A 71,567-nucleotide genomic window follows, 5' to 3' on the forward strand; every position below is an offset into this window, starting at 1 on the left:
CAGAAAATTACAGCAAATATTAAAGAGTGAAACTAGAGGAAATATGGCCAGAGACAAAGAAGAGCGGGCCCCCTGCCCCCAACACAAACCTTGAAAAGTGGCTGCTGCCAATTAACCAGTGAGGCAGCTCCCACTGTTACCGCGTCCAGGTTGGGAAGATGTCCTAAGTTCTGCTTCTGTAACTCCAGACATAACCCTGCCCTATAGTCTTCCCCTGGTATCTCTTTTATAAACATGCCGGACCCACCGGCCATGGGAAGTGCGATCCTAAGTCACGTAGGCTGCAATCTGAACCCACCAGTGCTGTAACAGCTAAGGTCTGACGCTGATGAACCTAGAAATAGTGTAAGAAACTCGGGACTGTTGCTCAGTTCTCAGGAAGAGATTCCAGCTGAGCCCGCTGGTGTGCATAAACTGCCAGGATCCTCCACTGTCTCTGGTGCCTGTTTGAACAAAGGGAGTTTTCCAACCCCAGGTTTCTGTAATAAAACCTTAGAGATTGAAGAAATGAAATAGACCCACAGAAATAAAGTTAGATTTCCAAGATATCTTTGAGTAATTTAAAAAGTTGCAGATATAGTATTTTTTTTAAAGATTTATTTATTTATTTTAAAGCCAGAAAGAGAGAATGAGAGTGTGTCTTCCATTTGCTGACGGTCACAATGGCTGGAGCTGTGCCGATCTGAAGCCAGGAGCCAGGAGCTTCTTCCAGGTCTCCCACACAGGTGCAGGGGCCCAAGGACTTGGGCCATCCTCCACTGCTTTCCCAGGCCACAGCAGAGAGCTGGATCTCAAACTGGTACCCAAATGGGATGCTGGCACTGCAGGTGGTGGCTTTACCTGCTATGCCACAGCGCTGGCCCCAACATAGCACTTAAAAACACACAAAACACTGTTTCTCTGTGGACACATACAGCTATGTAAATACACAGAAATAACACTGCTGGAAAACAAGAGTCCGGTTACTTGGAGGAGAGGCAGCCAGCACCAGAACTGGCCAGGGCACAGGGCTGGTTAGCAGACCCCAGCCTTACCTATCACGTTCCTGTCTGTTACAAGAATGTTGTTGGCACGAATTGTTCAGCTAAGCAAAAATTATTTTTAATCCATCAATATAAAAAGCCCTTGGAAATATGTACAAAAACCTCTCTTCCTTTTGAAGAGAAAGGATTCAATTAGTTCTTTTTGGTTCATTGTAAGTTTGTACAGGCACTTTCGTTGTATGCTATTTCTTAATATGCCTGAAATGGGATTAACTCCATTTAATCTAGATTATGCCAAAAGCTACCAAACAGAGTACGATGGAAAACTCTCTAGCGTTTGCCAATATCCACTATGATGTTAGAGATAAAGGGAGACATTTGAGATACGGTTTTTCCCCCCTTTTATTTCCTTTGGAACATAACAAAATTAGTCCTGAGGCCCCTGGAATCTGCCTGAATTTTCACCGGAATCTCAGCTGTTCAGTAGGGATTTTAGGTTAGGATTCATTCTCTCAGGCAAAGAATAAAGAAACCACATTTGCAGCCTGAAAAACTGGCACCAAGACATTTCCTTTCTTTTTTCTTTTTAAAGACTTATTTATTTATTTGAAGGTCAGAGATGGAGAGACAGAGAGATCTTCCATCCATTGGTTTACTCCCTGGTGGCCACAACCGCTGGGCTGGGTCAAGCCAGGAGCCGGAGCTTCCTCCGATCTCCCACGCGGTGCAGGGGCCCAAACACCTGGGCCACTCCCACTGCTTTTCCCAGGCGCACTACAAGGGAGCTGGCTCCAGAGTGGAGCAGCCGGACTCGAACCTGCACCCATACGGGATGCCCGCACCACAGGCGGCAGCTTCACCGTCTATGCCACAACACGGACCCCACGTCATTTATTTCTCAGCACTCGCCGATTTAACGGTGATTAGGGGGTTCCTGGCGTCTGCCGCCACTGGCGCTGAGCGGCCCTAACCCGTCTTCGTTCCAAAGCCTGATAAAAGACATTACAGGAGAACGACAGGCCAGTAATCTCCCGCGAACTTAAACGCAAAATTCTAAACGAAGTCGAATCCGGGAATATAAAAACAGGACGATCCATCACAAGGAAGCTAACCGAGAGCGACAGGAAGCAGAAAAGCGGTGGACCGGGGCCGGGGCCGGGGCCGGAGGGATTCGGCTGTGTTCGCTCTCTGGAGTCCGGCGACAGCTCCCAGGTGTACCGAGCCGTTCACTGGCGTGTGGGCAGCTTGAGGTAGACCGACTGCACCTCAATAGAGGTACTGCTTAAAAAGCTGCCCGTGCCGTCCCGTCGTGGGGAGTGTGGAGCGCTCAGAGGCTCCCCCACTTCTGGCTGTCGTACCCGCAGGACCTCCGAGGTGGAAACTAAGGAACGCGGGCGCGGTGGCCCGACGTCCAGGGGAGGATGCCACTTGCTTGCCAGGGTCGACAAGGGCGCCAGAGACGAGAAGGAGCCGCGCAGGGACGGAGGAGGGCGCGGGACCCCGGGGAGCGGACGCGGGGCCGGGCCACCGCGACAGACTCGAGGCGCCCGGGGCCGCGCTCCTCGCGGGAGAAATGCGCTCTGCGGCCCGGGGCGGAGGAGCCAGGCGGCGCCAGGGACGCGGAGGGCGGAGACCGAGGAGGGCGGGACCGCGCGGCGCCTGCTCCCCGCCCGCCCGCGCCCGGGCCGTCCTCGTCACGGCGCCGAGGGGCAGCCATGCCCGGCCGCCTGCTGCGGGGCCTGTGGCAGCGATGGCGCCGTTACAAGTACCGCTTCGTTCCTTGGATCGCGCTGAACCTAAGCCACAACCCGAGGTGAGCGGGCGGGACGAACCACGCCGCCAGGGCCTCTGGGCAGGAGGCGGGTGGAGCCTGAAGCAGCAAGAGCCAGCGGCGACCGAAGGGCCGGCCGAGGGGGGCGGGGCCGAGGAGGGCGGAGCCAGAGGCGGGCGGGGCCAGAGGCGGGCGGGTCTGAGGCCAGCAGAGCCCGAGGAGGGCGGAGCCCGAGGCGGGCGGGTCTGAGGCCGGCGGAGCCCGAGGCGGGCGGGTCTGAGGCCGGCGGAGCCAGAAGACGCGCGGAGGCTCGAAGGGGGCGGAGCCTGAGGCGGGCGGGGTTAGATGTGGGCGGGGCTGAGGCCGGTGAACCCCGAGGCGGGCGGGGCGCCCGTAGCGGGCGCTGGCCCGGGGTGGGCGTGGCCTGTGACTGCTCCCCTGTGTCCGCGCTGCGAGGCCTGCGAGGCCGGCTTCTCCCTTTGCGGTCTGTACTGGCTGGGGCCCCTGTATGCGCGCCAAAAGTAGAGACGTTTAGAAAGAAGACTCTGCGTGAGAGTGCGTGGCCTTTCCCCGCGGAGCCACAGTCAGGAGGTTGAATTTCCTCAGAAAAGCCAGACCAGGTTTATTTTCACGGCCCTGTGGGCATCATCATTGTGCTGACAGTCCGTGCGGAGCTAACGCGTGAACCCGAGCAGCGTGCGAACTGCGGGCGTGGGGTCAGGACCCGGGCGACTGGGTGGGCGTGGGGCCTCGGTCTCTGCCGGCGGAGCTCCCCGAAGTCTCTAGCTTGCTGCCCAGAGTGGGGGGCCGGGAGGTGCGCCCGCTCTGTCCGCAGAATTACGGGGAGTGCAGCAGGAACCCCGGTTAGGGAAGCCAGCGAGGCAGCCCCTGGAGGGAACGTGACTGCGGGCGGCGCTGGAGCGGAAGCTGGCCCAGGCCTGTGGAAGACGCCGCGGGTGGACCAGGTCCAGGCGCCCAGCCGCGTGGGCCTGGCAGCGCCGGGCCGCAGTGCGCGGGGCCTAGACACAGGCTCCTGCTGCGGGTATTGTCGGCGCTGCTTAGCTGAGGCGACCCTGACAGTTCCTTCCTGGACCTCCTCGTCCCGTGCCCTTCGGACACACGCCTGGTTCCATCAGCCGGTACCCCGGGCCGCGTCGGGGCAGCCCGGCCTTCATCGTTCAAGGGTGGTCAACAGAAACTTTTCCCGTTTCCAGGACCCTTCGATATGTTCCAGAGGAATCCAAAGACAAAGTTCTCTCAGATGAAGATGTCCTAGGAACGTTACTGCAACTTTTCCAGGCTCTGTTCTTAAATGATTTCAGTAAACAGTCAGATATCTTGGCCGTGCTGCCCGAACCTGTTAAATCAAAATACCAAGACCTGTGGGCGGTTCAGCACCAAAGGGAAACACTGCTGGGGAGCAGTCGGCCGCAGCAGAACACCTTTAAACCGGAAGAAGTTCTTTATAAGACGCTGGGTTTCTGTGTGGTCCGAGCACCTAGCTCAGTGATTTCTGCTGGAAAAGGTGTCTTCGTTGCCAAAGGATTGGTACCCAAAGGCGCGGTTGTATCTATGTATCCTGGTAATAGCACAATTAGTTCTTGGCTTAGAATTTCTATATATTGATACATCCAACAAAATACTTAGCCCTGTGATCTTTGGAGTAGGGTCTGAATTGCAAACTTGTGTTCCCGTAACTTTTTAAAAGTCTGATCTGGAAATTAACTTTATAAATGATGCCACGTGTCAGGCCATGCCCTAGAGTGTTGGCTGACTGGGGCCAGTGTCCGGGCACTGAAGGCTACGCTGCCGTTTGTGATGCCGGCATCCCGTATCAGGGCACGGTGTGCATCCTGGCTGCTCTGCTTCCGGTCCAGCTCGTGCTACTGTTGCTGAGAAGGCAACCAAAGATGGCCCAAGTAGTTGGGCCCATGCCACTCATGTGGGAGACAAATGGAATTCTGGGCTCCTGGCTTTGGCCTGGACCAGCCCTGGCCATTGTGGCCGCTGGGGGAGTAAACTAACAGATGGAAGATGTCTATTCTCTCTCTCTTCCTTTCAAATAATAAACATTCAATGCATTTTTATTTTAAGGAAATTTTTAAGTCAGTGTTTCCACTTGGAACACAGTATGGCCCACTTTGACAGATTACTTAGAAAACAATAAGAGAACAGCTCAATTTGGCTTATTTGATAACTAAAGAAAAAATGGTATGGGAGCTAGTGTTTAGCTTAGTAGTGAAGGTATAGGCTGAGATACCCACGTCCCACACCCAGGAGTACTGGGTTCAAGTGCTGACTCCTTCCTGATTCCAGCTTCCTGCTAACATGCACACTGGCTGGCAAGAGGAAGGCTCAAGTGCTTGGGTTCCTAGCACCCACGTGGGAGACCAGGATAGAGCACTGAGTTCAGGCACCCAGCTCTAGCCTGGGGTGTGTGGGAAGTGAACCGGTGATGGCACCCTCTCTCTCTCCCTGAGCCCCCTGCAACCCCCGGCCTATTTCTGTCCCTCTGTTTCTCAAATACATAAAAAAATTCTAAATGTCATGGATTAAAATCCAAAAGGTAGACACTTAAGTCCGTAAATCGCCGAGTAAAGACTTTCTTGCCATTTCTGTCCTTGGGCAGTACAGCAGCTTTACAGAAGTTCACCAACTGGGATGCTGAACAGACTATGTTGGTAAACTGCCTTTATTTTACATGGTATAGTGGAAAGGGTGTGGGTGTTTGAGTCAGGCTGACCTGTATCTTTAAAATGCATTCTGTTATTTTCTGCTTTTGTGTCCCTAAGCAAAGGCATATAGGAGGCATCCTGGTACATATTAATTTTTTCCTTTCTTCCTTTGTCAGTGAAAGGAAAAACAAAGGGGTCTAAATTGCAGAGTCATCTGCAAGGGTAGTTCAAAAAGTACATGGAAAAATGAAAGGGTATGACTTTGATATGGAAAATTTTTTGTGTACAAAAGTTTTCTTCAAGGGCCGGCGCTATGGCACAGTGGGTTAAGCCGCCACCTACAGCACCAGCATCCCACATGAGCACCGGTTGGAGTCCCAGCTGCTCCACTTCCAATCCAGCTCCCTGGTAATGTGTCTGGGAAGGTAGCAGATGATGGCCCAAGTACTTGGGCCCCTGCCACCCACCTGGGAGACCCGGATGGAGCCCCAGGTTGCTGGCTTCAGCATATCCCGGCCCTGAGTGTTGCAGCCATTTGGGAATACACCAGCAAATGGCAGATCTCTTGCTCTAGTTCTTCCAAATAACAAATAATTTTTAAAAAGTGTTCTTAGTATGTAGAAAAGGTGTATTATCCATGAATTGAAATGTGTCATGCACCAAAATAAACTCATAATTTTAGTTCCATTTTCTATGAATTTTTTGTTTTTTAAAATTTATTTATTTGAAAGGCAGAGTTACAGAGAAAGCAGGAGAGACAGACCGACCTTCCATCCTCTGGTTTACTCCCCAAATGGCCAGGCTGAAGCCAGGAGCTTCTTATACGTGCATGCAGGGGCCCAAATAATTGGGCCATGTGCTGCTGCTTTCCCAGGCACATTAGCAGGGGGCTGAATGGAAGTGGAGCAGCTAGGACTCGAACCAGTGCCCATATGGGATGCTGGCACTGTAGGCCGTGGCTCATGGCTTAACCAGCTGTGCCACAGGTGCCGACCCACCAAGAACTCTTTGAAGTACCCTTACAGTCTCATGTCTACATTATTTAAAAAATATATTTCTTAAAAATCTCTTTACTAGATGTCAATCCATTCATCTTTTTAAATGTCTACATATTTTAAAAAATATGAGTGTATGACTTTGTAAAACTGAGTCTAAACTGTGATATCATCGTTACCCAACAGTCAGATTTTATTCTGCTTTGTGAACAAGTTGGTTCTGTACACGGCTTGCTGTTCAGCACTTACTTTTTAAAGGGAAAGTAACCAAAGAGAATGTAATACTTTAGATTGGAGGTGAAGTGTTAGAAAAATATGGATGAATTCATACAGATTCTTCCATTTTATGTTTATGTACCACAGAAAGCTCATTATGATGCTTAGGAGTCTTGCATGCTGGCATAATATGTCTTTGTCTGATTGTATAATAGGCACAGTGTATCAGAAGCATGAACCAATCTTTTTCCAGTCCATTGGAAATCCATTTATCTTTAGATGCCTTGATGGAGTACTCATTGATGGAAATGACAAAGGAATATCAAAAGTCGTATACAGGTGAGTGGTACCCATGTTAAGATTTATTTATAGGGGACAGAACCACACACTGGATTCTGACCAGCAGCATGTGTACCTTAAATAAAAATCGGCTTCGTTAACTGCCATGTAGCAACTTAGTCGTCCTACTGATTAAACAAAAAAATAAAAATAAAAAGCTGTTCAGGGGAATTGTTTAGTTCTAGAGTTAACTTTGTATGTGTGAACTGCATTTGGAGAAACAGAAGAACAGTCCCTAAGCTAATGCTTTCCTCTCCTGCAGATCTTGCAGTGGCAGGGATCGCCTTGGCCCTTTAAAAATGAGTGACAGTACATGGCTGACAGCAGAGACTGACAATCCACTGGCTGTGGGGCAGTATGTCAATAACTGTTCGAATGGTAAGTCGGCACGGTGAGACTGGAATAAAATCTAGCGTGGTTACTTCTCCCCTGCCACATGACTGAGTGCCAGACACATCAGTGTAACACCTCCGCTGCTCAAAAATGCTTAAGCAACGGTAACTTTCTGAGGGAAGACACCACAGAGAATTTGGGCAAATATTCATATACGTTATTTGGATTCTTTATGATCTTTGTTCCAGTTTTGTAATAAATAGGTAACTGATAACAACTGCCCTTTCAATTAGTATTTTAGCATTTTTGTACTTAACTTAGAGATTATTTTGTCACTGCCCTCAATATAGCCTTATAATTTTAAAATCCATGAATAATTTTTTCAAAGTACACATTTTCCATGATCTTTTAATACTCCTCATACGCATAAATTTCAAAACTTTTTGTACCAAAATAAACTTGTCTTTAAAACAATTTTAATGAATTTCTTTTTCATTCTATTTGAAAGGTAGAGAGAGAGAGAGAGAGAGAGAGAGAATCCTCCATCTACTGGTTCACTCCCCACATGCCTGTAATAGCCAGGGCAGGGACAGGCAAAGCCAAGAACCTGGAACTCCATCTGGATTTCCCACATGGGTGGCAGGGGCCAGAGTCCTTGAGCCATCCGTCGTCTGCTGCCTGCCAGGGTGCTCATCAGCAGGAGGCTGGAGTGGAAGCAGAGTGGCCAAAGCTCGAATCAGGCACTCCTAGTTGGGAAATGTGCCACCTGCGGGCCCCCAAACTTACTATTGTTTAAAATGTTTTATTGAAATACAGTATACATAGCAAGAAATACACATACGTGTGTAGCTAAATGAATTTTTGGTCCTCTGAGCACACATATAACCAACATCCAAATTAGGAACAACACATTCTAGTACTCTAAGAGTCTCCCTATTCCCTGACTCTCCATTTTTCTTTTTTTTTAAACATGGGAAAGAAGAATATATTGTCATTTACATGGTATGATTCAGTGATAAACTTCTTTTAATTCTATTCCCCACAACCGTCTTGAAGTGCTCTTACCTTAATCACTAGACTGGAATCCCCCTCTCTGTTGCTAAGTTTGTGAATTACCATCTTGGAACTTGATGTTCTCATACAGTTAATCACTGGACTACATTACACAGTCTGGTGTTAGGCAGCCGTGAACTCAAAGCCTGGTTCTTGGGGCCTGTATTGTGGCAGAGTAGGTGAAGCTGCTGCCTACAGCACCAGTGTGGTTCTAGTCCTGGCTGCTCCACTTCCAATCCAGCTCCCTGCTAATGCACCTGCGAAGGCAGTGGAAGGATGGCTCAGGTGCTTGGGCCCCTGCAACTACATGGGAGACCCGGAGGAAGCTCCTGGCTCCAGTCTGGCCCAGCCCTGGTCATTGCAGCCATTTTGGTAGTGAACTAGCAGGTGAATGATCTCTCTGTCTCTCCCTCTCTGTAACTCTGCATTTCAAATAAATATATCTTAAAATAAAAACAGCCTGATTCTTATTTAACCATTAACCTTTCTGAACCTGTTTTTTGATATCTAAAAAGCAAACACACAGTGAAGCATATATATATTTATGAATATAATACAAATCTACATTATAAATATTTTAAAAGTTGTTATTATTTACCATAATATATAAATATATAAAAATCAGTACCTGGGACATAAGTGCTATTTTGATTATGTTCTAATAATTTAGAAAACCATACATCGAGTGTCCTAACAATACCATTTTCCATGACCTGGAATCGCGGCTCTTTTCTAAAGATTGTGTGCTTGTTCCTAGAGAGAGCAGCGAATGTCTGTTATCAGGAGTTTGATGTGCCCGCTGTGTTCCCTGTAGAACTGAAGCAGTACCTTCCAAACACTGCCTACAGCTACGACAGACACAGGTTAGGCTTCTAAAAGTAATTTCCCATCTTCTTTCTTAGGTTGTACTTTCAAAATAGATATTTTCTTTAAATAAGCTGTATAGAATCGGGGCAAAACTTTTTTAGTACAAAATTATAAGTAACTTGATTTTCTATCTTCATCACCCCTTAATGTGTTAATTATCATTCTGCTTATCACTGTGTAAAATACATTACAAATTTTGACTTTATAGTTTTCAAGTAATTTGTTTGCCCTACCTGTAAAATCCTCAATTTTTTGCCTTTGTCATGTTTAATATAATGTTCTGTACCTCACAAGAGAGCACTCAATTGAAGAAAAAGGGTCAAATTACACCATAATTTCTTTTGCTCATTTCACTATTAGGTTCTGAAACCTAATCATAAAAAAGGGCTTTAACCAGAAGACACATATTTTTAATGTAACATTCATTTTCAGATTCATTAATGGAAAGTTTACTGAGAATATGCAAGTCAGTTTTTAAATTTTTAAAAAATGATCTGTTTACTTCCATGAAAGGCAGACTTAGAGAATTTTCCATCCGCTGGTTTTCTCTCCAAATGGCTACAATGGCCAGGGTTGGGCCAGGCTGAAGCCAAGAGCCAGGAGCTTCCTCCAGGTCTCCCACATGGGTACAGGGGCACAAGCTCTTGGACCACCTTCTGCTGCTTTCCCAGGCACATTAGCAGGGAGCTGGATCCCAAGTGGGAACAGCCAGGACTCGAACTGGTGCCCTTCTGGGATGCCAGCACTGCAGATGGCAGCTTAACCTGCTGCACCATCGCACCACCTAACTTTGTAAACAATTCTGGAGAGCTGAGTTCCTTAACAATGCTGTAGGAAGATAGCAATGTAAGATTTCACTGAGCTGCTGGCAAATTTTATTTTACATGGGAAATATTAAATTATATTGAGATGAATGCTATTTAAAATTTGGACTATTCACCATTCTTACACTTAAATTTTCTGTCTGCATATATGTTAATAGGCTATATATTCTGGGACATGATATACGCTTCACAATGTCTTATTGTGTCCAGAAAAAGAATTTTTAAAATTTCACTTAGCCTTAGGCAGTGTTCCCATCTTTCAGAACACAAGACAAAGTAATCAAACAAAGTGAAACTGTGATCCTATTTGAGAATCCTTTTTGTGATGCCCGTTCTGGGGGCCTACACCTAGAAGCCACATTTTCAGAAGAGGTAATCAGTGGTGTAAGACACTAAGCTGTGGTCCTTTTTAACTGACAGAGAACAGACATACTGTAGAGTACCTGCCTTGGGGATAAGAATTATTCCCTTATGGAAGGTGAACACATAAACTAAAGTGGAATGAATCTGTGTAGACAGAATTACCCCCTGTGAAGTCCACAGTGTTAGAGGTATGAGCCTGTGGCTGGTAATGTCTACAGTACTTACACTGCCTGTATATTTGTTTTTGTTTTCAGCCTCCTTCGCTGTGTTGTTCTCATTGCACTCAGGGACATCAAGCAAGGAGAAGAGCTTTTTTCAAACTATTACACAATTGTCAGCTAACTGTCAATTAGACATTAGATTTTCTATCCAGTTATTAATTCTTACTGCTTTTTGCTGATCACTTCTCCAAATTCCACCTTTAGAACAAATACCTTGAGACTTAATTGGAACAATTTTTTATGTCTTGGTTATGTTCTGATTTCATGATAAAAGCTATTGGCTTCACTGCAATTTCAAATCTGTAATACAATTAGCTTTCACTGGCTTTCACCTAAATATGCAATAGCTTATTAAAACCTACTACTTGAATCTATAATTTCATTTTGTGTATCTTTGTGGTGGTTTATAAAACTGTAGCCACACAACAGCAATTCTTGTCTTACTGTGGATTTATACAAACTTCTGAAAAAACTTTTATTTTACAGAATAAAGTCAACAGGTATTGTTGTGTTGCCCTGAGAACATTGTGTGTGTATATTAAAGACTGTTCTATGTGGGTGAGAAGAAAATGTGAGGTCATTATACTGTTTACTCTTTGAACACTTTGACATAAACCCCAAATGATTAAAACAAACAAAAAAAGAGCACCAAAGAGATTACCATGAGATTGGAGGTCAAAGACAGCAGTGGTGGCAACACCCATCCTGCACCTCTCAGCTTTCCCGTGAAGAGCCTCCATGCTAGCCTCCTAGCCCCCTGGAGGAGCGAGCCCACACCCTGGTCGTTCCTTCTCTCTGGACTCTGCCCGCCAGCAGAACGTGTCCTGCGCTGTTCTCCACCGTGAAGCCTGTAGACAGCCCAGCCAGGGACAGAATGACTCTGGCCAGGTTCCCTGGAGTTTTATTAGCAGTTGATCTCCATCAACCTGACCCCTGCTCTAACTCTCAATTCCTAACTTGGATGAGGAAGAGGGTGCTGTTTGTGGGGCCCCTTAAATCTTCATGGAACCTGTATAACCAGATTCTGACCACCGTCACTGCTATGTCACGAGCTGGGCTCATCTGAGGATTGCAATTTCAAGACTTCTGATCGCCTTGCCTTTTCACTCTCACCCCCACCCTGCCCCCGCCAGAATGTATCACTAAGAGCCGTTCTTTCTGAAAGCGGGACCTTGACAAACTCTTGCTCAAAACCCTTCTGGAATCCCAGAGTGCGTGTCCCAGTCCTTCACCCATCTGGCTTGGCCTCACTGCTGTCCATCTACTCCTTGAACCCGCCTGGGGCTCGGATTCTCTCCTCCTGCCAGGACCCCTCACCCCCTTTTCTGTCCTCAGGTGGGAGCTCTACTGAAATTTACAGTCCCCACCACGCTGATACGTGGGGCCATTTTTCCTCTAAGCACTTACCACCACGAATGCATGATAAAAAAGCCCACTGGTGATGAGAATCACAGCCGAAATGACTTTCAGTGGCTTACTCTGCGTCCCAGGGCTTTTCCTCCCTCCCCTAGAGCCCACCAACCTCAGCAGCTCCCAGAGCACTTACCTGTGTTCGTGGCTGCACTCACAATCTCTGCGCCTGTCCCTTGAAGGCATTCCTGAGCACACGGCCACCAAAGCCCTACAGTCGTGCCCTCCAGTGTCTGAGAAGGAAGGAATGCCGCTCTAGACAAGTCATCAAAGTGGAGAAGTCAGGTTTTTGCTTTCGTTTTAGCCCTTTCTTGGCCTTCACAAACTCTGGATCTGATCACCGCTTAATAGGAATGGGACAAGAAAAACTCTGGTCATAGCAAACAAAATACGGGGTCAAACTTGGGAAATGCGTCTTAGACAAGATCTTCAGTTTGGAAAGATGAAGGCTTAGCCAAGACAGGACTAGAGCCAACGAAACTACAAATAGCATAAAAGAAGCCTTGTGGACCCTAAATGTGAGAGTCTGCAGTGTGTAATCAAACTTCAGGTGTCATGTTATAAGACACAACAGCCTAGACCTGTATTTGAAACACAACAGTCAATAAATGTTTCCTGAATTAAACTAACAGCACAATCCTTGCTTTGGGATGGCTAGAAATTTACATTGAAAGCTATTATACAGGATTTGAAGAAAACTTCACCTACCAACTTTATTATCTGCCTATCAAATATCTTCCTAACTATCTAAAAGCAACTTAATGGTGGCACAATATCAACCTATTTTGTATAGCTTAACATTCGTTAACTAAAAAAAATCTACTTTTGGCAAATATTCACACAAACCAAGAAAAAAAAAGATTTCCAGATTTTTATTTCTGGAACTGTACACCAGGTATTAAAGTACAACAAATACAAAATAATGCTCAAAAAAATCAGTGTTTATGTACAAATATTAAAATCAACGCAACAATAGCAACTTCCTCTTGAACATCTGATACTAAAACTTGTTCTGATTGTCACTAATTTATCATTCTCACAGGGTACTTAGCTCAAACTGGGACAACTGGAATCACTGGTCATCTAAGAGGAATATTAATAGCTACCATATGTAACAATAAAACTAATAGCTTCCTCCTTTCAGTGAAAAAATTAGGAACTTTTTAAAAAACATAGTAATGTCAATATTTTTATAAATTATTTCAGTTTCCATTTGTAGACAATGTGCTTTGAAACTCGGGGAAAACAATCTCCTTGGTGGTCAGGTTTATTTGTTAGTTTACATTCAAAGTTGGAATATTTACTAGAGACTTTGGTTAAATTAAATAGTGTCACTATGCTCTATTAGATCTGACGTTCTCAAATATTTATGACCCTCAATTTTAAAAATTAAAAGGAAACGATTGCACAATTCTTTGACCTAATTGTACAGACTTTAGTATTTTTTAAACAGTATCCTACATCCTTCAAGTAAATTCAGCAGTTGACGATGACAAGAGGAAAACTAAACATTTAAAAAGCTAGCATGAAAAAGATGAAGTACGACTAGCAAAAAGTAAAGTATTGCTATAATCACAGCACCAGTTACACTTCTAAATGAATCCACTGTCCTCTTGAATTCCCTGTACATAAAGATGTATCAGCCAACACTGCAAATGCTCATCATGAATTTTTGGTTTGTTCATACAAAAATAATGTGGCAAAGGAAAAAAAAAAGAATTTATCACAGTTTGTTATAAGAATTGTGCTTAACACTTGATAATAAAGGCATTATTGTTTCATCATATGATTGCAAATCAGATATTCCATGCTTTCAAACGCAATTCTTTTAATAAACAGTAACAAATTCTGTTAAGATGTTTCAACAGAGGAAAAAAAAACAGTAAATCCAGCTTTTAAAAGAAAATTCAATAAATAGCTATTTTACATGGATAAAGTCATAGTGGTACAATTGATGAATGCCACATCAAGCATGCACAAAATGGTATTATACATGGCAGAAGTAGTCAGAAAATATTGAATTAGATCTAAAAAGATAGGAAGAATTTACAGATATATACAAAAATCTTGCAAATTATTGCCTCATTTTAACAAGGAATTAAAAGTAAACATTACCAGCTAGTTAGCACTCTCTAAGAGGCTAAAATCAGGTTGGTATTTAAAAATCTATTAAACTAGCTGGAATTTATTTTTCTCTCATACCATTTTCTAGATTTTGGTCAAAAATCTTTATTTAAATAACTAAAGTGTCCATTCAACTTGCTGATAATCAAAACTTTAGATAAGAAACACTGTTTCCATCTTGTATCAAGATCCCAGCAATGCATAGATAAACTGAATATATTACTGCATCAGCTAATGAGAATGGGCATGTTCATTTAAGTGCAACTGGTATTAGCATTCAGTCATCTTTGTGTAAATTATTTATACAGACCAGCCACAGTAAACCCAGAGTGAAAACCAACGTTATAACAATGGAAGATTATGGCCAGTATCTTACTAAATTATAGAAAGTGTACTGATTTTTAACAAAAGAAATAAGGTTCAAAGTTTAGCATAACACAGCAATAAGAAGCTGACAACTTGGATAAAAATATTGGAAAGCGACACAGAGCCCAGGCTACCCATTATTTACTGTGTGCATACAGGAATGCTATTTTTTTAGATGTATAAATTAGATACTGATTTTAAGTTATTAATTTAACTACTTTTGTCCACTGTGCTAAACTAAATTTATAGTAAATGTGCTACTGCGTAAACACTTCAAAGCAATCTTCATTAAAATGCTGCAAAGGAAAAATAAGAATACATATCATCCAAAACTCAGGATGTCATTGCAGTTCACAGTTTGTATAATAAATACCCTCCCTTTCAATCACTACTAAGATCACTACAGCCTATCTAATCAGCACAACCTGGAAGCAACTTAGAGTTACAAATATTAGCAATGCAGCCGAACACTTAAAGTTTTTTGCAAAGCAACACAACTAGTAAGAATCAAAACTTCTAATTAAGACGGTGCAAAAAGAAAACTGCTTTAACTGTACTAGAAAAGCAAAGCTTATTACATCCTAATACTGTATTACACATTGTTTGATTCACCTTATAACTTAAAGATGCCCATTCATAGAGCAAAATGGCCAAGGTTTACGACAATGGCTTCTCATTCACAATGTTTGGATAAAAATAAAACTGAGTATGAGATGCAACTGAACGTCTATCACTTTTTGAAACTTAAAGTGGTAACGTACCATTCTGTTTCACATAGGAACTCACATTTTTCTTGCCAACTCTTTAAGCTAAACAAAATAGCTTCAATATACTTCAAGGTTCGACTGCATTGTGTGTAAAATCTCGAAGTCCCTCTCAACATAAACACTTGGAACTGCAGTGCTACAAACAACTTAAGAGGTGTCCTCAAATGTAAACCATCGAGTGGCAACGTCCTAGGCCTCGTAGACTGTGCCTCTGCAAGTCAACTGCCCAGGACAAACTAAATCATCAACGTCTGGCGTGACAGTGAAGTTTACGATCTTGATCATGGTGGACAGAACCCCACATGCATACCACATCTTCAAATGCCAAATTTGTAGCCAATAAATGAAGTTACACAGAAATATCCTGGCAGGAAAATGACCAATTCTGTGCACGGTAGCCCTGGTCTAGAATTTTGAAACAGGATCCAAGCAAGCGTCTTCATAATCTGCACGTAGTTCTTCGTGCTGGCTTCCATAAAGATGGACTTGCTGTTTTGTAAACTGAAGTGCTCTAGTTGAATAACATGAGAGAATTTCCATTTTAAAAAAATCCTTGTATGTTTGTGCAGTTTAAAGAAACCTACCCCTGCTTTTATTAATTAAGAAAATAAAACCAAAAAAATGCTACATTGAGCAGGGATTGGGATTGGTACCTGTAAACATTGTTATTCCACTGCATCCATTACGGCAAAAGGAATTTACACAAAAAGAAGCCACACCATTCAGTTCAGAACATCTGTGCTGGTTTTGAGCTGGTGGCCTCTGTCTACAGGTGTTAAAACTGGGAGTGAGGGCAGTGGGGAACAGAAAAGAATAGAAAAAGGAGGGCGTGGGGAAGAGGTATCGGGGCATGAGGAAGAGAGAAGCAGAGCTTAAAGCTGCACCACAGAGTTCAATCCTAGTTCCCAACTCTGCTGATCATAGTTCATCTCCACATTTATGGATCGAAAAATGAAAATACTCTTGATAAATCAAGATATAGTTCTATACATACTGACATCACTGATGTCATAGTGAAAAAGGTTCAAACTTCCAGTGAAAGACTATGCAAACCTGATAGCTCCCCTCAAGTTTACTGGTCCTGCACCCCCACTGTTTCGGGGCTCCCCGCTCGTGTCACTCCGAGTGAAGGGCAGCGTGCTGATGCAGAGCATGGGCACTGATGAAACCATTGGTCTCATTGGCAGACAGACTGCCGAAGTCAGCCACAGAGACAGCCATTTTGGCACTGGTGATGTGGTGTGTGTGATTTTCAAAGTCCACACCCAGATTATTTACAGAAACCTCATTCATGAAGGATTCAGGGACAGCAATGCCCATTTTCAATCTCTTTGCTGGTCTTTCTGACTCTTCACTGCACATGTTCATGGGGTTTAGTTCTGAGTGATAAAATCCAGTCTCAAATAAATTAAAACAATCACTTTCCCCATTGCTGGGCAGGGTGAGTAACTCTTCTGTTACAACAGGCACATGATTGACTTGTCCACGGGGTGTGTTGCCCAGTGGAGGAAAGCTATCATCCAAGCAATTCACTTCCGTGGGGTTGCAGACGGTCGCTACACTGTTGGTCAAAGCTGTAAAGAAATGGGAAATGGTTTCAGTAAGTGGTCCTTTGACACGAAGCGAAGAGGACACAATTTCCCAGCATGTCAACTAAAGCACACCCAGGGAGTGCCATTCTACCTGTCAAGTCACTGGCAGTGAAGGAGTTGAGAATGCTCAGCTGTTGATCAGGAATCGGCTCAGGCCGGTTAGAAGTTAAGGCTGGAGAAGTCCCCGTCCCACCCAGAGCTTCTGTTTCATCTACCAAACGATCCATATAGTCTCTGAAAAACAAGTCACAATGATTCTCTCCCTGCACATCACAGGTGAAAAAAAAAGTCACAGCAGTCAAGCCCTGGGGACTTACGTAACTCCAGGGTGATGGTTATACCGCTTCTTCCCAAACCTTGTCTGTTGAGCAAAGTAATCATAGCGTTCAGATTTCTTCCACATGTAGTAGAATGCGACACATTCCGCAACAGTTCTAGTTCTCACCTAATGAAAAAGATGGAGTTTTAAAAATAAGCCACAAACATAACTCATTTCTTAGCAACTCCTCCCCCACCAGCACTGAAACGTCTTCAGTCTCATTTTCCTCGTCCCAGTTATGGAATTCTGAACATGAGGCCACTTTCAAAAGCCCAACGTGGTGGTGTTTTGACCAGATGTACTAGTTTATAGAACAAATGTGCATTCACAAGTTTCCTTACACCTGTACTGAGGAATCTTAACACTGGCCTCTTTTCCTTTTCTTCACTGAACTCTCACTATGATTCCGACTACAGCAGAGGTTCTAACCTTAGATTAGCAAACCCTCAAGGGAACTATGAATGAGTTTCACTGGGATCTATTAATTCCCAAAATTATATGCAGATGCACTTTTGTGGGGAGAAAGAATGCAGCCTCATTAGATTATCAAAGGGTTCCATTATCCAAAAGATATATGAACCCTTAGGAAAGGAATCAGTGATTTATAGTATCTGGAATCGAAGATGATTTGCTAACTAACGTGAGGTCTTTGCCTCTACAACATATGTTTGACTCGCAGTTCCAAAAACTTTCAGTAATAACTACAATAATACAATTTGAGCCTCACCAACATGGCTCCATACTCAAATGAGGGCTCTTCTAGCTACTACAGCCATAAGTACAACTTTGCATACACAGACAACATTCGTAACCCTTAACCCCATAAACACTTCCCTCCTCCTTTAATCAGTACTCAGTAAAAAAGTTTCAGCATCTCTGAATGAGTTGCCGTGTAAGATCACTAATGTAAGTACAAGCATTTTAAACCAAGTTGCAGTGTAAGATCAGTAATACAGATACAAGCTTTTTAAACCAAGAAATACAGTATACCTTTCAATAAACATCATTAACTATAAGTCTTCGCAGAGAATGCAGGCTTCTCGGAGCTACAGACCTTTTCTGTCTTATTCACTGAGGTGTATCTCTAGTGCCTAAAATCGCTGGTAAGTGGAAGGACATAATCGTTTACGGAATTAATGGATGGAGGAAATTTCATAAGTCAATGCAAAATCGATGGCTTTCTTTTGCCCTAAAAGGACAACTCAGTCTTCTTTAAAAATGTTTACTCACTATATTACACATTCTATCTTTGGGAAAACATCAGGTTTTCATACATATAAACAGCATGAAATTTTCAACATCATACTAGAAAGTCTAGCTACTGCAGTTTTAAAGAAAAAGAAAACATACACAGTTTGCAAAGGAAGAAATAAAACTGTCTCTGTTCACAAATAACATAATTGTCTATGAAGAAGACCCCAAAGAATCAACAAAAAGTCTTCTGGAACTAATAAACAATTACAACAAGGTTTACACAATACAAGGCTGATAAAAAAAAATCCATTGCTTTCTTACGTATTAGTAATGAACAACTGAAATTTGAACTTAAAATCACCACTGCACTCACATTAGCATCCCCCAAAACTAATTATTTCTGTATAAATCTAACAAAATACATGCATGGTCTAGCTGAGGAAAACTAATTCTGGCTAAAGAAATCAGAGAAGACTTAAACACACAAGAGAGACAGTCTATGGGGCCAGGAAGATTCACTATTGTTAAGACGTTAGTTCTTCCCAACTTGATCTACAGATTCGCTGCAATTCCATTTAAAAACTCCAGCAAATTATTTTGTGCTTACCAACTAATTTTATGTTTAAAGGGAAAAGACCCCAAATACACTGAAGCAAAAAGGATGAAGTCACAGGACCAACACCACCCAGCTTCAAATCTTCCAGTACAGCTACAGTAATCAAGACAATGTGGTATTGGGGTAAAAAAAAGACAAACAGATTACTAGAATAGGAAACAAAGACTATAAATATATCCACACAGCTCCAGTCACCTGATCTCTGAGCAAGGGGCAAAGACAATTCAATCAAGGCAAGATAATCTTTTCCACAATGGTGCTGAAACAACTGGATATCCAAATTAAAAAAATAATATATCCAGTTTCAAAAAATTAACAGACCTGAATATTAAGTACAAAACTAAAGCTCCCAGAAGGAAAAAAATCTAAGTCACTGTTAAGTTTGACAATGACTTTTTAGATATATCACTAAAAGCATGAAGAATGGAACACATATACCTGATAAGGGACTAGAATCGAATACAAAGAACTCCTGGATTTTACTATGAAACTTAAAAACAACACTACTAGTCAAACAATACCCTATACCTTGTGCGGTTGTGTGAGTGCAGCCTGTTGAAATCCTTGCTTAACATATACTAAGTTGATCTTCTATATATGAAGGTAATTGAAAATGAAACTCGATGAAGGGCGGGATGGGAGAGGGAGTGGGAGAGGGGAGAGCCGCGGGAGGGAGGGAGGTTTGGGGTGGGGGGAGCCACAACAATATAAAAGTTGCACTTTGTAAATTCACATTTATTAAATTAAAAAAAAACTCCTCGAATTCAACAATAAGAAAACAGTGAATTCAAAAATGGGAAAAATATCCAAATAGGTTAAAAATACACAGAAATGGAAATAAGCATTTAGAAAAGGTGCTCTACGTCACAAGTCAGTAGGGAATTTGGAAATTAAAATAAGATATCACCAAAAACCTGTTAGAACAGCAAAAATTCAAAACACTGACAACAACAAATGCTGGCAGAGAAGTGAACGACAAAATTTTAATTCACTGCTGGTGGGAATGCAGCATGATACACCCACTGGAGCAGTTTCTTACAAAATTAAACACACTTAACCATGCTATTAAGCAATCTGACTCTTTGGAATTTAACCAAAAACTAGAAAACATACACCTACATAAAAATGTGCTCCCGAGGGGCTAGCACTGTGACTTAGGGGGTTAAAGCTGTTGTCCGCAGTGCAGGCATTCCATATGGGCGCCAGCTCCAGTCCTGGTTGCTCCACTTCTGATCCGGCTCCTTGCTAATGACCTGGGTGGGCAGTGGAGGATGGCCAAAGTGCTTAGGCCCCTGCACCCATGTATGAGACCCAGAAGAAGCTCCTGGCTCCTGGCTCCAGCTGGCCCAGCCCTGGCTGTTGCAGCCACTTGGAGAATGAACCAGCAAATGGAAGCTCTCTCTCTGTCTCTCTTTCCCTCTCTCTGTGACTCTACCTTTCAAATAAATAAATCTTCAAAAACAAAACAAAACAAAACAAAACCCTGCACCTGAGTGTTTATACAGTAACTGCCAGCTTTTGGAAGCAACCAATATATCTTCCAATAGATGAATGAATAAACTGGTATATCCATATAATCAGCTAATACTATTCAGAGATATAAAAATGAGTTATCAAGCCACAAAAAGACATAGTGGAGGGGCTGGCACTGTGGTGCAGTAGGCTAATCCTCCATCTGCAGTGCCGGCGTCCCATATAGGCACTAGTTTGAGTACGGGCTGTTCCTTTTCCAATCCAGCTCTCCGCTATGACCTGGGAAAGCAGTGGGAGATGGCTCAAATGCTTGGGCCCCTGCACCCACGTGCGAGACCCAGATAAAGTTCCTGGCTCCTGGCTTTGGATCAGCGCAGACCCAGCCGTTGCGGCTGCTCCACTTCTGATCCAGCTCCCAGCTCACGGCCTGGGAAAGCAGTGGAAGATGGCCCAGATCCTTGGGCCCCTGCCATGCGCATGGGAGACCTGGGTGGAGTTCTAGGCTCCTGGCTCCTGCCTGGTCCAGTACTGGCCATTGTAGCATCTGGGGAGTGAACCAATAGACAGAATATCTCCTTCTGTCTCTCCCTCTCTGTTACTCTTTCAAATAAACAAATCTCAGCAAAGCTGAGCACCAGTGCACAGAGTCCCCATATACACACTGCTGCTCTGCAATCACAGCTTCCCTCGGCATCGACATCCAGCACCAGGATGGCGCATCTGTCCACCTGGAAACCCACTGACAGCACTGCCACGCAAAGTCCACCGTTTACATTACGGCTCATGTGAGGTACATTCTTTGGGTTTTGACAGATGTGTAATGATATGTATTTACCATTACAGGATGACACAGGGTAGTTAGTTTCACTGCACTTAAAATCTTCTGTGCTCTGTCAATTCATCCTTCTTCCTTCTCAACCCCTGGCAGCAATGATCATTTTAAAGTCTCTGTAGATTTGCCTTCCAGATCGTCACACTGTTGGATTTATATGGGACTTGGCTGATTGCACTCTTTCACTTAGTAACAGCCTGGAAGATCTCTTTTTGTGCTGAGTAACAGTCCATTGGCTGGACATGTCAGTTTATCCATTCACCTCAAATACAGATTGGTCAAGCTTTGGCAATCATTTGGGTAAACAATAAGAAACAATGTTGCTAAATCATATGCTTAGAGTGTGTTTAGGCTTTTTTTTTTTTTTTTAGAGTCATATATTTGAAAGGCAAAGTTAGAGAGAGAGAGAGAGAGAGAGAGAGAGAGAGAAAGATATCCTCCACCTGCTGGTTCACTACCCAAATGGCTGTGACGCCCAGAGCTGAGCCAGTCTGAAGCCAGGAGCTTCCTCTGGGTCTCCCATGTGGGTGCAGCGGCCCTGCTTTCCCAGGCACATTTTTCTTGCAGCAATTATAGATCTCACAGCTGCAGGAAAACATTTTCGAGGCCACAACTGTCTGAATAGCTTGGAAAGACAGGAGAATCAAGAAAAATGCAGGGGCTGGTATAGCAGGCAAAGCCGCCACCTGTGACACTGGCATCCCATATGGACACCGAGTTTGAGTCCTGGCTGCTCCACTTCTGATCTAGCTCCCTGCTAATGACCTGAGAAAGCAGCAGAGGAAAGCTCCTGGCGCCAAGCTTTGGCCTGGTCCAGTCCTGGCCGCTGCGGCCATTTGGGGAGTGAACGAGCTGGGAGAAGATCAGTCTTTCTCTTCCTCTCTCTCTGTTTTGTCCTCTTGCTCTGTAACTCTGCCTTTCAAAGAAATAAATTAAGAAAAAAATGTAGAAGTGTATGACTTCCTGAAAAATACAGTAAACACAATTTCCGTGGATAACTATGTCAAATGATACATGAGTATACTATCAGCCATCCCTCGAGCAGGCTGTGTGGCATTTGTGAACAATTCCAGTCGTGTTTAGAGTGATATTAGGAAGGCTAATGGTTGAAGAACATTAACAAGGTTTTGCTTTTTTTCCTACTCAAATCAATTATAAATTAGTTGCTTATATTCATGGTAACTAGTAGGCAATTCTCTGTCTTAATCTGTCTGATTTACCTTGTTCTTCTGTATAAGATGAAAATCTTTTCCAAAAAGCATGAGTGCATGTTCAAAGCTTCGGCATTCTTCCTCCGTCCATGCAGTCATTCCTTCTAAAAAACATTTAAAACAACATTTACTGGCATCAAAACTCTTACATGAACCACTGATTTTGAGTATGTTGTCCTTTTTATAAAACACAAAACACACTGCGTGCACACACACATATACATTCTGTATATGGGAAATTTCAGTGTGCTGAAGTATCCATATTATAAATTTATCAAAAAATCTAGAATACAAAAATATAAACGTTTTTCTTCTGTATTTAGGAATAAGAATTTAGCATTTCCCCCACAAATCTTGCCTGTGTTCTTAACAATGAGTACACACTACTTCTAGCTGGGGGAGGGCTGTTTTATTTATGGGAAAAAATGCCTTATTTTGATCTTACCTCAAATCCATAAGTTCTTTAATTAGAGATCATAAGTAAAATATAATCAATGCACATTTATTTGAAGTTAAAAACACATCTGGGAACATAAAAGAGACAGTCCATGCTCTCAAAATACTAAACCCCATTAAACTTCCCAGATGTTAATGTTGAGGAATTCAAAATTTGCTTGGGGCAGTGACCTGGAAGGTCTTCCGAGAGTAACAGCATAGACTTAAGAATCAATTTATTATTCCCCTTTATCTCTAAAGAATCTCACTCCATGATACTGGGATCCAGGTTCCCAAAGCCATTTAGAGTAGTCTGCTGGGGTCTGGTGCTGTGGCACAGTGGGTTAAGCCTCCTCCTGCAGGGCATCCCACATGGGCGCCCAGCTGCTCCACTTCCAATCCAGCTGCCTGCTAATAGGTCTGGGAAATAGCAGAAGATGGCCCAAGTGCTTGGGCCCCTGCACCCAGAAGAAGCTCCTGGCTTCTAGCTTTGGCCTGGCCCAGCTCTGGCTATTATGGCCATTTGGGGAGTGAATCAGCAGATGAAAACCTCTTTCTCTCTCTCTCCTTCTTTCTCTCTGTTAACTCTGCCTTTCAAATAAATAAGTAAATCTTTTTTTAAAATTTAAAATAAAGGTATGAATAGGTTCAACTAAAGAAGTTAGTTTTTTTAGTTTTGAGAGCTTGAAACAATTTTTCAAAGAATCAGTTTCTATAAGGGAAAACATCTCAATAGACTATTTCAGCCTGTAACTTTAAATGTACTATTTATAGTTTTATATTTTTCTAAACCATTTATGTATTACTATTATTTTCACTCTGTAGTGTTAATAAAAACAAAACAAAAATGACAAAAACATTGAAATAAGTTAATCATTTTCCAGGTATAGATAAAACAAAATCTAAGCATTGTAAAAATGTTATTATATAGGCCGGCGCCGTGGCTCAATAGGCTAATCCTCCACCTTGCGGCGCCGGCACACCGGGTTCTAGTCCCGGTCGGGGCGCCGGATTCTGTCCCGGTTGCCCCTCTTCCAGGCCAGCTCTCTGCTATGGCCAGGGAGTGCAGTGGAGGATGGCCCAGGTGCTTGGGCCCTGCACCCCATGGGAGACCAGGAAAAGCACCTGGATCCTGGCTCCTGCCATCGGATCAGCGCGGTGCGCCGGCTGCAGCGGCGGCCATTGGAGGGTGAACCAACGGCAAAGGAAGACCTTTCTCTCTCTGTCTCTCTCTCTCACTGTCCACTCTGCCTATCAAAAATAAAAAAAAAAAAATAAAAAAAAAAAATGTTATTATATGATTACTAAAAATATATCACTTGCAATAAATTTAATGGAATATACTATACATATTTCTTTTTTTACTCTTTAATCTCCTTTTCATTTCCTGTCTGGTTGAAAAAAAAGAAAAAGAAAAAATAACTTTTTTTCCAATGAAGTCATAAAATCATTCTTTTTTTTTTTTTTCTTTTGACAGGCAGAGTGGACAGTGAGAGAGAGAGACAGAGAGAAAGGTCTTCCTTTGCCGTTGGTTCACCCTCCAATGGCTGCCGCGGCCGGCGCACCGCGCTGATCCAATGGCAGGAGCCAGGTGCTTCTCCTGGTCTCCCATGGGGTGCAGGGCCCAAGCACTTGGGCCATCCTCCACTGCACTCCCGGGCCACAGCAGAGAGCTGGCCTGGAAGAGGGGGGCAAGTGGGACAGGATCCGGCACCCCGACCGGGACTAGAACCTGGTGTGCTAGCGCCGCAAGGCGGAGGATTAGCCTAGTGAGCCGCGGCGCCGGCAAAATCATTCTTTTTAAATTACTTTGGATACACTGTCATCCCTGGGCTCTGCTTTGTTTTGTAACTATTTCTTCAAGAAAGTGGAGGTGACATAGGGCTAACTAATTTGCATTTGGACAGTCTCTGGTACATCTAAAAAGAGAGGGCAAGGAAAGGAAAAAATTACTTGCTATGAAGATGAACGCAGATCTTATAAAAGTGTTATAGGTTTACTCTGTCCTTTTTGATACTTAGCTTATTCTGATCCCCAATGACCATCCCATTACTTCCCTCTCTTGAACCCGTGTTCCTTACCTTGAGATGCCTTTCCATTGCAGCAGTACCTTTCAATCGCTTCTTTTATATTATGGTTACACTTGAGAAGTTCATATAAAGCCTAGGAGATCGAGAGGGAAAACTACTCAGTAAAAATTACCAAAGTTCACATCCAGCAGCATTTTAAAAACACAAGTACCTAGTGAGAGTCCTGACAGGTACTGGCTGAAATGCCTGCTGCTTTCAGGCCACCTGAGGGCAAGAGCGCCCGGGGAGTCAGTCTACACGGCATCCCGCGGATGGACTGCTAATCCGTGAGCCTGCTCATCTTCATTCTGCCTCTCAGAAGCCATCTATCAATACCACATTTTTTTAAGATCTATTTATTTGAAAGGGAGAGTTACAGAGAGAAGGAGAGGGAGGGAGAGGGAGAGAGAGGGGGACAGAGGGAGTCAGAGAGATCTTACATCTGGTGGTTCACTCCCCAGATGGCCACAACAGCTGGGGCTTGGCTGGGCCAAGCCAAAGCCAGGAACCTGGAACTCTAGCCTGGTCTCTCATGTGGATGACAGGGACCCAAGTACTTGAGCCATCTTCTGCTACCTTCCCAGGCACATCAGTAAGGAACTGGATTGGAAGTAGAGCAGCCAGGACTCGAACCAGCACACAAAATGTGGTTTAACCTGCTGCACCACCACAGCGGCTCCAGCAGTATCATTCCTGACTTTATTTTTTCATTTTTTTAAATTGTTAGGCCTTTCTGAACAGGGAAATTCCCCCATTTTCAATTCCAATTGGGAGAAATTAGAATTATCGTCTGTCTGCTGATGTCATTTCCTGCGTCGTTTAGTTCTGATGAAAGGGAATATCATCAGGCCTGGAAAAGAATGGGCACTTCAGTGACTGGGGCTTTATTACGGCCTCAGTTAATTCTACTATGAAAGGTATCGTTTCTTAAATTATAATTTCTTCCTTTTCAATCTGTTTGGAACTATGAATATAATGAATAGAGGCAGACAGAATTCTACTGAAAGTTTAGTAATGATTATCAAACTTCCCATGAAAGTTTTGAGGAAAACTTTAGAAACAATTTTAGTATATAATAGATTACATCAGAAACAGCCATCTCAACAGCTGCTAAAAAAAGCACCTGATTAATCAATATTCCTTCCTAAATTTAAAAGAACAAAAACTGTAATAGTTTTAAGTAGATGCATACTGCCTTGCTACAATGTAAACAGCCTATATTAAACCAAGGACCAGTATTATTCTTAATGTAAAAACTTAGATGTGTTATTTCTATCAAAAGCAGGCTCAAAGTTATTATTATTACCAAATGTCTTTGAGAGTTATGGCTAAGGGGTTAAGCTATGTAGCAGTAATAAGAGCAATATTAAAGGCAAGGAAGAAACAAAACTACAATTTAATAATGACCTTAAGCTAGAAAACTACTCCATAAATGAAATTATAATTTTTCAATTAAAATATTGATAAATTTTTTAAAACTAGAAAACCTGAGAAACTAAAAAATGAAATAAAGTTTCGGTAACTTAAGATAAAATAAATTTTATAATAACTGGTATTTCTCAACATCAATAATATACAACTATAAATATAACAGAAATTCCACCTATAATGCCATTAAATCTCACATACACATACATTCTCAATACAAAAATCCAACAGGATTTCTTTTTGGTAGCTGACAAAACTACTTTTAAGATAAGCTATTATGGCTGGCGGCACGGCTCACTAGGCTAATAATCCTCTGCCTGCGGCGCCAGTACTCTGGGTTCTAGTCCTGGTTGGGGCGCCAGTTCTGTCCCAGTTGCTCCTCTTCCTGTCCAGCTCTCTGCTGTGGCCCAGGAAGGCAGTGGAGAATGGCTCAAGTGCTTGGGCCCTACACCCGTGTGGGAGACCAGGAGGAAGCACCTGGCTTCTGGCTTCAGAATGGCGCGGAGCGCCAGCCGTAGCAGCCATTTGGGGGGTGAACCAACGGAAGGAAGACCTCTCTATCTCTATTACTGTCTAACTCTATCTGTCAAAAGACAAAAAAAAAAAAAAAAGATAAGCTATTATGACTTCTTTGTTATTCTATGTGACTTGGAATTAAAGTTTGAGTCTACCTACTTATGGGTACTCACTAGTCGTGACTACAGAGGTTGGGGACATAGAAGATATGGAAAGGGGTAAAATGACGTCAAAGAGGCAAAACTAGGGACATTCAAAAACCCTTAATAGGTGACACTCACAACCCCAGCACCTTACACGAACCAAAGAGTACTCCGCAGCTACAGGTACGTTACATGCTTGACAAATGCTCCTAAATCAAACACCCAGTATCTTAACACATGTTACCTTTTAATCACTTCCTAAATAAGGAATAATTCAAATACCTGTAGCATGAAATCTAAAATTCCAGCCACAGAGACAATGTTTAAATAAGCGATATTATAAGGAAAGGATGGAACATACAGTCGTCAAGAATGAGACCATTAGAGAATTTTCAATCGCAAAGGAAAATATTAAGTGATGAAAAGGATATAAAATGGTATCTAAAGGAAAACTTGTGTATATATGTAGAAAAAAGACCAGAAAAGACAAAACTATGCAAAGTTGTTCACCTTGAGGTCTCAGGATTATGCTTTCTTTAAAAACCAGTACTTGTATTTTGCAAATTCAAAAACTGAATCCAAAAAGGAATTATCCAACTTACATGTGAGAAATACTTGAATTAAACACAGGAAATCGAGAAGATACTTTAGGTTAGCTGCTGTTTCAACAGAAGTTGAAGTAAGCATACCTGTTCATTGTCCCTTGTGTGTGTTCCTGCAGCCATCTTATCCATTACTTTTTCATTTCCAGTCCTTAATGAGGTCTCAACAAGGTACTCCTTTACTTTGCTCTCCAAAACCACATCTGGACGCCAAAGTAACTGGTCTTCATTTTCATACACTGATAAAGAAAATCCCATCAGCATATTAAACAGACTGAACACACTGAAAAATGGACATTAACTGTTCTTCTTCCTTAATAGGATGCTATCCACTGGGACAACTGAGTATACCACTAATTTAATTGTCTATCAAGTGGAGCCTTCACTAGCTTTAAAACAAAAAAATGTTTTTTACAGTAATATGGGCTCAGGGCCGGCGCTGTGGCATAGTGGGTGAAGCCGCCGCCTGCAGTGCCTGTATCCCATATGGGTGTCAGTTCAAGTTCCGGCTGCTAACTTCCAATTCTCTCTCTCTCTCTCATTCTGACTTTCACATAAATAAATAAATCTTTAAAAAAAAAAAAAAAAAAAAAAAAGGTCATATGGGCCAGGGGTTTCAGCAGCCAGAGGAACTTTTTTAGTGGTTGGATTTATTGAGAAATCAGAAGGCTTCCATGCCCAGCAAAGTCTAATGTAAAATCCCACATACAGAAGAGTGTGTGTGTGTGTGTGTGTGTGTATGCTCTTATAATAAACAGGTAAAAAAAAAAAAGTGTATGACTTCACTGGTATTTTCTCTTAAATTCCCTACATTGCTCTGTAAACTGTCTGCAGGTTAAAAACTGCAAACAAATAAAAGCTAAACTATCTGGTAATAATGAAATACCTAAGAAAGTCCTATTTTCCCTTTATTGATGTCTTCCCAAAAGGAGAATTTTTTTATTTAAGGCAGGAAGCAGATCAAGTGAACCTCTCTTGGGAGGTTTCTGGAAAGAAAGGGAAATAAGTAACAGAACTAAACTTTTCACAATCTTACTGAGACTTAGAATGAATGAAACATTATTATAATAAGCAAAGTTTATATTTACTAATGCATTCTACACTTTACAGCTTTTATTTACACCATAAAGCAGTCCAGATGCCACAAGTATTTATCTCAGTATTTCACGTGCAACACACTTCTCAAGTACATAATAAATACTAAACATAGGGCCAGGGCTGTGGTGTTCCAGGTGAAGCTGCCACATGTGACACTGGCATCCCCACATGGCTGCCATTTGAGTCCAGGTTTCTCCACTTCCAATCCAGCTCCCTGCTAATGCACCTGAGAAAAAGCAGTGGAGGATGGCCCAAGTGCTTGGACCTGTACAACCCAGATGAAGCTACTGGCTCCTGGCTTCCAGCTTCCTTCTGGCTCAGACCCAACCACTTAGGCCATGTGTGGAGTGAACCAGCAGATGGAAGACTTCCCTCTTTCTGCCTCTGCCTCTCTGTAACTCTGCCTTTCAAATTAATAAAAATAAATATTAGAAAAATAAATAAATGGATTATATTAACTATAACTAACAATTTATTGAGAGCTCATTAAGTACTAAGGACCATGATAAATGGCTTATGTTCACAAGTATATGAGGTAGACAGTATCATTCCCACTTAACAGGAAAGTTAAAAATTAAGTGTGCCTGTGAAGCAGTAAGACTGACTTTGAATTCAGAGTAGTTTCTGGAACCAGTTTCTTTGCTCTTTGGTTACAACAGAAATAGGTAAAAATAGTTTGGGTTTATTCCCTCAAAGATAGGAAAGGTATACCCTCCCTCCAGAATTGTTCAGAGTGATTACCGCTGTCATGTTTGACCCACGGACCTGTGGCAATCAAGCAAATACTAGACCTTGAAGGTGTGTGTGGCATCCGAAGGCCATTAGCTGTTGTCTGCTTCCTCGGGACAACTTCCTCCCGCACTTTGGAAGCAGTTCAGAAGCATGGTGTTGCTAGTGGTGCTAAGGTTAATGACCCCACGGCAGTTAGGCCTCACTACTGTTTTTACAATTTTTAATTTATTTATTTGAGAGGCAGAGAGAGACAGACATCTCCTATTCACTGGTTCACTCCCCAGATGCCTGTAACAACGGGACTGGGCCAGACTGAAGCTGGGAGCTGGAAACGCCATCTGCATCTTCCATGTGAGTGACAGGAACCCAGTTCCCTAAGCCATCCCCTGCTGCCTCCCAGGGTGCACATTATAGGCAGCTGAAACCAGGAGTAGAGCCAGGACTCAGACGACGGTGCCCTAGGATGAGATACAGGTGTCCCAGGCAAGGTCTCAACCACTCCTCCTTCCTTTAAATGGGAGCTGGGGTGGAGGAGGCGGGAATTTTGAGTGGCTTATGCTGCTTTTGCCATTGTTACTTCACAGAGGCAAACCAATTAGGGACAAGGCCGAATGCCTATGGAACTATTCCAAATCTACTTGATTCCTGAGTTCAGCTGGGAAAATATACCTGCATTTTTATTTCCTACAACCTTACCTCTCCAGACTTTCAGAACCACCTACACCTGGAGCCTACCAAAAGCTGTGAGGGAAAACTGATCACAGGTAAGTAGGGGTGTCCTTGGAAAAAGTATCATATCAGAACCTTTATATTCTACCTCCGGCTCTTGGAGGGCCGGCGCCAGAAAATTCCTTCTAGTCCTTTTCCTCAAGAGTGTTTTTCCCACAGGATATCTTCCTTAACATTCTCACTGTATCAGCAAATGAAACTACTGCTCCCACGTGGGTGTGGGCCACGTGCTGAACCTGGGAAGCCCTCCACTGTTCTAACCAGCACTGAACATTCTGGCTAGGAAGTACCGTGTGTGTGCCTGGCACAGAGGGCAGGACGACTCTGAGTCTCTTGGTTAATGTGGCAACATTTTTCCTAAAATCAGACTTAAATATCCTGACCCGGGAAGCTTCTCTGGCCCCAAATTATCTTCATATTGCCAAGGTTGCTTAAATAATCAGGTATTTAAATAAATGTATTAAGTGGTAGTAACCTGGCCTACCAAACATCAAAATCCAAAGCTGTCCTTACCTTTCTCATTACCATCATACTCTCCAAGATAAGGGGGAATCTCTGCTTGATATTGTAAACCAATCATTATTTCCTACAGGGAAATTGAGAAGTAAAAAAACAGATTATAAAAAATATTTTAAAAAATTCCCAAACCATTAATCAGTTACTATAACTCAAAACAAAGTGTATCTTGCCATAAGAAAATTATCAGTAATCATTTCAGAAACATTTTTAAAATCACTTTAGTCCAAATGGTCTACTATCCTAAACTTACCTTCCTCAAATCTTCAGGTGAGTTACCACTGTCTGTTTCAACATCTTCAACCTCTGATTCCTTATCGCCATCATATGTAGTATTAGCTTAAAAGAAGATTTAAAAGGTTTTTATTGCCTATTTTTTCAGCACCTGAGAGAATGCCTGTAGTATTTTACAAAAATTAGTTAAATAAATGAAATCAATATAAATATACTAAAGTTTCTTTCTGTACTATTCTCACAATTAACCCTAGTCAAAATGAGACAGTGTAGGGGCTGGCACTGTGGCACAGTGGGTTAAGCTGCTGCCCACAGAGCCTGCATCCCACATAGGCGCCAGTTCATGTCCCGGCTGCTCCACTTCTGATCCAGCTCCCTGCTAATGCACCTGGGAAAGCGGTGAAAGATGGCCCAAGTATTTTTACTCCTGCACCCATGTGGGAGACTCAGAGGAAACTCCTGACTCCTGGCTTCGGATGGGCCCAGCATCAGCCATTGCAGCCATCTGGGGAGTGAACCAGCAGATGGAAGAACTCTCTGACTCCCCCCCACCTCTGCAACTCTGCCTTTCAAATAAATAAATAATAAATATTTTTTAAAAATGAGACAGTGTAAAGCCTAATAAAACACATAGTATCTTTATAATTGTAATTATTATGGTGTGCTGGTAGGATAGTTTAGGAAGTAAAGTCAACTATCGTGGTCACCTTAGAAACAAAGTAAGGCAATGGCACTGTGATGACACTGATCCAGAAGGAGACACACACACAGAGTTGCAGACCACACTCGTCAAATTGTGCTTGCTCACATACCTAGGCATGTGTATGTGAGCTTGCTGACGGTTCTTCCATAAACATACCCCCCAAAATAAACGAGACTGTGTATAAGAAACTACTCAGTCCAAAACTTTTTTAACACTACCAATAAACACCAAGGAGTAACACCAAGAACTAAAAGGGGAAAAAAAGTTAAATAATCACTAAAATTTGTGAGCCCTGATACATTTTCAAATCAGGAGAACAAAGGCCTTTTAACAGAAACCCAAAAAAAAAATTCTATAAAATTTCATGAATAAGACTGGTTACTAAAGCAACATGTGTGTCTTGGGAAAGAAAACACAGAGCCTTACAAAACTAAGAAAACATTTCAATTTTCATGGCATATTAGTACACCTCTATCCCAATAAAAAGGTTATGATTTTGCTTGGATTACAGTAGCATTTTATCTCAACTACATAAAGCATTTAGAATGTTCTGACACAAACTACTACATAAAATAAAACTACTCAAACTATACTATCAATGCTAACATTAGTTAGCAATGATTGGGTTTCTTACATCGTAAAGGCCTGGGGAAGAAATCCGAAGTTTCGTGGGAAGTCACAGACGGCATCAGATCATCTGCAGAAGACTGAGTTTCCTCATCATCGCCTGACAAGAGATCCTTTGCTATTTCTTCCTGGAAGAACAGCAAAGTGGTGCTAGAGTTAGAGGTGATTATACACCATCATTGAAGACAAAGAGCTTCTTACCACCCAAATACAACTAAGAGCTAGTGGAAACCCCTCTAGTTTCGAGACAAGTAAATTCAACAGCATTTTATTTTTAAATTACATGTAATATTTAATAATATACGATAAATAGTAATAGCTGAAGTGCTATTATACCCTTATAACAACTTGCCTAATTATACAGTATATGAAAAGCTGACTGTGAAGTTGCAGGCTAATTTCTAGTGAATTTATAAGAAACATAATCTGACTTCTATGTAGTTGACACATGTACTACCTGCCATTAATAAGTAAAACAAAACAAAAGTCTCCAAATTCTCCTCTTCTGACCATTTAAAAAGTCCACATAATGACCAGCTCGCCGCCTGTCTGAATGAACTCCCTAGGAAGCACACGGCAGGACTCCCGCAGGACTCCCTACGCTGCTGACTGGGCACGCTCACTGAGCTCTGTGGCACACTACTATCACATCTGACTGAAAAAGGCGACAACTGAACTCATAGGAAGAGGCTCCAAGCTGCACTCCCTCTCCCCATCTGAGACCTGAAAGGCAAAAGGGAACTGCCCAGGGTTCTGAGAACAGAGCCGCGGCTGCACGGGCTGCCCTGGGCGAGCACTGTGCCTCCCACAAGCAGCCTGTGTAGGACAAGTCACCAAGGCCTGGGCGGCTGGCACTACCAGAGCAGGCTTTAACCACTCCACGCCTAAGCTGGCTTGGTCTGAAGATGTCTCGGGGATTTAGTAAGCAAGACATTCATTTGTCTACAGAAGCAAAAGAAATCAAGCAAAAATTAAGCTTAGATAAAACGTGTCTATGTAGGAAAGAAGAAAAAGCTGTGGGGCGGGGAACTCAGCATGCAACACAGCACACAGCTACCACTGCTCTTCAGACACTATGATCAAAGCAAAACAATTTCTCAATCAATTACCCAAATAACAGCCATGATCACCAAGAAGTTTACGTTCCAGATTTTAAAAATGCTTTCAGTGAAGGAAAGCTAATAAAAACAGCCAGTGGTAATGGATCTTGAATTTCTCTTTAAGGTGCTTGTACTTACTTTGTCTAATGTCATATCTGGTAATTCATCGGCAAGTTCACTTGGGGAGCTATTTGCACTGGAGTTTGCAACTGCTGGAATTGCAGGTTCGTAGCCATAGAATGCCAGTAAATCTTCTAGCGGCATATTTCCTTCCTATTCAAGCCAGGGCAGAAACAAGAACTCAGTAGATACCACATACTGAACTGCAGATAAATTGAGATGTCCTTAAATTCATACAGCTATCATCAAAACCAAGTTATAATTTTTCTTTTTGAACTGTTGTCAGAACCAGGATTAAACACCTGGAACTATAAATAGTGTATTAGCAAAAGACTAACAACATCTTATTTTTTATTATCTTTTCACTTCTTAAAAAATTCCCCAAATATCTGCTCTTTAGAGCAGACTATTTTTTTAAACCTTTCATGTTAGTATAAAGATTTGCCTTGAAAACATTTCCAATTAATCAACCAAAAGCGTCATGAAAATTAGTTTGCTTCCTTGCCACGAAGGAACATGTGACTACCTGGTTTATTCTTCACGTCAGTCAGAGGATACCTAGAGGCAGCCTTTGCTGAACGTTTATTAACACCGGCAATATTTATATATTAATGTCCAAAGCACAATTTTCCTTTTTGTAGTCTATGATATCCATTACTTTATACCAGTTTTGTTTCTAAACAATCACCTGAGGAAGGCTGCATTATCACCTTCTTACAGGTGAAAACACTGAGGCTGTGTTCTGGGTTCAAATCTCAGCCCTTCAGCTCTCTTACTGGCTGAATGGTGTGGGCGACGTTAACTACTCTGGCTAGGCTGCCAGACAGCTCTGGGAACGGAGTCACACGAAGTGAGCTGCGCGTCCGTGCCACAGGGAAACCTCCATGAATACTTTTTCTCCCAACGCAAAGAAGCCCTTTGTGGTGACCAGAGCCAAACTTCAAGCCACTCCACAGCCCACCCACTCTGGCTCAGATGGGTCACCATATAACCAGCGCCCGCACTGCAGCCCTGGCTAACCACCCGTCAGTAGTATTTTCCCAAAACCTGTTTCTTTTATTTTTTTTTTTAAGATTCATTTGAAAGATTCACTTGAAAGGCTAAGATACAGAGAGGGACTGATCTTCCGTCTGCTGATTTACTCCCAAAGTGGCCAGGGCTAGGCCAGGCCAACACCAGGAGCCTGGAACTCTGCCCAGGTCTCCCATGTGGGTGCAGGGACCCAAGGATCTGGGCCATCTTCCTCTGCTTTCCCAGGCCATTAGCCAGGAACTGGATCGGAAGTGGAGCAGCAGGGACTCAAACCATTGTAGGCCATGGTTTAACTAAGCCACATTAGCCCCAAACCATTCCATTTCATACTCCCTCTTTGAGCTGGGGAGACGCAACCCTCCCTCATCATGCACTGAAGGACCACCTCGACCCACTGGGCTCTAGTTACTCTGCTGAGTGCTACTGGCTATGAATTTAAAAGTGGAATTTACACGAAAACCCCTGCTCTCAAGGAATTCAGTCTTAGTGGAGAAACTGATTAGTTAACAATTCTAACACAGTGTGGAGGCTGTGACACCCAGATTCGGAACTGGCACTATGCATTTAGAACACGGAGAAGAGAAGATCTACGCCCAGGAATAATGGTTCAGGCTACTGAGGCACACACAGAGGACGAAGGCTGAGCAACCTCTTGAAAGAGGAAGAGGCTTTGACAGATGAGAACTGTGTCCCAGCAACACGTGGTCCACCCTCAAAAGCAACGTCATGCACCAGGAGGCCGCCATGGTGGCTGCTCTACAACACAGGCACTGCCCTTGGGAGCTTACAGACTGGCAGGGGGCGAGGCAGTCCCGACAGCACACAAATACAGAACTGCCAATGACGAGCACAAAGGAAACGAGCCGAGGCCCACTGGAGGACCAGTCTGATGTGGCAACAAGGGAGAGAAAGCGAATGGTCTGCAGCTGAGGCAGCCAGGTCCAGGCACGGGAAGTAACACACGAGGCCTCCTGGAGGCTTCCCACTACGCTGTGACCAAAGCTTGGTCGGCAGAGTGAGCGCACTTCACTTGAGAGGAGAACAGAAACAAAGACAGGACCAGAGCACAAAGAGCTGCATGGCCAGGGCAAGGGGAGGCCACTGAGGAGTACAAATGACATGTCATTACTCCTTCTAAAAACACTGGGTAGCTTCACAAAGACAAAGTGGGCGGAGGGCATGGAGAGACACGGGGAAGCAGGGAGATGGCTTCAACAGCTTCTTGCTGGGTTAGGCAGTGATACAAACATGGAGAACACTGCCTAGAGTAGCCATATTCCGAGGTGGGAACGAGAGAGACAGAAGAGCAGCTCCCAGGTAGCTATTTGAGCAACGGCCTAGAGCAGTCATTTTCACTGAGACAGAAAAGACTAAAGGAAGAAGAGGTTTTTAAAGTAAAACAGTCAGGAGTTCTGCAGAGGACACAGTTAAGTTTGACAGGACTAAGAAACATCCAAGTAGAAAAGTCAAGTTGGCCAGGAGCCTGGAGCTCCAAGAATCAGGCTGGGCTAAAGATATAAATCTGGCATTCATTAGTTAGATGGTATTTAAAGCCACCCGAGTTGATGAGCTCATCCACAGAGAGTAGAGAGAGAAAAGAGGGGATCAATGAAGTATCAGAGGAACTTTCAGGTATACTGCGACCCTACCAGCAATGGGGTATATCTAAAAAATCTAAAAATCTCAAATGTGCTTTGCATTTTGGACATTATGTTCCAGGGGAAGCAGAACTACAGCCTGCACTAAGAAAGGGAATATCTGAATGAAATCTAGGGGAATCTGGTTCTTGACTTACTTGGTAGAGGGAATGAAAGTGACACAGGAGTCTAAATGGATGCCAGGTTTCTGGTCTGAGAAGTTGGAGAGTTGTAGCATCACTATGAGACAGAAACACCAGACAATCAACTCGAGGGTGAGACGGCAACGATGAGTTTAAGCTGAAGCAGTGGGCAACAGTGAGAAAACAAAAGCTAAAACCTTGAAAACACCAGTTAAAATATGGATAAGCAAAAAAGAGGATGTAAGTAAGACACAGAGGGAAACAGCAGAGTTGAAGTAGGGGAAAGTGAGGGCTGGCACTGTGGTACAGCAGGTAAAGTCACTGCCTGCAGTGCTGGCATCCCATATGGGCACCAGTTCATGTTCTAGCTACTCTGTTTTTTTTTTTGTTTGTTTGTTTTAAAGATTTACTTATTTATTTGAAAATCAGAGTTACACAGAGAAGGAGAGGCAGAGAGAGAGAGGTTGATGGTTCACTCCCCAGATGGCTGCAACGGCCGGAGCTGAGCTGATCTGAAGCCAGGGGCCAGGAGCTTCCTCCCCGTCTCCCATGCAGGTGCAGGGGCCCAAGCACTTGGGCCATCTTCTACTGCTTTCCCAGGCCATAGCAGAGAGCCAGATTGGAAAAGGAGCAGCCGGGACTAGAACTGGGGCCCATATGGGATGCTGGCGCTTCAGGCCAGGACATTAACTCACTGTGCCACAGTACCAGCCCGCCATCTACTCTATTTCTGATGCAGTTCCCTGCTAATGGCCTGGGAAAAGCAGCGGAAATGGCCCAAGTGTTTGGGCCCCTCACACCCACAAAGCTCCAGGCTTTGCCCTGGCCCAACCCTGGCCATTGTGGCCATCTGGGGAGTGAACCAAAGGATGGAAGATCGACCTCTCCCTCTCCCTCGCCCCTCCCCATCCTCTCCCTCCCTCTCTCTGTCATCCTCTCCCTCTGTAACACTTTCAAAATAAATAAATAAATCTTTAAAAAAAAAAAAAAAGGAGTAGGGGAAAGCAGAATTACACAAGCTCAAGAAGACACAAATATGGAAAAACCAGGGATGTTCATTTGGGTCAAATACTAGAGAAAAATCAAGTGAGAAAAAAAAAAGAGAATTCTTTACGTCTGGCCATCAGGAACTCCTGGTGACCTCGCAGAGCAGTGGAAGGAGCCGAGCCAAGGACCAAATGGCAGGGAGGAAGGTACATAGAGGTCTCGGAAACTTGGCTGCAAGAGGAGGATGACGGGGAGCAATACAGGGTCAAGAGAGAATTTCCTCAAAGCGTGAGAAATGTGTGAGGAGGAGTCTACGTTAAAATAATAGAAGAGAGAGAGAACAAACCGAGGGCAGGAAGGATGGGACCGAGGGCCTGACCTGGGACACAGCATACTTCTGTGAAATAACAGAAGGATACAGAAGTTCAGTCTGCATACAAAGAGAGACAGGCGCTTCCAGGCGGTCTCTGATGAAAACCCCTAACTGCTCTACAAAGACCCAAGCTTGACCATCTGAGTGGAACCCGCGCTAATAAATTCAAAGGATGACACTACAAAGGCTCTCTGGAGGGGGCTGGTGTGAAAACAAAAATTAGCTATAGCAAAGTTTTTGAAGCAAAACTGGGAAAGGTGAATCCACTGTCTGAAGCACCTGACAAACGAGCTTTCTACTAAAGCATATTAATAAAGCATTTAGTCCTTTGAAGCGTAAAAACCATGTTCAGAACTGAATTAGTAAATCTCAAAATCTCCGAGGATCTATGGAAGGCTACATCAGCTCAGAAGTTTGATCCAGCACTTTATCCCAGGTACGAGAATTTTTCTCTTGTTTTTTTCCTTTGGTGTTTTGCTGAACCTATTTTAACTTTTAAGGGACACAGTCTAGTTACACTCGCAACTGTATTGCTTTATAAGTCAAAGGGTTCACAGCAGTTACAGTACAAGATTTGGAGGCAGGGGACCCACTAACTGCTAACCATGACCTCGGGCAAATCACCTAACCTCTTGCACCACCATTTCTTCATATGCACAAAGGAAAACACCGTCACATCCTCGAGCCTATGATGCACACCAGTACCACAGGGATATAGTCCACTATCAGAATACAAATTTCCCTTGCCCCCACCTATGCTGTCTGAATGAATGGCACACCTCACAATCAACAAGGCCTCTGTGCCAAGGAAGCAATGCCAGTACTCATCTGAATGGGTCAAATGGGAATGCATACATTTGTACATAATCAATTTTATAACTAATGTAACACCTGTGTGACACCTTACAGTGGAGGATACAAAAAAAATACGATTTTTTTTAAAAAACGCTTTCAAAAAGAAAAAATATTTTCTCATTTATTTATGCTTTTCTGAATTTTTTTGGAAATTTCAATATTTATAATAAACTGGGAAATATAGAAATAAAAAAGAAGAACTCTTAAAGAAGCTGTAAATCTAAACATAAAATTATTAAATTAAAATAAGCCCTCAAAAAGGAGTAATAAAGGGTTGGCACCATGGCATAGCAGGTTAAGCTTCCCACCTGCAGTGCCAGCATCCCATAGGGGCACTGGTTCAAGCCCTAGCTGTTCCATTTCCGATCCAGCTCTCTGCTAAAAAAAACAAAAAACAAAAAAAAAACAACACAACACAAACAGCAGAAGATGGCACAAGTGCTTGGGCCTCTGCACCTACGTGAGAGACCCAGAAGAAGCTCCTGGCCCATCTTTAGCCACTGAGGCCATTTAGGGAGTGAACCAGCAGATGGAAGATCTCTCTGTCTCTGCCTCTCTCTGTAACACTGCCTCTTAAATAAACAAATCAATCTTAAATAAAAAAAAGTAATATGAATAAATTAAAGCATATAAAGATGTGACATAAACTTCCTATGGATATGTCTAATAACAAAAATCTGAATACATCATCTGTACTCACCAAGAGCTAGGATAAGCACCTGATTTTGTATCTTTCATCTTATTTTTCTTATCACATGTTATACTAGAGTTTCCAAACACTAATATGAAATACAGGCTATATTTACCATTGACAGTCAAATGTAGTTAACTATGAGCATAAAACTTAAAATTTTTATAGGTGAACATTAGCATCATACCCCAAAGACTGTTAACATGTACCAATACCTAAATCATTGTTCCGGTAATAAAAGATTAAGAGAATACATAATTTTAAACTACAAAAAAATAATCAAAACATAACTTGAAATATATTCTAAAAATTTAACGGAGCTTACTCGTTATGTATGTGTCTCTTTCTACTATTTCTTCAATTCATTTTCATCTTTCATTAAAGAGCAAGAAGACTAGAGACCACATCGCCACAGTTACGCTTTACTACAGATAAGAACCACAGATCAGAAGTGGGCAGTCGGTCACTAGCAGAAACAGCTCCTCTGGTCCATTACTCAATGTGAGAAGGGTTAGCCTTCTGAATGGAGACACAGCTCTTGGGTCTTCCAGAATTTGTTTAAGGGTCATTTCTATTTTTCTTTCCAATTGCCAAAAGTGTGATAAAATGCCAACAAACAAAACTGTCCACGTATGGACAGAGAAGATGTATTCAAAGGCCTACAACTTTTCCAAAATGTCTAAATCCAGTGCAAAAATTCAAAAATCAAGACTGCACTGCTAGCATTTACTAAGCAAAATGAAAATCACAGATACAGAGATTAGAGATTTCTGTGAATACCTAACTTACCAACTCTTGGCTATTGATACTTCTCTACATCTTCCAGTTTCCTTTGAAAAACTAACTATATATAGATCAAAGTAGCTATTAATATAGTATCTGAAAGAACAAAACATAAAATCTGAAAAAATACTTTTACCAGATCACAAATTTTCTACCAGATTATCCACACTCAAGCAGTAACTTAGTTAACACAGTAAAACAAAGGGGGCCTGCACTGTGGCACAGCACAACGCCAGCACCCCATCCGGCACCAGGTAGGGTCCTGGCTGCTCCACCAGGTCTAGAAACTGACAGCTCCTGGCCTTGCAGGCACTGGGGAATGACCCAGTAGACAGAAGATCTCTCTGTCCTCTGTAACTCTTCATTCCAAATAAATAAATCTTTAAAAAGAAAATGCAGTCTTACACATTTCCATCAAGTGTTTTCTTTTATCACATTATGATCAGACTGCTGTCTCCCTACCTTTAGTGACAAACAAGGGACCAAGGAAGGCACACTCAGAGACCTCCTGGGACTACTGCCCCACGCTCACAGCAGTGTCCTGACCCAGGCCTGCAGGGAGCAGCACTGTCGATGCGAAGAAGCTTGCTCTGAACGTCCACCTTTTACTAAATATACACACCTCTTTCCCCGTACCTCTCACTGCTTATCTTTCACGGTTCTCAGAACTGCAGGTTAAAAATCTTGGTGCCCACTTTCACTCCACACTGGACTGTGAACTCCTGGAGTCTGAGGACATTGTCTGATTGCTCACTTTTGCAGTCCCAGGACCTACCAGTTCCTAATGTTGGAGATAATGTTAGCCAGACTGAAATTCTCAGTTATTTTCAGTTAGGAAGGAATTGCCTGAATACAATCAAGGCAAATCTCAAAATCTGGGGGCGTGTTTTCTCATAAACAGTTAGCCTTTTATAACCACTCCTAAAAGTTACTATGAGCAAAAGACTTTCCTTCTACCACTTGAGTATTCCATTATAATTTCAGCTTTATTATCTCAAATCCATTTGGTTTTATAGAAACTATTTTTTAAAAAGAAAATAAATCTAACTGCAACAATGTTGGATTAATAGGTTGAATGAATAAATGTGTTCAGAAAATTTGAGATCTTCTAGAATAAGTCTGCCTTCTGTTCCCCTGTATGTTAACACGAAGGAAGAAACACAGTAATACCCTACCTCTGCCTCACAGAGACAGTATGAGAGATATGTAAGAATGTGTTTTGCTTTCTTCAATATAGAGAGGTATGAGAACTCAAAGGATTAGTATCAGTCAACGTATTCTTGAAAGCTTTGTTATTCTGGGCTGATTAGAAATGTCTAAATAAGGTGAATTTATAGATACGTATAATCCTACAACTTTTCAAGGTGGCCCCTATGAAGGTCTCTACAGACCTGATATAAATGCATGTATAAAGTAAAGTTATTTGAATTTATATTGACTCTGGGCTTAAAAGGTTATAAACTACACTCACTCCTGCCAACTTTTTAAAAAATAATTGGAAGGTACAGGTGTGATGCAACTAATTTACATTTGAAAATACAGCTAAGGGAAAGTAGTAGAAGATGGCCCAAGTCCCTGGGCCCCTGCATCCTCTGGGAGACCCACAAGAAGCTCCTGGCTCCTTGCTCCTGGCTTCAGATTGGCCCAGCTCTGGCCGTTGCAGATATTTGGGGAGTGAAGCAGCAGATGGAAGCGCTCTCTCTCTCTCTCTGCTTCTCTGTAACTCTGTCTTTCAAATAAATAAATAAGTCCTTAAAAAAAATACAGCTAAAACTTTTTTGATTTTCTTAACAGTGTTCTACTGGATTGTAAGTTTTTTGAAGGAAAAGACTTCCCGCTGTATCTACTCCAGTACTTAGTCAAACTCAAGTTTGATCCTCAGCAGGATAGGAGGAAACAAGGGATAGAACTAAGCTTTGTCCATCCCAATTTTCTCACCTGTGGAATACTAGATAGACTTTCTTCACTGTGCCAGTAAAAGCTGAAACACTAGGTTAAACATACATGCACTTAGTTCCTCCTTAAAACAGTAAGAAAACCAGTGACATTTTACAAAAGTTAGACAAAAAAAGATGCTAGTGCTATTTTTACTGCAAAATAATTTACAACAGAATTTCGAAACCTTTACCACAAGCTTGTGTTAAAACACCAAAGTAAACCTTTTACCTTTTCTAAGTCTTCAATTTCAGAACTGAAGTTTTTACCCTCATCCATCATTTCCTCTTCTTCCAGAGTTCTTTCATCATCATAGTCATGGACCAACATCTCAGCAGTGGGGTCAAAATCATGATCCTCAGAAGACAAAGACCCAACTGGAATGAAACAGACTGAGTCATTCTACACATTCATGAGGCTATTTACAAAAGAAAAGACAAATTTGTGTTCTTCTGCCAGTCCCTTTTCATGTTTATGTGCAGGTTTCATTAAACGGATTTACTATACACTTTACAGGTTATAAAGCAAGACAGTGTGGTTCTGAAAAGATATCTAAATCAGCAAAAGAACAAGGCAGAGTAATTTACAAACACTTTTACAAGGGATCCAGTCCATGTGAAAACAACTCATTAACACCAGCAAAGTGATTTAAATAGCATGGTCTTATTAAATAAATGTTCTTGTAGAAAAGCAGTCAAACTTGCTTATCATTGAGTTTAATACATTTGTCTAAAAGCAACAGCAAAACAGCGGAAGGGTTAAAATCTCGTGAACAGAGGACTTGACAAGATCTGCTACACACTAAGGCAGATACTCCAGGAGAGAACATAAATCTTACCCTTACTCTAACCCTCAAGTAAAGATACAAAAAACCAGAAGTCTGGTTTACAGAACAAATACACACTTCTGTGAAGCAGAAATTCAGTTTTTAAAACACATCATCACTTTACATATCTGTAGCAGTATTTCAAATTCCCCAGCATTAAAACGGATTACTTTATAATGATTAAGTGAGGGCAATATAGAAAATCTTATCTAACGGTTTTGGAAGACACAGCCCATTGCAAGCTATATTAGTTAATTCACACTTGTTTAGAAGACTGTAATACTTTTGAGTAGCAAATTCAAAGACAACTGGATACACCAAAAAGCCAGGGAAGAAATGAGTAAAATCTAGAATCCTGAGAATTAAAGTGATTTTATGAAAACCGGGGTTTTCTTCACTTGTTCTATTAGTCTCTAAGTCAATTAGACCAGTGCCTCCCCGAGCAGGAAAGCAAAGAAGTACCAGACTCTGGGGTGGAGGAAGGAAGTCAATGGAAGCATATTCAGCATAAAAACTTTGACCTGTTTTTAGTCAAACGATTTAATATTTTTAAAATTTTAAGCTTTCGAGGACAGTGTGCGATCATTACCAAAACACTGAACCAAGCCAAAGCTTTCATTATGGAGAAAACAGAAAAACAGAACATCCACCCTCATAAATTTTCTTTTTTGAGGAAGTCCTGGAAACCCCCCTGGGATGCCAAAGCATCAAGGCTGAAAGAGAAGGGTCTGAGGGGCTGCTCCTGTCCTTGGTCTACTGAGACCTAAGCAGTCATTCACACTTTCTGAGTCTAGCTCCGGTTACCCACGTATAAAACACACAGGGTTGGCGGAAATGACCCCGGGAGTCCCTTCAGTGCTGAACTTTTCTTTTAAAACTGGCTGATTAGAAACTGGTTAAAAGTGTGTTTAGACATCAAAAACACGGCTGATTTTTTTCATTTATATGGCAACTTCTTCAAAGCAGACACTGCTGAGAAATGGAAAAATTTTATCATCATCCAGATGTGTGACAACATGTACATATTCTTTTCCTGAAGTTGTGTAAAACAAAGACATGTGTCTCAAAAATGAGAAAAACTTTGAAAAATAATTTTTAAATGTGAGGACTTAGCTATTTTTGAAATAGCCACAAACTTCAACTTGGTGTTGGTGTTGATTTAATGCCTGAAATGAGGAGATCCTGAAAGTTGATGAAATACAAAAAGTCACGTGGCAAGGAGAGAGCATTACATTCCTAGGCAACACGCTGCAGTGCAGACGGACGTGAGAACTCACCCAAGTCCAGCTACCAGCTAGGTGGCTCTCAGTAATTAACCGTCTCTTCAACTGTAAAATACGGGAGCTGGACTAGTACAGAGCTTTTTCTGGAGACTAAGAGAGGGGAAACAGCCAGCCAAGAGGGGAGCTAACAGGGGATGAGACATAGAAACAAAGCCATTTCTGCATTTTAACCTGCGAAGAAAGCTCCTTTCCCTGTACTGACCCCAGGGGTTCCACAAGCCCCACACTGCGTAACTCTACCTATGTGCACAGTGCATGCCTTCATCAAATCCTGCCAGGGGTTCCTGAACTCAGGGAGGTGAAGAAACCTGCACTAAGCGACCTGCCGCTGTCTCTGCTCAAACATCCCCTATCACCACTTTTCCATGCCACCACTGCAAGTTCGAGATTCCTTCTCTAAAGTAGCTTTACCTACCTCTCAACTTTAACACAATGTAAATGCATTTCTTAATTATGAAAATGACAATAATGACACGGGGAGTTACAGCCAACAAGGAATCTAGGCAGCCCCTTGGAAATCTAAACCAAACTGCTGAAGTTGTTGGAAAGTCGATTTGGGATTAGCTGTTTCAGGCTTGGAGGAAAAAAACCAAGTGAAAATTTAAGACACACAACTTAAAAGTACTCTTGTAGGCCAGCAGCTCTTTAGCAGGGTTATTTCCAGCCTGCAAGGGGCAAAAAGGAAGCAACCTAATAACCAAATGCACACCGAAGCTCTTAGAAACCAATGACGAAAAAAGGGATCATCTTGGGGGAAGGAAGGGAGGGAGATCTTTTAACAACGGAGCTCGGAGCCCCCGTTACCCTCTGGGAGTCACCCAAGAAGTAAGAAAACAGGACAAACCTGGGCTCGAACTTCCGAAAGAAGCCTAGGAGAGAGAAGAAAACGTGAGGTTAGATCGCGCGGCCAGGCAAGAGGCAGCGCAGGCAACAGGGCGCAGGGGAGGCGGGGCGAGCGCTCCGCCGCCGCCGCCGCCGCCGCTGCCAAAAGTGCAAGACGCAGCTCGGCTCCGCTCGCTCCAGGCCCCTTTCGGGCCCCCTCTTGGCTGCCTCGCCTTCCTCCCCCAGTCCCCAGCGTACACGCTCGCAGACCCGGGACGCAGCCCGGTCTCCAACACGCAACTCCTAAGCCGCTTCTTGGAGCTCAGCAAGTTACAAAGAGCAGAAGCAAAACCCAGACGACTCGCAGACTCGCAGCATCAGTCTCCCCACATCCCACCCGGCTCGCCGCCGCCCCCGACAACTCGTAGCAACCAAAATACCCTTTTCCAGGAAGGGACTCGCCCTCGATGCACCTCGACCGCCCCTCGGGGCCCGGGAGCCCCAACTCCGAGGCCATTCTCTTTCCGGGAACGTAGGCCGGCTCGAACCGGACACTCGACCCCCAAACCAAAGTGAGGGCCCCCCCCCAACCCCCGCCCCTCGTTCAAGTCCAGAGACGCAACTCCCCGACCCCGGGGATGCTGGCTCCTGCCAGGGCGTTCAGTCCCCGCCTGGGCCGCCAGCGCGCCCCCCGGCTCCCGCGAGCTCCAGCCAAGGGGCTCCTGCCGCGCCCCCTCCCCCCAGCTCCCGAGTCCCGGGGGGCGGCCAGCGCAGCTTCGCCCGCCCAGCCCGGAGGGCAGAGGGGCTGTCGAGGCGCTCTCCCGGAGCGGGCGTCGACGGTCTGGGTCTGCTCGCTTTACCCCAGGGACTCTCGTACCTCCGGGGCTGCGGGGCAGGAGTCCCGCTCTTCTCCCGCGAAGCCCGGCGGCCGCGCATCCCGCTCGCTTCTGCGGCCGGGGCAAAGTGGAGCGTGCAGCCGCTCGGCGCCGAAGCCGGGGCGCGGTGGGCCGGGGGCGCAGCGCACTCCTCCCGCAGGGCAGTGGCGCAGCCCGCTCCCCGCTTTGCAATCCGGTCGCGGAGTGGGGGGGCTCGGCCGGTTTCCACCCACCTCGGCCCCGGGAAGAGGCGCGGAGGCGCCGGCGGCCCGCGTCAGCGGCCGGGGACACGGCACGGCGCCGTCCCCGGGCTGGGGCTCGCTGCCGCCGGCCGCCGCCCCCCGCCCGGCCCCGCAGCCCGGCCGGGCCGGGGCCGGAGCCGCCGAGGCCTAGTCCCGGAGGGAGACCGCTCCCGCGCCCGCTCCCGCCCCCCGGCCGGCCCCGCCGCGGCCCGTCGCCGCCCCGCGCCCCCCGCGCCGCTGCCCCGGCCCCCGGGGAGCCGCGGGAGGAGCCCCGGACTCCCCACGCCGGCCCGGGGGCCGCGGGGGGCCGCCGGGCGCCCGCTCCAGCCCGGCCGCTCCTGCCCGGTTTCCCTGCTCACCTCCGCCATATTGGTACCTTTAGGGCGAACGAGCAGCGCCGAGCCCAGTCCCCGGATGGGGCGCCTGAGCCAATCGCAGTCGCCGCCGCCGTCGCCGCCGCGGTCCGCCCGGCACCCGCCCGGCGGCGGAGGCGGCTCGGCCCCTTATAGGGCAGGGCGGCCCGCGACGCCCCCGGCCCGCTCGCACGCCCACCCCGCCCCGCGCCCTGCTCCTCTAGCCCCCTCGCCGCGCCCGCCGCCGTCGCCCGCGCGCCGCGCGCCCGCACTCGCGCTCACCGCCCCTCTGCTCCCGGCTGGAGTAAAGTTCCTAGCGAACCGGACACAAGCCGGGGACAGACCCGCGTCCAGCCGGTCGAGGCCCAGGACCGGCCCTGGACACTCCGGCGCGGTGGGGCGTGGGGGAGACGGGCGGAGCCTGGGAGCGACCACTGGACGGACTTCCCTGAGTGAGGGGAGGCGAGCGAGCGACCAGACCGACGGGAGGGCGCGAGCCCTAGGAAATAGGAGAAGTGGCCGCCCGCCGGGCACTGGGTCCGTCCAGAGTGAGAGGACGGCGCCCCGGCTTCCCCCAGGAGACCTGCAGGGACGGGCACCTGCCAAGCAGGCTCTGGAAGGTAGTGAGCACAAGGAGAGACGCGAGACCGACCGGGCAGAGAATGAAGCTGAGCGCACTTGCACGAGTCAAGAAGACGCTCGTAAAACATGAACTGTACACGTAGGGGGGGATTAGAGCAGTCCTAGGTGTTGGTAATCCCCAGATCGTCTGTGCGGTGACCCAGGGGTTGCAGGACCGACCCGTGGAAGGACAGGCATAGTGTATCCAAACCCTGGAGGGATCTCAAAAACGCGACCCCCTAAAAGGCCACTCGTGTCTTGGGAAGCTAGTCCAATGGGGAAGACAGGGCTCAACAGGTGTAGCTGCTCCTACTTCAGGCTGTTTGCTCGTCCTAGGGGGAGCCTTCACCTCCGTGAAGCCCACAAAACACAGGGCAGTGTACACTGGCAGCTGGTTGGTGGCGTCCAGAAGTGGATCCTGCAAATCTGGAAGACGCACGGTGTCCTCAGTCCTCGGGTGGGGGACCAGAAAGAATGCTGTGTGTGGAGAAGAAAGGATGCTTTCAGGCCCAAGGAGAGGTGGGGAGCACACGCAGTCAGGACTGACCGGCCCGGACCCCTCAGGGATTTGGCGAAATGAGCCCAGCTGCTTGCTAACACACGCCTGGGAGGAAATGATAGCGGTGAGGTTTCTGGTGTGATGTCACAGTTGAGAAACCTCGTAGAAGCTAAAGCTTTCAACCCAGGCGTGAAAGGTCTGGATTTTAACCTGGGGTCTCCCAGGGGGACATACTGAGGACCAGGCTGGAGAATCGGTCAGGGAGGAGGAGGGAGGGTTATTTTTGAAATGTTTTGCCAAGACATCTCAATATCAAGTTTACACCGCTGGTAAGTGTTATTTCTCTATGGAAATTTTAGGGAAAAATCACTTCAGCTATTCCAAAACATCATAAAGACATGGAAAATTACACTTTCCCAGCACTGAAAGATATCTTGTGACCTTTTGTCCAGTCAAATAACTCCAAAACAGCTGAACTTTGAAACCAGAGGCTTGGCACACGTTGTACGTACTGTCCTCAATGAGGCGTTCAGAGTTTTCGAAGTAAAAAATGGCTTGCAGCTAAATGCAAGTGATTCACTTTCAACCAGAGGCAGGGAGCACACCTTTTGCACAGAACTCCAAGTAGTCCCTGTGTGGCACAACACAGGCAAGACCCAGACAGGGGCCTCAGACAAAGTGTTCCCAGCAGCGGCGCCACAAAACACATCTTCACGGCAAACCTGCCTAATCGGAACTGTAAACGTGGCACGTCTGAGACACGGATGCACGCACTTTTCAAAGACTTAGTAGTGTTTCCGCAGGTTCTCTTTTTATTTGCTTGTAAGGATTTTTGTATAGGCAACTGTGATGCTATCCATCCTGCCACATGATTCAGGGAGTCCATGTCCCTGGTGTAAAATAAGGATGCATAAAAACACAAACGAAGCTAAATTCATTAGCAGTGTAAGGAAGCAGAGCTACTTTCTAACCCCGATAACTAGAGAAAAAGTTTGTCATCCAGTCTTACACCACACAATCCTTTCTGGATAAAGCCTGTTACGTAAATGGATGGCTCCTTCATTGTTTTTTTTTTGTTTGTTTGTTTGTTTTTTTTTTTTTTTTGACAGGCAGAGTGGACAGTGAGAGAGAGACAGAGAGAGAAAGGTCTTCCTTTGCCGTTGGTTCACCCTCCAATGGCCGCCGCTGCAGCCGGCGCACCGCGCTGATCCTGGCAGGAGCCAGGAGCCAGGTGCTTTTCCTGGTCTCCCATGGGGTGCAGGGCCCAAGCACCTGGGCCATCCTCCACTGCACTCCCTGGCCATAGCAGAGAGCTGGCCTGGAAGAGGGGCTACCGGGACAGAATCCGGTGCCCCGACCGGGACTAGAACCCGGTGTGCCGGCGCCGCAAGGTGGAGGATTAGCCTATTGAGCCACGGCGCCGGCTATCTTTCATTGTTTTTGATGACAAGACTTCCAAGAGTCAAAACAGATAAAAAGCTCTGCTTGTTCCAGGAGATCTAAATAAAAACACTGCTTCTGACTATTTCACCATGTAACAGGTGACACGACAGAAAGTAAGTCCCATGGTGCATGCTGGGCATGGTGGGAGCACCTTCTTTTTTAAACTTTTATTTAATAAATATAAATTTCCAAAGTACAGCTTTTGGGTTACAGTGGCCCCCCCCATAACCTCCCTCCCACCTGCAACCCTCCCATCTCCCGCTGCCTCTCCCATCCCATTCACATCAAGATTCATTTTCAATTATCTTTATATACAGAAGATCAATTTAGTATACATTAAGTAAAGATTTCAACAGTTTGCACCCACACAGAAACACAAAGTGTGAAGTACTGTTTGAGTACTAGTTATAGCATTAATTCACATACAGCACATTAAGGACAGAGATCCTACATGGAGTATAGTGCACAGTGACTGCTGTTGTTGATTTAACAATTGACACTCTTGTTTATGGCGTTAGTAATCACCCTAGGCTCTAGTCATGAGTTGCCAAGGCTATGGAGGCCTTTTGAGTTCGCCGACTCTGATCTTATTTAGACAAGGTCGTAGTCAAGGTGGAAGTTCTCTCCTCCCTTCAGAGAAAGATACCTCCTTCTTTGATGGCCCATTCTTTCCACTGGGATCTCATCTCATTCACAGAGATCTTTCATTTAGTTTTTTTTTGTTTTTTTTTGTTTTTTTTTTTTTTTTTGGCCAGGGTGTCTTGGCTTTCCATGCCTGAAATACTCTCATGGGCTTGTTAGCCGGATCCAAATGTCTTAAGAGCTGATTCTGAGGCCAGAGTGCTATTTAGGACATCTGCCATTCTATGAGTCTGCTGTGTATCCCACTTCCTATGTTGGATCATTCTCTCCTTTATAATTCTATCAGTTAGTATTAGCAGACACTAGTATTGTTAATGTGATCCCTTTGACTCTTATGATCAATTATGAACCGAAACTGATCACTTTAACTAGTGAGATGGCATTGGTACATGCCACCTTGATGGGATTGAATTGGAATCTCCTGGCACATTTCTGTCTCTACCATTTGGGGCAAGTCTGATTGAGCATGTCCCAAACTGTACATCTCCTCCCTCTCTTATTCCCACTCTTATATTTAACAGGGATCACTTTTCAGTTAAATTTAAACACCTAAGAATAATTGTGTGTTAATTAAAGAGTTCAACCAATAGTATTAAGTAGAACAAAAAAAATACTAAAAGGGATAAAGCATTAAGTTGTTCCTCGACAGTCAGGACAAGGGCAGATCAAGTCATTGTTTCTCATAGTGTCCATTTCACTTCTACAGGTTTCCATTTTGGTGCTCGGTTAGTTGTCACCAATCAGGGAGAACATATGATATTTGTCCCTTTGGGACTGGCTTATTTCACTCAGCATGATGTTTTCCAGATTCCTCCATTTTGCTGCAAATGACCGGATTTCATTGTTTTTTACTGCTGTATAGTATTCTATAGAGTACATATCCCATAATTTCTTTATCCAGTCTACTGTTGATGGGCATTTAGGTTGATTCCAGGTCTTAGCTATTGTGAATTGAGCTGCAATAAACATTAAGGTGCAGACAGCTCTTTTATTTGCCAATTTAATTTCCTTTGGGTAAATTCCAAGGAGTGGGATGGCTGGGTTGTATGGTAGGGTTATATTCAGGTATGGTGGGAGCACCTTAAAAGTGCTTGTTCCTTGTGCTCTAGGTAATTACAGTCCAATTCCTGTAGGTGGTTGAGGGGGACAAGAGCAAGGAAAGCTCAGAACTAAAACCATGGTAACTTTGTCAGGAGACCCAAAATGCAGTTGGTCTTCCAGCCACCTTTAGAAACAAAATCAAGAAAAGATTATCTGTAAATGTGTGACAGATAACAGTCCATGCATATAATAAAATAGGAAAAGGTGCTTATATATTTGAGACAGGTAGCAGTCAATACAAACAATAAAACAGGCAAACATCCGTATAAAAAGTGAGTAGGAGGTTAACACCAGAGGAGAGGTAAGAACACGAATGTGCAGGTCTCACAGTGTAATACACAATTATAAGAGTTAAACCATCAATTTGGCTTAGAGCTTTCTGAGAGCCAAAGCAAAACAGAACCAAAAGCAGTAAATATAATCAGTTGCTTAACTTTCATTGCCACTGAGGAAAAATGTACAGATCCTTCCATGGGGCGAAGCTTTTCAGGATCATTTGCAAAAAAAAAAAAAAAAAAAAAAAAGTGTCTGGGGACCGGCATGGTGGTACAGCAGGGTTTAGCAGATGTTTGTGATACTGGCATCCCATATTGGAGTTCTGGGTCAAGTTCTGGCTGTTCCACTTTCAGTGCAGTTTCCTGACGATGGGCCTGGGAAGGCAGATGGAGTTCCTGACTTCTGATTTCACCCTGGACCAGTCCTGGCGACTGCTGCCATTTGGGGAGTGAACCAAATGGCAGATGAAAGATATTCCCTGCCTTACTCCCCCGGCTTTGTTGCTCTGCCTTTCAAATAAATGAATAAAAAAATTAAAAAGTTTGCCTGTGCTACACAGAACAGTTAATGTACAGGGAAGCACTCTACATTAACCTAGCACTATTAGGTTTTACAACTAAAAGGTTTCTTTTAGTGACCATCCATGGAACTCGAGGGCATAATATAAGCATTTGACCCCCTGGAAGCAGCTTTTAGTAGAGCGACTGTAATATATAAATATTCAGCTTCCCACGGATTCCTTCTAACCCAGTGGAAAATCATGAACTAGCTAAAGTGAGCTTCTTGATCTCAAATACCAGTACTAGTCAGACAAACGTAAGTGAGTGAAGGAGGCTCGTGCAGAAAAAGAGGGAGCAACAGCAAACTTGGAGACGGGGCTTCTGCCTAAATGGGGCAGCCATTACTTAGGTTCAGCACGGACTCTCACCCTGTCAGCATAGTCCCAGTGCTTCCGGATATCTGAGTTTTCCAAGAGCAACTGGAAAGATGGATTTTTATGAGAAATTTCCCGGTTTTTGAAACCTGCCAGCTAATTTGCTACTTTATCTTTTCTTCCTCTTCTTCCTTCTCCCTCTGCAGGGACAGAGCTCCAATCCGTTGGTTCCCTCCCCAGATGCTTGTAATGGCCAGGGCTGGGCCTGAGCCTGCAATACAATGCAGATCATGTGGGAGGGAGGAGCCTGGTTACTCACTGTCATCATTGTGCTTTCCAGAGTCCTGGAGGCAGGAATCAAACCCAGGTACCCCCATGTGGGATGAGGGCATGCAAACTGGCATCTTAACTGCTAGGCCAAATGCCTGACCCCCAAAACTTGTCAACTACTTTTTTTTAAAGGATTGATGGATTTATTTGAAAGGCAGAGAGATAGAGAAATAGAGAGAGAATCTTCCATCTGCTGGCTCACTCCCCAGTGGCCACAATGGCCAGGGTTGAGCCAGGTCAAAGCCAGGAGCCAGGAGCTTCCTCCAGGTCTCCCATGTGGGTGCAGAGGCCCAAGGCCTTGAGCCATCCTCCACTGCCCTCCAGGCACATCAGCAGGGAGCTGAACTGGAAGTGAGGAAGATGGGACTTGAACTGGCACCCATATAGGATGCCAGTACTGCAGGTGGCAGTTTTACCCACTATACCACAGTGCCAGCCCCATCAGCTAATTTTTTTTCAAATTCAAGTACAATGTAAATCAAATCATGTTAAGTAAGTCATGATCAGTATATGAGCTTCCAATTTGCAAACTCTGACCTAGGACATCCTCATAATAATACCTCTCAACATTACTTTGGATAAGAGAATATGATGCCAACTATTGGGCCTTGCATCAAGCCAAATTACTTACATTTTTCTAATTACGTCCACTCTTCCTGTGTGGTACTCTATTAAATATTTTTTTGTTGGAATGAATGGCTACTCTCTGAGAAAGGTAATTGATTATGATAAGCTCTGCCTAAATAAAGATTGCCAACAGGAGATGGTCTGTGTAATGATTACAAAGACAGAGAGAGAGAGAGAGAGAAAGAGAAGCACAGATCAAAACAGAGAGATCTACATGGTTCTATGACTTAGTTGGTTAAAGTGCCTGTCAGGGCTGTCATTGTGTTGTAGTGGGTGAAGACCCTGCCTGTAATACCAGCATCCCATATAGGTGCCAGTTCAAGTCCCAGCTGCTCCACTTTTGATCCAGCTCCCTGCTAATGTGCCTGGGAAAGCAGTAGAAGATAGCTCAATTCTTGGGCCCTTGCCATCTACATGAGAGGTCATTGGGGGTGAGCCAGCAGATGGAAGATTCTCTCTCTATTCCTCTATCTCTCTGCCTTTCAAATAAATCCATAAATCCTTTAAAAAAAAGTAGTTGACAAGTTTTGGGGGTCAGGCATTTGGCCTAGCAGTTAAGGTGCCAGTTAGCATGCCCTCCTCCCACATGGGGGTACCTGGGTTTGATTCCTGAGAGATGAAACTCCTGGCTCCTGATTTTGGCCTGGCCCAACCCTGGCCATTGTGACCACTTGGGCGGTGAACCAGTAGATGGAAGACCTCTCTCTGCCTCTCCCTCTCTCTCTGTAACTCTACCTCTCAAATAAACAAACAACTCTTTTGAAAAAGTAAAGTGCCTATCTCAACTAAAGAGAAAAGTCTCTCAATTTGCTCTATAGGAGAATACAGACAGGAGCATTTGTTCACCATAAGTCAGAGCATCCTTAAATAAAATGGATGTATCATGCTTACACACCTGGCTAAGAAGACTGGATTTCCTCGATTAGATAGGACACAGGGAATGCATGCATGAAGCATCATATAAGCTTTATGACTGCCAAAATGATTTTTTAATAAAAAATTTAGAAAAGAAGACTGGGTTGGGTTTCCCAACTTACCTATTTTAAATTTAAGGGGCACCTTCAAATTCTTTTTAAATTTTTATTTATTTGAGATAGGTCTGGGAAAAGAGGGAAAGAGAGAGATAACCCTCCCATCTGCTGGTTCACTCCTCAAATGCTATAATGGTCAGAACTGAACCAGGCCCAAACTGGGAGCTGGAAATTCAGTTCAGGCCCTCCACATGGGAGGCAGGGACCCAGGTACATGAGCTGCTGCCTCCCAGGGTGTGCATTAGCAGGAAGCTGGAGCTGCAGCCACACAAGGAATCTAGGCATGTTACCTAAGGATGCAGGCATCTTAACCAGTATCTTAACTGCTGCACTAAATGCCTACCCCCAGAATTTTTAATAACTGCACCCTTTCCCACATATTTAGGCTGACATTTAATTTTTTCTCTATAAAAGTTCAAATACTCAATTGCAAAGGATATTCTTTCTATTTTTTTTTAAATTATTCTATTTATTTGGAAGACAGGCCGGCGCCGCGGCTCACTAGGCTAATCCTCCGCCTTGCAGCACCGGCACACTGGGTTCTAGTCCCGGTCGGGGCTTCGGATTCTGTCCCAGTTGCCCCTCTTCCAGGCCAGCTCTCTGCTGTGGCCAGGGAGTGCAGTGGAGGATGGCCCAAGTGCTTGGGCCCTGCACCCCATGGGAGACCAGGAGAAGCACCTGGCTCTTGCCATCGGATCAGCGCGGTGCGCCGGCCGCAGCGCGCCGGCCGTGGCGGCCATTGGAGGGTGAACCAACAGCAAAAGGAAGACCTTTCTGTCTCTCTCTCTCACTGTCCACTCTGCCTGTCAAAAAAAAAAAAAAAAAAAAAAAAAAAAAAGAGAGAGAGAGAGAATTACAAGGAGAAGTAGAGACAAAGAGAGAGAGATTTCGTCCTCTGGCTCACTCCCCAAATGGCTGCAACAGCTGGAGCTAAGCCAATCCAAAGCCAGGAGCCAGGAGCTTCTTCTGGGTCTCCCACATGGATGCAGGGACCCAAGCACTTGGAATGTCCTCGGCTGTTCCCCCAGGCCATAGCAGAGAGCCGGATGGGAAGTGGAGCAACTAAGACTGGAACCTGCACCCATATGGGATGCCTGCACTGAGGTTGTTAGCTTTACCTGCTATACCACAGCACCCGCCTCTGTACTTTCTAACTTATTATGATGGCCAATTAAAATAAAACCATTATATAACACATCGACATGTATGCAATGGAATGTAAATATAGCAATTTTATATTCCATCATTCATTTTAAAAATACATAAACTGGTTTCTTTAACAGTAGGAAACTTTACATGATTCCTTTTTCTCCTTGAGCTCATATTCCCATTCTGTTTTCTCCAAAGAAGTGCAATATGCCTTATGCTTAGAAGTCTTTTGTTGATACTTCACTTTCTCTGTAACAAAAATCTCTATAAATTGATGGTAAGGATTAATAATTTTCCTCCAGATTGTTAGCACAATTATTAATTGATAACTGATCAAAGCAACATACATGTATTACAACTGAAAGCTTATTAAATAAACATTACATTGAAATCAATCAATTGAAAAGATTAATAAGATCTTTAAAAATTAATTCATGTACCTGTGGGTGAATATGACAATACTAGAATGAGAGTTTAACATCAAGTCTATATTATTCTTCAGTTGAATAGAAGTAAACTTTGAGAAACCACATTCATACAGTAATTAGATAGGAATGAAAGGGCTGTGTTACTAAACCATCACTTAACATTTTGATCTATTTAGAAATGTATTATTATATTCTATTACACATATTAATGATCTATATGCCAATATTTTAATTATATCCCTTCACTTATGTTGAAAGCAAAGAATTAGAAGCTACCTGACTTGCAAAAGGATTTGTTACTGAAATCTTTTTTTTTAAAGATTTATTTATTTTGTTTGAAAGGAGTTACACAGAGAGAGGATGAGAGGCACAGAGAGGAGGGGGGGGAGAGAGAGAAAGAGAGAGAGAGGTCTTCAATCCACTGGTTCACTCCCCAGTTGGCCGCACTGGCCAGAGCTGAGCCAATCAGAAGCCGGGAACCAGGAGCTTCCTCTGGGTCTTCCCACGTGAGTACAGGGGCCCAATGACTTGGGCCATCTTCTACTGCTTTCCCAGGCCACAGCATAGAGCTGGATCTGAAGTGGAGCAGCCGGGACTCGAACCAGTGCTCATATGGGAGGCCGATACTGCAGGTGGTGGCTTTACCTACTATGCCACAGTGCTGACCTCCAATTATTGAAATCTTATGGTCTTTCAGTATAATTCACCTCAATTTTGATGAAGATTACTAAAAACAACTTTGCCAAGACTTATCAACCAAGTGTTTAGTTGTACTTGTTAGTTTTTTTTTTTTTTTCCTTAGAGGCAACTATTTAAGTCAACATACTCTGAAAAGGGATATAAGTGGAAATATTCTCAATTTCAATATTCTTTTGACTAAACATATTTTTAAGTAAAATGCTTGTATCTTATAACACATTTTAAATATATCTTTGTCAAAATGTTGGAACCATAGATTTAGCCTTTTCCATTTGTGGAAAATGTTTGCCACATAACCTAGCTAGCAAAGCCTTTTCTCTTTGTCAAACCAAACTGCCAACTCGAACTGGCATGCTTTTAGGAAAGAGTCCCATTTCATTATTTTATTTCTAATGAGTATGTTAATTCTTGTTTTGATATATATTTGCTCATTTTATTTATTTGAAAGGGAGAGAGGCAGATAGACAGACAGAGTCTCCCGTCCACTTGTTCACTCCCCAAATGCCTACAACAGACAGGGCTGGGCCAAACTGAAGCCAAGAGCCCGGAATCCAATCTGGATCTCCCACATGGGTGGCAGGGATCCAAGTACTTGAGCCATCACTGCCGCCTCCCATGATGTGCGCTATTAGCAGAAAGCTGGAATGGGGTGTGGAACCAGGACTCGCACCCACGTGCTCTGATACTGGACAAGGGCATCCCAAACAGCATCTTACCACTGTGCCAAGTGCCCACCCCTGAGGTATATTTAAAATCACTTAGAAATAAATGACAAAACATGTGTTATTAGATAGATCATTAAAGGAGCAAGTACATTATAAAGCAAAAACAACCAAGATGCAGTTCCTCATTATTTAATTATAATTCAGTGTAACATGTACCTAAAACTGATATTATCTGTCTTGCAAGGAATAAACGTTTTCTCTAATAAACATGTGTTGTGGACTGAATGTGTTCTCCCCAAATTTGTATGTTGAAGCCGTAACTTCAACATAATCGTAATCATGTGGCTGTATTTGGAAATAGGACCTCTAAGGAAGTAGTAATTAACGTTAAATGAGGTCATAGGTGGGGCCCTGGTGTGATGGATTAGTGTTCTTATAAGAAGAGATCTTTCTCCCTCTTGGGTGCTTGCTTGTTCTCTCATGCGCTTTTCTCCCTCCCTCTGTGCATGTGTGTACAAAGGAAAGACCACGTGAGTGCATACAGAAGGCATCCGTTTGCAGCCAGGAAGAGAGCCCTCACCAGAAGCTGGCCCTGCCAAAACTTGATCTTGAACTTCCCAGCTCCTGGAACTCTGAGAAAATAAATTACTGTTTAAGTCACTTGGCCCGTATTTTGTTGTTAGGGCAGTCCAAACAGACTCCAACAACACATGTGTTCAAACTTTTCTTTCTTTTTCTTTAAATATCTTATTTATTTATTTGAGAGGTAGAGTTTGAGAGAGAGAGAGAGAGGTTTTCCATCCGCTGGGTCACTCCCCAAATGGTCACAACCGCTGGAGCTGGGCTCATCTGGAGCCAGCAGCCAGGAGCTTCTTCCAGGTCTCCCATGTGGGTGCAGGGGCCCAAGGACTTGAGCCATCTTCTACTGCTTTCCCAGGCCACAGCAGAGAGCTGGATTGGAAGAGGAGCAGCCGGGACACAAGCCAGCGCCCAAGTGGGAAGTAGATGCCACAGGCGGAGGCTTAGGCTACTATGCCACCACAGCGCCGTCCCCTCAAGCTTTTCTTATATTTGATGATAATGAACAGTGTAGCAATATATGCTGCGAAGAAGCAGTCAGTCCAGGAACTAACCTATCATTTCGTTGTTACTAGGAAGTGGAAATGTAATATGAAATCACATAAGGATTTTGTTGGAAGCCTTTACCTAGTGCTCCTAGAAAGAAAGCCACTGAAAACACCTCAATTTCTTCTCAAAATCATGGCCTACAGACAAGTATTAAGACTAATTGAAAACACCAGCTTAAACTTCATTTGTATTTAGCAGTTTCCCCCAATGCTGGCTTCTTCATTTTGCTCCTTTGAGATCCTCTTCAAGAGCAATGCATTTTTTTAAAAGATTTATTTATTTATTTGAAAGGTAGAACTACAGAAAGGCAGAGGCAGAGAGAAAGAGAGAGTGAGCGAGCAGAGTCAGTCTCCCATCTGCTGGTTCACTCCCCAAATGGCCGCAACTTTGGAGCTAGGCTGATCCAAAGTCAGGAGCCAGGAGTTTCTTCCGGGTCTCCCACGTGGGTGCAAGGGCCCAAAGACTTGGACCACCTCCTACCACTTCCCTAGGCCATAGAAGAGAGCTGGATCGGCAGTGGAGCAGCTGTGTCTTGAACTGGTGCCCATACGGGATGCCGGAACTGCAAGTGGCAGCTTTAACCACTATGCCACAGTGCCAGTCCCGAGCAATGCATTCTTAGATGAGGGTTGAAAGAGAAGAAATTCAATGATGTGACCCTCCCACAAGGATTCAACCAATCTCAGATCCACAGTGTTCTTTTTTATATAAAAATTGAATCTGTACTAAACAAGTAAAGACTTTTCTTGTTATGATTCCCTAAAATAATGCAGCATTAACAATGATTCCTATAGCATTTACAATGTATTAGGTGTGTTAAATAATCTGTAGAAGACTTAAAGTATACTAGAGGATTGTATAAATTATATGCAAGTATTGGGGGTCAATGGGGTGCAGGGAGTTAAAGTCACAGCTTGTGATGCTGGCGTCCCATATTAACGTGCAGGTTTGAGTCCTGGCTGCCCCACCTCCAATCCAGCTTCCGGCTAACATGCTTAGGAAAGCAGCAGAATATGGTCCAAGTACTGGGCTCCTGTCACCCTTCTGGGAGATCCGATGGAGTTCCTGGCTCCTGGCTTTGGCCTGGCCCAGCCCCAGCTGTTGCAGGCATTTGTCCAGTCTCAGAGGTTATTCCAATATTTAGGACTTTCAGTTTAGCACTTTTTTCCTCAAAAGAGATTGCTTGATCTCTCTGTCACTCTGACTTTAAAACAGATAAAATACAAATGAAATGCCATCTCTAAAGCTTATTATACTTCCTTTATCTTAATGTATATTTCAAAATACATATTGTGAGGATTTCTTCTTATATCTTATTAACACTAATTATATATATATATAATTATATATAATATATATATAAAGATAGGCCAAAAAGTCTGAGCAAAACAACCGTAAGTACCAACAATGGCTTCGTGATTCCAAGTTGGACTGTATCAGAATAGAAGCTAGAGAGAGTTTTGTTTTTAGACAGCTTAACTTGGGGCCAGCACGGTTGTGTAGTGGGTAATGCCACTTCCTGGGAGGCCAGCATCCTATATGGGTGCCAGCTAGTGTCCTGGCTGCTCCACTTCCAATTTGGCTCCCCCTGATGAAGCTCCTGGCTCCTGGCTTTGGCTTAGCATGGGCTTGGCCATTGCATTCATCTGGGGAGTGAATCAGTGTATAGACATTTTCTCTTTGTAACTCTACCTTTCAAATACATAAATAAATATTTTCTTTAAAAAAAAGCTTCACAATTTAAGAATTTTGACACAAAGAAACTGGGGGCAAACAGCTTAGAGAACTGAGTTTAAGATGGGATGTAGGAGCTAGCACTGTGGCATAGCGGGTAAAGCTGCCACTTGCAGTGCTGGCATATCCCATACGGGTGCTAGTTTGAATTCTAGCTGCTCCACTTCTGATGCAGCTCTCTGCTGTGGTCTGAGAAAGCAGTAGAAGATGGCCCAAGTCCTTGGGCCTCTGCACGTGCGTGGAAGACCCAGAAAAAGCTCCTGGCTCCTGGCTTCAGATTGGCACAACTCTAGTTTTTGCATCCATCTGGGGAATGAACCAGCAGATGGAAGACTCTCTCTCTCTCTGCCTCTGCCTCTCTGTAACTCTACCTTTCAAATAAATAAATGAATCTTAAAAAAAAAAAAAGATGGGATGCATAGAGCAAGCACAGAGGGGCTTCTCCCCAGGAAGGAGCATCAGTACCTCCCAAGGCAAAGAGTAGAACAGCAAGACTTACTTTCTGCTTATGTGAATGATTGCGAGGAAAGACTGCAGGATCTGAGGTGTGCCAGTGACGGCTCTCCATTTCACTCCATGAACGCACTCTGGGCTTACCAGGCTGTGGGAGGCACGCATCTTCCGCACTGGTGGCTGGCCTCCCACAGCGTGGCCATCTTGCTGCACTGAGTGTAATTCTGGTATGTGTACATGCATTCATACATATGGATACATATGGGTACACACATACGTGTACAGCAGGGTCTGTAAGTACAAGCCAGCTCTTTCATCTGGTGTTCAACTCATAAACTAAGGGAAAATTGGCTGCACTGGACTTGCAGTTGTGGTGTATATATATATATATATATATATATATATATATATATATCCAAGAAAGTATGTGGTACTTTTTAAAGGCTTTCTAATGTTTAATTTCTTTTAAAATTAGTGTTGCAAAATATTTCAGGAATATCTAAAAAGTGTGGCTTCAATTTAAATAGGTTTTTTTTTCTTCATTTGGTTTGCACAAACTAAATGTAAATGAAAGGATGTGATTCCATGATATAAGCACTTACTGAGTATGTAGGGAGTGCATAGTATTTCATATCTCCTGACCACCTAGGGGGGTGGTACTGTAAGGAAATGAACACATACTTACTTGTAAATGATCAAACTGAATCTGGACTCATGTCTGCTTGACTTTAAAGTCTGGGCACTTCTCTTCATATCATGATATTAATGACTAAACCAGGAACCATTAAAAAACAAAAAGACAGCGTGTAAGTGATAATTATGAATGGAGACTAAGCAATCCCTTTTGGGAAAAGAAAACATTCTAAGCAAAGGTCCTAAGTTTTGGAATAACTTCTGAAACTGGCCAAAAGAAAAAACATGTTTCAGATTGACTTCATTGTAAAAGTAATATGTAGACAGAAAGTCATCAGGGCCACCCAGCTCTGCTGTGATCTGGAAATAGGTTGGATGTGTCTTGCTGCCCAATGGGGTGGAAGCTTTATGGGGCAGGGCTCAGTGGGAGAGGATTAGGTCTTGGGAGGACCATTCCCAGAAGGGATTAGTGCTGGTCTTGCCGAGTGAGTTGGTTCTCAGTAGAGTATGTTGTCGTAAGGTGAGGCATTCCATGTGCTTGGCCTCTTCTGCACTTGCCCATTTCCTTACCTGCTTCTCATCCATGTCATGACCCAGCCAAGGGGCCTCATCAGAGACCAAACCCATGGAGGTGCCCATCACGGTCATTCAGTTTCTAAAACTGTAAGCTAAACCAACCTCTTCTCTTTATGGAGTATCCAGTATTTTTCAGAGCAACAGAGAATGGGCTACTATGAGTACTTTAAAGGTGATAGGCCAAGAAAGCAGAGACCACATCAGCTTCAGTCCCTCCTTGCAAATATTTGTCCCAGCGTTGTGCTCAAGACACACTTGCTGAATGAATGAATTGGGATCTAGTTCCACTTCAGTGACTTCCTTGGAGAGAAACCACCCAAGATGTCCATATCGATGTTGATAGAAAATGTACCCCAATGCTTCATTAGGTAGAGTGTTAGAGAGGAGCAATCATTCATTTATTGATCCATTCACAGATCATTTGCCTCCCTGGCTTTGGCTGAAGTAGGCCTGTGCATGCAACTCATGGACCAGCTAACCCAGCCTTGGTCACCAGCCCTCTGCCTTCAGCATGCAGTGAGGCAGCCCTGGCGCTCACCTGCTCTCACCTGGTGTCCTCCCTTCTCCCTCCTCTGCCTCAAGGCCCTAATTCCCCCTTGAGGTTGTCTCTCAGAGCAATGCCCTGCAGGGCCCCCTTCTTCATCTGACTCACTGGGATGTGTTTCTTTGGCTTTCACGCTCAGCATTTTCTCCAAGACATCATTTGGTGCCTTCAGACATCGCCACTCATTCACGGCAGCCTGGTCCACACAAGCCCTGGGCTGTGCACATCAGATCAACTTGACCTTTCCTTCTTGGGGAGGAGACTTACCCAGCTCAGGGTGCTGGGCTCTGCAAGGGGATATGTTACAAATCTGTCCTGCACAACTGCTCTCTTCACTTACCAACATCTATGAAATAGTAGACCCCCAGCCCTCATGCCATACCTTGCATGGAGTGGGTTTCTTTGCCAAATGACAATGTCAGTGTTTATTCAAGAACAAGACCATCCTTTGGGACACCCTCTCTACATAGAAGGAATTTTAGGAACTCCTTGTATCAGAGACATCACAGTTTCAAAAGTTAGAAGTCCAAGGTCAAGGTATTAGCATGTTTGATTTCCTCTCTCTTCAGCTTGTCACGTTTGTGCTTCCTCACATGATTTTTTCTGTGTGTACATCTTCAGCATCTCTTTGTGCATCCTAATTTCCTCTTATAAGGGCACAGTCACATTGGATTAGGACCTCCCTTAAAGGCTTTATATTAATATGATCACAACTTTCAAAAGCCCATCTCCAAATACCATCACATTCTAAGGTATCTGGGGTTAGGGCTTTAAACATCTGAATTTGGGAAGGACATAATTCACTCCCCAACGTGTGCCACTGGGTTCCTCCCACTCCACCTGCCTCTCGTAGGCAGAGCCTCCCCCTGGGGTGACCAGCAGGATGCAGGCAGATCTGGAGTTCAGCTTCTTGTGCCTGCTTTGGACTCACAGCATCTGGCTCCCCGAGCGACTGTCTAAAGGCACTGGGCTGTCTAAGCCAGAGATTTGGACATACTTACTCTTGATGAGGCAAACCCTGATGAAGGGGGAAAGGCAGGTGGTTAAATTCCTTGGGTGGATGACCCTGTTTCTCCACACAGGTGCTGTTTCTGCACACAGCCTGTCCTGAGAGGTGCAGAGAGGTGGAGCAGATGTGCCTGCTGAGAAAGCTACCGTTGCCTGAGGCTTGGTCATGGTGCAGTGGCCACCCTGCAGGGCCTCCCATCTACACTCTTGCCCTTTCCTTCACTCTTGCTGCCATGGCTTTGTACCTCCCAAAGACTCCCCGGTACAACGGCACTACTTCAGTCTTTCTTGATTTCCCAGGGACTGCAGGCTAGACTACTGATGGACTTACCTGCTGGAAAATGAAACTGAAAACACAAGCCCTGGTAATTAAAGGCCAACAATGACCAGGGATCTTTTGGACTGACGCTGGGTTGGATATCATTTTATCAGTGAGATCTTCTGCATCCGGTATGTTGAGTTCAGAGGAAACATCATCACTCTTTATGAAACAGAGGATTAGAGAATGTTTGTCTAGCTGGCAAAACAGAAATCATTCTAAGAATTAAAACAAAGGAAATTGGCCTGCGAATTGGTTATACGGGTCATGCAAGAGCCGCAACACCGAACAGAAGGCTGTGAAGCAATCCAGAGGCTCACAGAAGCAGAACGTTGATGCCACTCCTGAGCTGGAGGGACAAAGGAGGAGTGAGTGTCACTAGGGTCAGAGGCCAGAGCCGCTGGGGGAAGCTGGAACCACAGTGTGTCACACTAGGTGGAGCTGAAGAAGTGGGAGCTGCACCTGGAGACACAGAAACACAGCCTGACTTCTCTCTTCCTCCCTCTACTTTCTTCTTGGTGCCTCTTATTGCTGGAACCCAAGAAGAAGCTAGTGGATCCTGGAGCCCGAGAAATACAGCCTCTGGGATTTGTTCCTCTCTGTTCAGAGGAAGGAGAGGAAATGAAATTAATGGCACAGGCTCAGAAATGGACAGGTCCAGAAAATGAGATATGTTAACTTGGAAAAATTGTTACACGGCCAGTAACACTATGGGCCAGGGAGATATACAGTAGAAGGAATATATAACAGAGTAACAGCATAACAGGCATTGGAATAAAACAAATCTGGGGTCAGATGGAAGAGTCCCCTGTTGATTGGCCATGTCACCGCAGGTAAGTCATTCAATTTAAATGAACTTTAGTTTCCTCCTCTCAATCTGTGTGTAAAGATGACATGAGATCACTTATGTAGCATGCCTCTCATCTTACCTGGCACATAAGGAATGGTGAAAGAAAGGCAATTCTTCTAACAATGAGGTGGAGCTCCGTGCCTCATTGACTAGGTCTGAATTCTTCCAAAAACAAAGATTTGGATGAAGTCATTTATTTGGAAGATATTGCACTGCAAAAGATGAGACGAAGAAGGGAGGAAGTCAATAAAGGGTGCATTAGTGAGAGGTTGCCAGCAGGGTGGGTCCCACCAAAGACCCTCTTAGAAATGGTGTGTAACGCCTGAAACCTGTGCAGTACTGTAGAGGGCCAAGGAAACTGTAGTTTCGTCCACCAATTCCCACCCTACCCCAGCATTAACTCCTTGACACTTTATTTTCCAAGATTTAATTATTAATTTAATTGTATATATTTATGGGGTACAATGGGATAATTCAATACATGTATGCAATGTATAAGAATCAAATCATGTTAGCTAGCATTGTCATCTTCTTAAACACTTAAAATTTTTTGATCAGCACTTAAGTATACATATTTATGGGTACAGTGTGATATTTCAACAAATGCATACAAATTAGGATAATTAACATTTCCATCTTCCTATCATTATTTTATAATTGGAGTCTTTGAACTCTTCTCTCCTATTAATTCGTAAAATATATACTTGTTATTGTGAACTACAGTGTTCCCCACGCCATGCTATAGAAAGTTGAATTTATTCTTTCTACCTTACTCCTTCCTCTACCTCTCCCCACTCTTCCTAGCCTCCAATAGAATCACTATTCTCCATTCAGACTTATCATTTTTTTTAAAAAAGAACTAATTTTCTTTTTTAAAAAAAGATTATTTTATTTATTCGCAAGGCAGAGTTACAGAGAGAAAGAGAGGGAGAAAAGAGAGAATGATCTTCCACCTGCTGGTTCACTCCCCAAGTGTCTGAAACAGCGAGGGCTGGGCCAGGCTGAAGTCAGCAGCCAGGAGCTTCACCCAGGTCAAAACACTTGGGACTTCTCCCGCTGCTTCCCCTGGAGCACCAGCAGGGAGCTAGATTGGAAGTGGAGCAGCTGGGATGTGAACTGGTGCCTCTATGGTATGCCAGTGTCGCAGACGGCAGCCTAACCCAGCACATCACAACACTGGCCCCACTTTTGATACATTTTGAGTTGACCTCTGTGTAGAGTAAAATATAGAAGCCAAGGTTAAAGCTCTTTTTCTGGGCTTTTAACCCAAGGTTAAAGCTCTTTTTCTGGGCTTCTAACCCACCCTTCATGAAGACTAAGCTACTGCATCGCCCAGAGGACACCTTCAGGCAGAGTCGAAGGAACCAGGTGCTGCCTGCAGGGGACTCGAGTAGACCGAGGAATGCGAATCAACCGCAGTCCCTGCTGCCGGTGTGTAGCTGAAGATCTGGGAGCCAAGCGAGCCACTGTCCAGCCAGAGATCAGCACAGCTGTGTTTCCATATTTCCTTAGGCCAGTGCTTTTCAATATCCCCAGTTAGAAACTTACCGTTTTTACATTGTGACCCAGTACACGTGGGTGAGTGTTTGTATATGTACACATAGATGCTGAGACAGAAGTTTTATAAAACAATACTTTCACTTTCCAATTAGCATATATTCTGTTAGTTTTCTATTCTGTTAGTTTTTTTTTAAAGGTTGAAGTTCCCAAAATTGATTTTATGACCCCCCCCAAAGACCTTAGTTCATGATCAGAGCTGCTCCAAGTGTGGACCGCGGCAGCGACAAGTCATGGAGCTTGAGCCAGAAAGTAAATAAACTATGTCACCATGCACTGGAGTCATTAAGCACGAATCTCAGCTGACATTTTTGCACAGCAAAACATTCTCAATAAAGGAATCAGTGAGTAGACTGAGACTTCAATATCAGCCCCTTAGGGTCAGAGACTGATAACAGTCTGTGGGACCACACTTTGAGTAACACTACCCTAGACCATGCTCAAACAGCATGTTAAAAATTATCGTAAGAGTGTGACAGGTGTGACGATGCAGGAAGTTAAGCTGCGCTTGGGACACCTCATCCCATGTCAGACTGTCTCAGATGGAGTCTTGCCTCTTCCATTCCAGCTTCCTGCTAATGCAGGAACTCAAGGACTTGAGTTCTCAACACACATTTGGGAGACCTGGGTGGAGTTCCTGGCTCCTGGTTTCAACATAGTCCAGCCCTGGCTGTAGCAGGCATTTGAGGAGTGAAGAAGCAGATGGAAGATATTTCTCTCTCTCTCTCTCTCTCTCTGCCTCTCAAGTAAATGAATGAATTAAATGAAATAAATAAAACATTTAAAAATGGACTGAGGGGGTAAAACAGAATTTTTAAAAGATTTATGCATTTATTTATTTGAAAGGCAGACTTACAAAGAGGCAGAGGCAGAGAGAGAGAGAGACAGAGAGAGAGAGAGAGAGGTGTTCTATCCACTGCCTCACTCCCCAAATGGCCACAATGGCTGGAGCTGGGTGGATCCAAAGCTAGGAGCCAGTAGCTCCCTCTAGATCTCCCACATGGGTACAAGGGCCCTAGGACTTGGGCCACCTTATACAGCATTCCCAGGCCATAGCAGAAAGCTATATCAGAAGTGGAGCAGCTGGGACTTGAACTGGCACCTTTTGGGATGCTGCCACTGCAGGTGGCGGCTTTACCTGCTAAGCCACAGCACTAGCTCCAAACAATAATTTTTTTAACACTTGTTAAAAGATGCCTATCCCTCTACAAGTCTTTTTTAGTAAGAGTGTTAAAGGTCTCATAGGGATATCCCTGATTAAGTTCTAAAAACCACATTAGGTGCCAATGGCAGAAGCAAGGCTGGAGACCACTGTCCACCCCCTCAGTCAAGAGTGACCCTTGGCCCATACTCCCACCTCTGCACACTCTTGCTGCAGCCCAGCATGTTGGGACACAAGATTCATTCGGGTTCCACTTTTGTGGACCAAGAAGGGAAGGGAAACTCAGTCTCACACTGCAAACAGATTCTCCATGTTGGAGGTGGGGCCTTTGTGTGGCCATCAGATCATACAGTGGGTGCACATGAATGGGATTCAGACACATAAAAGCTCCCTCACCCTTTCCTGCATTGAGGATACAGGAGAAGGCAGCCATCTGCAAACCAGAAGACATGGAATCTGCTGGCACCTTGAGCTGAGACTTCTCAGCTTCTGGAACTGTGAGGAATGAATGTTTGTTGTTGTTTTTAAGATTGATCCATTTGCTTGAAAGGCAGCATTACAGACAGTGAGGGAGAGACAATGAGAGAGATCTTCTATCCAACTGATTCACACTCCAAATGGCTGCAATGGCCAGGGCTGGGCCAGGCTGAAGCCAGAGGCCAGGAGCTTCATCCAGATTTCTCAAGTAGAGATAGAGGTCCAAGTACTTGGGCCATCCCCCACTGCTTTCCCAAGCACATTAGCAGGGAGCTGGATTGGAAGTAGAACAGCCGGGACTTGAACCAGCATTCACATGGACTTAACCTGCTGTGCCACCACTCGGGCTCCAAGGGTTTGTTCTCAATGCCACCGAGTCTTTGTATTTTTATTAAAGCATCCTGAGTGCACCAAGGTACCCTCTGCTCAACACCATTTACATCCTGAAACTCCCCCCGACCTTCTCCTCCACCCCTGCTGAGACTGAGTTCTACTTCCTCTCCCTGATCCCCCCAGATCCTATCCTTTCAGAGTCACAAACCTCAGGGTCAGAGGGAGTGTCCTTGTTCCGGTAATCCAAGGTCAAGGTGCTCCATCCTCTGAGAATCCTAGCAGCTACTCATACTGCCTCCCCTCCCAGCCACTGTCATTTACCGACTGACCACTGCCAATCATCAACGAGGATCTTAACACCTGCTATACACACAGCCTCTCCACTCTGATCCTCTTGATCCTCTTGTTCTGGTTCAAGTTACTCTTTTTTTTTTTTTGACAGGCAGAGTGGACAGTGAGAGAGAGAGAGAGAGAGAGAGAGAGAGAAAGGTCTTCCTTTCGCTGTTGGTTCACCCTCCAATGGCCGCCGTGGCCAGCGCGCTGCGGCCGGTGCATCGCGCTGATCAGAAGCCAGGAGCCAGGTGCTTTTCCTGGTCTCCCATGCGGGTGCAGGGCCCAAGCACTTGGGCCATCTTCCACTTCCTTCCCGGGCCATAGCAGAGAGCTGGCCTGGAAGAAGGGCAACCGGGACAGAATCCGGCGCCCCGACCGGGACTAGAACTTGGTGTGCCGGCGCCACAAGGCGGAGGATTAGCCTATTGAGCCATGGCGCCGGCCGTCAAGTTACTCTTAAAGAACAGAATACTCTCATTTTAATGAAATCCAGTGTGTCAATTTCTTGCTTTTGTGCTTAATTATATGATAATTTGTGCCTTTTGTAGTTTTTACTCCAAGTTTTCAAAGATTATCTCCTTTATCTTTGCAGTTCTTTAATTTTTATTTGAAAGGCAGAGAGACAGATCATAAGAAATCTCCCATCTACTGAGTCACTTTCCAAATACCCACAACAGCCAGGGCTGGGCCAGGCTGAAGCCAGAAGCTGGAAAACTCAATCCAGGTCTCCCATGTAAGTATCAGGGATCCAACTTGAGCTGCCAGCCGATGTCCCAAGGCATGCATTAGAAGGTAGCTGGAATGGAGAGCAGAGGGTGTTCCAAGCGCAGCAGGTTAACTGTGGCACCAAACACCTGCCCCATGCCCATATCTTTGGGATGGTTAATTCAAGGTGTCAGTTTGAATAAGTTAAGGCACACTCAGGTAGCTGGTAAAGCATTATTTCTGAGTTAAGACTGAGGGTGTTTCTGGGAGAAATTGACATTGGAATCAGTGGGCTGGATTAGGAAAGTCATCCTCATCCAGTGTGAGGATGGGCAGGTGCCATTCAATGAGCTGAAGGCAGAGATAGACCTAAAACGCAGAGGAAAGGATTCATTCTCTCATCTGGAGCTTCTCCTGACCTTGGACATGAGAACGTCAGGTTCTCTGGCCTTTGGACTCTGACACACCAGTGGCTCCCAAGTTGTCAGGCTTTTTGGACTGCAACTGAGCCACAAACTTCCCTCCTCTAATGTAGTGAGACAATTCCCATAAGAAGTTTCTTCTCGTAGACAGATTGTCTGTCTAGCTAGCTCTCATCTATCTTTCTGTCAATAATTTATTTAGCATCTATCTTTCTGTCTGTCTGTCTATCTATCTATCTATCTATCTATCTATCTATCTATCTATCTATCACTTCTGCTCTCTTCCAACCCATGAACATGAGAATCTTGACTAATGATAGCTTTTTCAAGATATATAATAGCTTTAACTTTACCATTTAGAGCAGTGGTACATTTTTAAAATTTTCATTAATTTTATTTGTTTATTCAAAAGGTGGATACAGAAACACACACACACAGAGAAAGAGCGAGATAGTGTCAGAGAGAGAGAGAGAGAGAGAGAGAGAGAGAGAATCTCCCTTATGATGGGTCTCTCTTCAAATTCCATAACAGCTGGGGCTGGGCCAGACCAAAACCAGAGACTCAGAACTCAATCCAGATGTCCCACATGGGTGTAAGGCACTCCCCACCCCCAAATACTGAAGCCGTTATCTGATGCCTCCAGGGTGCACATTATCACAGAGCTGGAATCAGGCTCAAACTCGGGCACTCCGATAGGGGATGCAAACATCCCACATGATGGCTTACCTGCCATACTAAATGCCAACCCAGATGATCAATTTTGAGTTAATTTTTATGTATAGTATCAGTTTAATAGTCAAGGTTAATTTTTCTTACATATAAATACACAATTGTCTATCATTTTGGGGGAAATTTTTTCTATTAAAATAATTTGGTGAGGGTGGTATCCTGGCACAATGTGATGCCAGTATCTCATATTGGAGCTTTGGTTCTAGTCCAGTTGCTCTGCTTCTGATCCAGCTCCCTGCTAGTACAGCTAGGAAGGCAGCAGATGGCCCAAGTACTTGGGCCCCTGACACACATGTGGGAGACCTGGATGGAGTTTTGAGGTTCTCGCGTCAACCTGGCCCAGCCTCAGCTATTGCAGCCATTTGGAAAGTGAACCAGAAGATGGAAGCACACTCTCTCACTCTCTCGTTCGCTCTCTCCCTCTCAAGGAATAATTTTTAAAAAGAGGAACTTAGTTCTTTTCCCTTTGAATGTGGACTGTAGTTAGTGACTTTCTCTATTGACTAGACTCTGGTGGAAGTGATGGTATGTGATCAATAGAGACTAAGTCAGAGAAGGCATTGTGGAGGTGGGATTTGGTCTAGCAGTTAAAACAGCCACATCCCATATTGCAATACCTAGGTTCAAGTCCTCCTGGTTGTAGCTTCCTGATAATGTGTACCCCCCGGAAGCAGCAGGTGACAGCACAAGTAGTTAGGTCCCTGCCACCCACACGGGAGACCCGGATTGGGTTCCCAGCTCTTGGCTTCTGCCAGGCCCAGCCCTGGTCATTGTGGAGTGAACCAGCAGATGGAAGTGCTTTCTTCTTTTATCTCTTTCTCTCTTTCTCTCCCTCCCTCCCTCTAAATAAAAAAAAAAGGCAAATAAATAAATAACATTTTTAAAAAGGCATAGTGATTTCCTAGTTGCTTTCTTTCTCTTGGATCACTCACTCTGGGGGAGGCAATGTTCCAATCCATGAGGTCACTTGAGAGATCTGAGGAAGGGACCCATACAGTGAGGAATGGAGGCCTCCTGCAAATAGCAACGTTGGACTTGAAGCCTTCCATCAGCAGCTTGTGAATGAGAGACTTTAGAAGTGAATCCTCCTTGGGGCCAGCACTGTGGCGCAGCAGGTTAACGCCCTGGCCTGAAGCGCTGGCATCCCATATGGGCGCCGGTTCTAGTCCCGGCTGCTCCTCTTCCGATCCAGCTCTCTGCTGTGGCCCAGGAAAGCAGTAGAGGATGGCCCAAGTCCTTAGGCCCCTGCACCCACATGAGAGACCTGGAAGAAGCTCCTGGCTTCAGATCAGCATAGCTCTGGCTGTTGTGGTCATTTGGGGAGTGAACCAGAGGATGGAAGACCTCTCTGTCTCTGCCTCTCTCTGTAACTCTGTCTCTCTGTCTTTCAAATAAATAAAATAATCCTTTAAGAAAAAAAAAAGAAGTGAATCCTCCAAACTCACTCAAGCCTTCAGATTACTCTAACACCAGCTGACATTCTGATTGCAACTTCATGAGAAAACTTCAGCCAGATCCACCCAGTAAACCTGCTCTCAAATTCCTAGCCCCTAAAATTATGAGATGGTACATATTAATTGCTTAAGTCGCTAGATTGTGGGGCGATTTGTTACACAGCCATAGATAACCAATGCAGCCATTAAGATTCTTTCCTGTAGATGCCCTTCTTCACATTGAGGACATACCCTTCGATTACATTTGCTGAGAGTATTTATCATTATTGTGGCCTGCATTTTGTCAAGCACCTTTTCTGCATATTTTCAGACAATCTTGTGTTTAGGTTATC

General features: G+C 44.2%; 2 protein-coding genes across 7 annotated transcripts; one reads left to right on the forward strand and one right to left on the reverse strand.

Annotated features, from left to right (window-relative positions):
- Window positions 1–2,632: 2,632 nt before the first annotated feature.
- Window positions 2,633–12,675, forward strand: SETD9 (SET domain containing 9). Of its 2 annotated transcripts, none has more exons than XM_051853773.3 (6): window positions 2,633–2,796; window positions 3,969–4,336; window positions 6,856–6,979; window positions 7,242–7,357; window positions 9,123–9,228; window positions 10,674–11,160. In XM_051853773.3, exons 1-6 carry the CDS (start codon window positions 2,699–2,701, stop codon window positions 10,759–10,761), a joined length of 900 nt encoding a protein of 299 aa, XP_051709733.2. In that variant the 5' UTR covers window positions 2,633–2,698; the 3' UTR covers window positions 10,762–11,160. The 2 variants fall into 2 exon arrangements, with proteins under 2 accessions (XP_051709733.2, XP_051709734.2); XM_051853774.3 differs by having other exon boundaries at window positions 2,634–2,796; window positions 11,127–12,675.
- A 232-nt stretch (window positions 12,676–12,907) lies between these two features.
- Window positions 12,908–46,837, reverse strand: MIER3 (MIER family member 3). 5 transcript variants are annotated; one of them, XM_070056722.2, is made up of 13 exons: window positions 46,716–46,837; window positions 44,986–45,010; window positions 42,264–42,409; window positions 33,615–33,749; window positions 32,384–32,504; window positions 31,066–31,151; window positions 30,810–30,882; window positions 27,825–27,976; window positions 25,061–25,142; window positions 22,554–22,648; window positions 17,217–17,344; window positions 16,991–17,133; window positions 12,908–16,881 (listed from the first exon to the last, which is right to left on the reverse strand). In XM_070056722.2, the coding sequence occupies exons 3-13, from the start codon at window positions 42,360–42,362 to the stop codon at window positions 16,424–16,426; spliced, it is 1,572 nt and encodes a 523-aa protein (XP_069912823.1). In that variant the 5' UTR covers window positions 42,363–42,409; window positions 44,986–45,010; window positions 46,716–46,837; the 3' UTR covers window positions 12,908–16,423. The 5 variants fall into 5 exon arrangements, with proteins under 5 accessions (XP_069912823.1, XP_069912816.1, XP_089169306.1 ...); XM_070056715.2 differs by lacking the exon at window positions 46,716–46,837 and adding an exon at window positions 46,440–46,575; XM_089313180.1 differs by lacking the exon at window positions 46,716–46,837 and adding an exon at window positions 46,457–46,551.
- Between the last annotated feature and the right edge of the window lie 24,730 nt (window positions 46,838–71,567).

This window comes from Oryctolagus cuniculus, chromosome 14, assembly GCF_051225735.1.
Source record: "Oryctolagus cuniculus isolate XC-2025 breed Fujian yellow rabbit chromosome 14, ASM5122573v1, whole genome shotgun sequence".
NCBI lineage: Eukaryota > Metazoa > Chordata > Mammalia > Lagomorpha > Leporidae > Oryctolagus > Oryctolagus cuniculus.

Bases quoted from the DNA above. Each gene is read 5' to 3' on its own strand.
- SETD9 (XM_051853773.3), top strand. From the start codon at position 2,699: ATGCCCGGCCGCCTGCTGCGGGGCCTGTGGCAGCGATGGCGCCGTTAC. The intron at 7,358-9,122 runs GTAAGTCGGCAC...GCTTGTTCCTAG, and splicing joins TGTCAATAACTGTTCGAATG to AGAGAGCAGCGAATGTCTGT. The intron at 9,229-10,673 runs GTTAGGCTTCTA...TTTTGTTTTCAG, and splicing joins TACAGCTACGACAGACACAG to CCTCCTTCGCTGTGTTGTTC.
- MIER3 (XM_070056715.2), bottom strand. The intron at 32,505-33,614 runs GTAAGTACAAGC...CTGTTCTTCCAG, and splicing joins CAGATATGACATTAGACAAA to GAAGAAATAGCAAAGGATCT. The intron at 25,143-27,824 runs GTATGCTTACTT...TCGATCTCCTAG, and splicing joins ACACAAGGGACAATGAACAG to GCTTTATATGAACTTCTCAA.